This window comes from Perca fluviatilis, chromosome 17, assembly GCF_010015445.1.
Source record: "Perca fluviatilis chromosome 17, GENO_Pfluv_1.0, whole genome shotgun sequence".
Taxonomy (NCBI): Eukaryota; Metazoa; Chordata; class Actinopteri; order Perciformes; family Percidae; genus Perca; species Perca fluviatilis.
The window spans coordinates 35,178,839-35,250,927 of NC_053128.1; the positions used below are offsets into that span (position 1 = coordinate 35,178,839).

A 72,089-nucleotide genomic window follows, 5' to 3' on the forward strand; every position below is an offset into this window, starting at 1 on the left:
GCATCCCTATGTTCGAACATGGTGTTTGTTATAGACAATCCATGACTAGCACAGAAGTCTAACAACAAACAACCACTCTGGTTTAGATCAGGGAGACCGTTCCTCCCAATCACGCCTCTCCATGTGTCTCCAACATAGCCCACATGTGCGTTGAAGTCCGCCAGCAGAACAATGGAGTCCCCCACTGGCGCCCCATGCAGGACTCCACTCAAGGTCTCCAAGAAGGCCGAATACTCCGAACTCCTGTTTGGTCCATATGCACAAACAACAGTCAGAGTTTTCCCCCCCACAACCCGCAGGCATAGGGAGGCGACCCTCTCGTCCACCGGGGTAAACTCCAACGTAGCGGCGCTCAGCCGGGGGGCTTGTGAGTACCATTCACAACCAGTGGGGGGGCACCACATGACACAAGCTTTAACAATATTTTCCGTAAATTGTTATATTATTCACTTGAAATTGTTGAAAGACCATACATTACTCATTTATGAACACTAATTTCACGATAATAATAAAAATAATAATAATAAATAAATTAATCAATATTACATGACCACTATCACTCCCCCTCCCCACTGTCAGAGTTGAGTTGGTCCACAGGTAAGCGCAAATGTATCATTTGGGGGGGGGAGGATTAACAATGATTAAAAGTGACCAGTTTAACCCCCCCGAAAATGTTATCATAATGATGAATGTAAAATATGGTGTTCGGCCGATAGTCGATCCTCGGGTTGAAGAGGAACAATGTGGATTCCGTCCTGGTCGTGGAACAATGGACCAGCTCTTCACTCTCGCAAGGATCCTGGAGGGAGCCTGGGAGTATGCCCAACCGGTCTACATGTGTTTTGTGAATCTGGAAAAGGCATATGACCGGGTCCTCCGAGAGATATAGTGGGAGGTGCTGCGGGAGTATGGGGTGAGGGGGTCTCTTCTCAGGGCCATCCAATCTCTGTATGACCAAAGCGAGAGCTGTGTCTGGGTTCTCAGGAGTAAATTGGACTTGTTTCACATGAGGATTGGCCTCCGCCAGGGCTGCGCTTGGTCACCAATCCTGTTTGTAATATTTATGGACAGGATATCGAGGCGTAGGTGGGGAGGGGTTGCAGTTTGGTGGGCTGGGGATCTCATCACTGTTCTTTGAAGATAATGTGGTCCTGATGGCATAATCGGCTGGTGACCTCCAGGGACTGGCAGGATATTCCAGCAGTGTGGCTGTCTATCAGGGGCGTAGCACAAGATCCTGGGCCCTATGCATAGGCAGTCCTGATGGGCCCCCATGTTCCTCAAACCTCCAGCCCCACCAAAAAAAAAAAAGAAAATCAATTAGATCTTATCATCTTTCTCTATGAAGGATACATTTTATATTAACCTCTTATCCTAATTGTAACCTAATATAATAAAACACACTAAGATGTTAGTGTTACTTAACACCTTTCAGTCAAAATGGCTAAACACGGTTTGCTTTAATTTTGATATAAGCTCACTCCACTCCCTGGTGGGACAGGTTCTGAAACTGAGGGCCATGTGTAATGTTGACATTATATGTGTCTACCGATGAGCTACCAAGCTACCTATGACACTGATTAGCCTATTATTGCTAATTATAGACATTATAGCCTATTATTTTTAAATTAAACATGTTTCAAATTAGTCTATTATAAGGGTGTGTTGTGCGCAAACAGCATTGTTAGTGTAGTTTATTTATTTAGCCTTTACCTCAGATTACATGTATAACCAAATTATCATTTGAAAGTGTATGTTCTGCTCTTTATATGGGTTGTCTCAGTCTGTTTTTATCACTAACAGTTGCGGAGATAATTCAAGCAGTTTAGCACAATGGATTTCGTTTTCTAGTTTGTGCTCACCTTTCTATGAAAAGAAGTCAGTTACCAATTGATCCCCTCATTGTGTTTTCTCTACTTCTCCTGTCTCTCCTTCCTTTCCTGTCTTTCCTTTCTAAATCATTTGGCACATTAGCAAGGGGTGGGTGAGACCTTAGTCTTTTTTTGTATCAGTCAATAAAAAGTTATTCAGCCAATACACTAACTTTACATTTCCTCTGACATGCATTATGAAATTTAATTAGGAAGTGAAAATATCCAGGTAAAATAAAATATGTTGCAGACTTTTCAAGGGCCCTCTCTCCCCTTGGGCCCTGGTAATCAGTATTGGTTTTACCCCCAGTCCGACGCCCCTGGCTGGTATGCAATTCCACCATAGAAACTATTGCATTTAGGAGAAAATTACTTTTAAACAGCTTTCCACTGTAGTGAGCGCTATGCACCAGAGGGATATAGCACCTTCTGGTGCTTTTTCCCCTTCCCCTGTGTGCCTGTCTGTCTCTCCTCTGTCTGTGTATGTAGGTCGAGGGTGTGGCCATTCTTCACCTGTCCACTGCTCATGAAGCACAGTTGCGTGTTAGGGATAATTACCGATACTGTAGAGAATAGTCATCATTAAAGAATGATACTGCTGGGCCAAATAACATACACATAGTGAAGCATGCATCCACACACCCAAAGCATTGACACTTAAGGGTGTGGAGGCAGTCAGACTGGTTTGAACCAGCTGAGGTAGAAACACACACACACACACACACACACACAGACGCACACACACGTACACACACACACACCAAAGATGAATAATAACAATGTAGAACTACTTCACTACTGTACTTAAGTACTAAAAGGCTGTATCTGTACTCTACTGGAGCATTATTTTTTCTTCCTACTTCCACTTTTACTTGAGTACATGTTTTCGATGAGTTTAATACTTTTACTCAGATACGTTTTTTATGTGCTGCATCGTTACTCGTTACAACCAATCACCGTGAATTTGGTGCTACTCGCACATTTGACAAATCACCGCAACCTTTCCGCAAATTTGACCAATAACCGGAGTTAGATAGATAGATAGATAGATAGATAGATAGATAGATAGATTTTTATTGATCCCAAAAAGTTGCAGCAGCAAAATATCAGACACACAGCACACATACAGAATATACATTAAATAATAGGAAACAATATACATTAAATAATAATTGAATACTACACAAGCAATATTTAAAATATATACAATTTGGAAATAAAATGTACAACTGTTTCAATAGATATAGATAGGATGTAGATAAACCTATTGTGCAAGGTTGTGCAAGGTGCATTCAGTGCAGTTGTGATGTATATGAGTCTTATCTCACACTCAGTGATGAAGTGTTAAAAAGTTGAATTGCCTGGGGGGGTGGAGAGGGTGGTCGGGGTTATCCATGATAGATAACTGTTTGTTCAGTGACCTCCTCTCCACCACAGCTTCAAATGTGTCCTGTTTGCAGACAATAACGGAGCCAGCCTTCCTGATCAGTTTGTTCAGTCTGTTTGTGTCGCTGGCTCCGATGTTGCTGCCCCAGCAGATGGAGGAGGAGAACAGAGCGCTGGTAACACCAGACTGGTAGAACATCTCCACCATCCTGCTGGTAACACCAGACTGGTAGAACATCTCCACCATCCTGCTGGTAACACCAGACTGGTAGAACATCTCCAACATCCTGCTGGTAACAACAGACTGGTAGAACACCTCCACCATCCTGCTGGTAACAACAGACTGGTAGAACATCTCCACCATCCTGCTGGTAACAACAGACTGGTACAACATCTCCAACATCCTGCTGGTAACAACAGACTGGTAGAACATCTCCACCATCCTGCTGGTAACAACAGACTGGTAGAACATCTCCACCATCCTGCTGGTAACAACAGACTGGTAGAACATCTCCAACATCCTGCTGGTAACAACAGACTGGTAGAACATCTCCACCATTCTGCTGCACACGTTGAAAGATCTCAGTTTCCTCAGGAAATAGAGTCTGGGAAATAGAGCAGTGCTGTTGACTTTCCAGTTCAGCCTGTTGTTATGTTGAGACCCAGGTATCTGTACTCCTTAACCATGTCCACATCTCCACCCAGAATGCAAAGGGGCTGCGGAGCCGTTCCCTTCCTCCTGAAGTCAATCACCATCTCTCTGGTCTTATCCACGTTCAGCAGCAGGTGATTCTTACCAGACCACTCCACAAAGTCGTCCACCAGCGCTCTGTACTCTCCCTCCTGTCCATCCCATACACCCAACAACTGCAGAGTCATCAGAGAACTTCTGTAGGTGACATGACTCTGAGTTGTACTGGAAGTCTGTGGTGTTTAAGGTGAACAGAAAGGGAGACGACACAGTCCCCTGTGGAGCCCCCGTACCACTCACCACCACATCAGACAGAACACGGTCCAGATGGACAAACTGTGGTCTGTCTGTCAGGTAGTCAGTGATCCAGGAGAGTGTGGACGCAGGCCCGGATTATCCATAAGGGCACTTGGGCAAGTGCCCAGGGGCACTGACCATTCACAACCAGTAGGGGGGCACCACATGACACAAGCTTTAACAATATTTTCCGTAAATTGTTATATTATTCACTTGAAATTGTTGAAAGACCATACATTACTCGTTTATAATTTCACGATAATAATAATAATAATAATAATAATAATAATAATAATACATTATAAATAAATCAATATTACATGACCACTATCACTCCCCCTCCCCACTGTCAGAGTTGAGTTGGTCCACAGGTACGCGCAAATGTATCATTTGGAGGGGCTTAACAATGATTAAAAGTGGCCAGTTTAAAGGAACACGCCGACTTATTGGGACTTTATCTTATTCACCGTAACCCCCAGAGTTAGACTAGTCCATACATACCCTTCTCATCTCTTATTGGGACTTTATCTTATTCACTGTAACCCCCCAGAGTTAGACTAGTCCATACATACCCTTCTCATCTCTTATTGGGACTTTATCTTATTCACTGTACCCCCAGAGTTAGACTAGTCCATACATACCCTTCTCATCTCTTATTGGGACTTTATCTTATTCACTGTACCCCCAGAGTTAGACTAGTCCATACATACCCTTCTCATCTCTTATTGGGACTTTATCTTATTCCTACCCCCCCCAAATTAGACTCAGTCCATAACATTCCCTCATCTATTATTGGCTTTATCTTATTCCTGTACCCCCAGATATACACTTTATCCCTTCTCATCTCTTATTGCGACTTTATCTTATTCACGCCCCAGAGTTAGACTCAGTCTACCCCTTCTTCATCTCTTATTGGGACTTTATCTTATTCACCGTAACCCCCAGAAAGTTGTGACTTCCATACATACCCTTCTATCTCTATTTTTTTTTTGGGGTTTTTTTTTTTTATGTGTACCCAGGTTCTAGTCCATACATACCCTTCTTCTCTTATTGGGACTTTATCTTATTACTGTAACCCCCAGAGTTAGAATACGTCCATTCCTCCCATGCATGTAACTCTCCGTCGGCTCCAGCTTAGCTTAAGCATTGTCTTAGCACTGAGCCTCATATTTCACTAGCCTACTGCTCGACCGGACAGTAACTCCAACATGTTCCTATTTACATGTTGTGATTTGTAGAGTCTCAGCGTGTTCACAAAACAAAGTAACATGAGACACAGCCATCTTCTAACTGTAAATAAGCAGGGAACTATTATTCTCAGACAGGCTTGCTGCGAGCATATCACTCCGCCCAAGTACTATATTCTTCCGCCTAAGAATATAGTTCCCGGTTTGTTTACGGTTAGAAGATGGCTGTGTCTCATGTTACGTTGTTTTTTGTACACGCTGTGACTCTATAAATCACAACATGTAAATAGGAACATGTTGGAGTTATTTTGTCACTTATTGGGAGCAGTAGGCTAGTTGGAACCAGTTACCTCCAGGATCTGTGATGGGCTGATGCTGCTGGAGCCGTCAGACAGCGTTACAGCACGCACGGAGATGAGAAGGGTATGTATGGACTAGTCTAACTCTGGGGGTTACAGTGAATAAGATAAAGTCCCAATAAGATATGAGAAGGGTATGTATGGACTAGTCTAACTCTGGGGGGTACAGTGAATAAGATAAAGTCCCAATAAGAGATGAGAAGGGTATGTATGGACTAGTCTAACTCTGGGGGTTACTGTGAATAAGATAAAGTCCCAATAAGAGATGAGAAGGGTATGTATGGACTAGTCTAACTCTGGGGGTTACAGTGAATAAGATAAAGTCCCAATAAGAGATGAGAAGGGTATGTATGGACTAGTCTAACTCTGGGGGTTACGGTGAATAAGATAAAGTCCCAATAAGAGATGAGAAGGGTATGTATGGACTAGTCTAACTCTGGGGGTACAGTGAATAAGATAAAGTCCCAATAAGAGATGAGAAGGGTATGTATGGACTAGTCTAACTCTGGGGGTTACAGTGAATAAGATAAATTCCCAATAAGTCGGCGTGTTCCTTTAACCCCCCCAAAAATGTTATCATAATGATGAATGTAAAATCTTAAATGTTATAAAAAATGATAAGTGGTTGGCTTTCTTGATTCAATGTAATTGGCAAGCAGAGAAAAACATGTATCACACAAACCCACCCACCTCTGGGTGAGACTTGGTTGCGCCCAACCCTCACAGCACGGCCAGCACGCATTGACATATCCAGCACGGTGCGCTTCGTGAGTTTATTCAGCGCTGCAGAGAAGTGTAAAAGACCGGTCCACAGTCTGCGCTTCTTTTCCTAGAACTCGTATTTCTTTCAGAGGACTTTGTGCAATAAATCCATATTCTTACATCTAATATTGATAGTCTTTTTTCCATATCTTATTCATTTCAGGTCCTTTTATTGTCGTTAGCTGTGATGCTTAAGCAGTTTTAGCTTTCCCATGATGCTTTTGAAAGTTTTTGACCAGAGGAGTTGCTTTCAGGGCCCGTGAAATAAAATCGGAAAAATACAAATTTGACCTACCCACAATGCTGCAATATATAGTATTATATATATAGGATTTTGGCTTTTTGAATTGATAGACATTTTGAATTGAGAAAGTTTTAATATAGTGCTCTCATATTCCTACATGTATGTATCTGGATAAGTTAGTAAATTACATTTGAGAAATCCCCTTGATTATGTCTGATATTTTTGGCAGGGGGAAAGCAAGTGTTGGTTTCTCTTTGCATAATGAAAATGCTTTGTTTTTTGTTTTGTTTTTGTTATGGCTTGTCTGCTGGGCTGATGTACTGATGTGTATTGATTTTGACATTTTGAATTGAGACATTTGAATATAGTGCTCACTGCTCATATGCCTACATATATGTAGTTGGACAAGTTAGTAAATTACATTTGAGAAATCCCCTTGATTATGTCTGATATTTTTGCCAGGAGGATAGCACGAGTAGGGGGGGGGGGCTTTGAGGTATAGTGCCCAGGGGCACCACACTGTCTTAAAACGGCCCTGTGTGGATGCACCGACACCCATCATCTGCAGCTTCTCACCTAGTAGCATTGGCTGGATGGTGTTGAATGCACTAGAGAAATCAAAAAAATGTGATTCTCACAGTGCTGCCACCGCCATCCAGGTGCAAATGAGCTCGCTGCAGAAGATAGATGACAGCATGTTCCACTCCCAGACGAGGCTGGTAGGCAAACTGTAGAGGGTCCAGAGAAGAGATCACCTGCGGCCTCAGGTAGGCCAAGACCAGCCTCTCCAGCACCCTCATCACATGGGATGTGAGAGCCACTGGGCGGTAGTCTTTGAGGCCAGATGGAGTCGACTTCTTGGGGACCGGGACCAGGCAGGACGTCTTCCACAGCAGCGGCACCCTCTGCAGGCTCAGGCTCAGGTTGAAGACATACTGGAGAACACCAGACAGCTGACTGGTGCAGGTCTTCAGGACCCTGGGGCTGATTCCATCCGGGACTGCAGCCTTACGCTGGTGAAGCCTCTCCAGCTGTCTCCTCACCTGGCCAGGTGTGAATGAAAAGAAGGGGGGGGTGCTTGAAGTGTCAATGGGGGGAGATGAGATGTGCTGTACTTTTGGGCGGAGTGGGCAGACCACAGGGGGGTGAGGGGGGAGGTGTGGGAGCAAGAGAGGGAGGGGAGGAGGCAGAGAGGGAGTATGGGGGGTTGGTGGAGTGGTAGAAGAGGCAGGGGATGGCTGTGAGCTAAACCTGTTAAAGTAACAGTTTAGCTTTTTTGCTCTCTCCCGGCTGCCTGGTGTTGGTCTTCTTCTACCCCCACACCCAGTGATCTCTTTCATCCCTGTCCACACCTCCCTCATATTGTTCTCCTGTAGACTGGCCTCCAGCTTCCACCTGGAGGCGTTTTTACATTCCCTCAGTTTATCCCTTTAGTTTGTGCTGTACTCCCCTCAGCTCCTGTCTGTCCCATGACCTGAAAGCTTTCTTCTTCTCATTCAGAAGAACTTTCAGGTCACTGGTGATCCACGGCTGGGGAGTGGGAAGGCAGCGTACAGTCCGGGAGGGCATGGTGATGTTGTCACAGAATTTAATGTATTCTGCGATGCAGTCTTTCATGTTATTTATGTCCTCCCCATGTGGTTCACAGAGCACGTCCCAGTCTGTAGATTCAAAACAGTCCTGCAGAGCATCCTCAGCCTCCTGAGTTCAACCAATCCCAGCAGTCCAGTGTGCCAGACACAGGGGCGCAACTACCCAGTGTCAGAGGGGTATGCTGCAACAATTTTAGCACCCCCCTCCCCCCTCCAAAGAAAATAAATAAATAAATAAGCGTGCCAGACATCATCATGTATGTGCTTTAAATAATAAAGATTTATTTTTAAGTTTATCAGCCACTGTAGGCCTACAATAATTATAAATAATTATATGGTATATACCTGTATGTACATATATATACTGTATATGTACATACATATACATAAATATATATATATATATATATATATATATATATATATATATATATATATATATATATATTTATAAACATTAACGGTTGCCCTTGGCAACCAAATTGTGACAAGTGGCAACCTAATCATCACCCCTGGTTGCCCCCCGTGGCAACCACATTATTGTAGCCCATTTTTTCTTTTACTGTATTTTTATTACAATAAATAAATCATCATTGATGGCATTCGAGCATATGCTTTGCAGATGTTTAAAGGTCCCATGGCATGAAAATTTCACTTTGAGGTTTTTTAACATTAATATGAGTTCCCCAAGCCTGCCTATGGTCCCCAATTGGCTTGAAATGGTGATAGGTGTAAACTGAGCCCTGGGTATCCTGCTCTGCCTTTGAGAAAATGAAAGCTCAGATGGGCTGATCTGGAATCTTCTGCTTATGAGGTCATAAGAACCCGCCCAGAGAAGGCCCACCAATGAGAGAGAGACATCATGGCTTTCAAATGAGAAAAGTGGCAGTTGGTCAAGGCCACACCCCCACCATCCACCTTGCCCCTCCCTCTCTCCTCCTCAATAGCTACAGACACAGAAATGGCACATCCTAAAGAAAGCTCATTGTGGGACTGGCTCTAGTGGCTGTAATTCTGCACCAAGGCTGAATTTTGGGAAAGAGACTTCAGATACAATATTAGGGGACCACTAAGGTCTATATAAAAGAGACTTCAGATACAGTATTAGGGGACCACTAAGGTCTTTATAAACGACACTTCAGATACAGTATTAGGGGACCACTAAGGCCTATATAAAAGAGACTTCAGATACAGTATTAGGGGACCACTAAGGTCTTTATAAACGAGACTTCAGATACAGTATTAGGGGACCACTAAGGTCTATATAAAAGAGACTTCAGATACAGTATTAGGGGACCACTAAGGTCTATATAAAAGAGACTTCAGATACAGTATTAGAGGACCACTAAGGTCTATATAAAAGAGACTTCAGATACAGTATTAGAGGACCACTAAGGTCTATATAAAAGAGACTTCAGATTCAGTATTAGGGGACCACTAAGGTCTATATAAAAGCATCCAAAGAGCACCATGTCATCGGACCTTTAAATTAGAGTTCTGATTTGTTTACTACGTCCCCGCTGTCAGACAGAAGCTAATTGTTATATTTTCGATCTCTGTCTGCACTATTTTTACCCCAAAAAGGACACAGTGAATAGGTTGGTCAACAGAACTTCAAACCATACTGGACATTTAGTTTAGTGTGGTCTAACTAATAGAACTCCTACCTGATGTCATCACTCGTCTCATCTCTACGTGATGCCATTGCCGACCTCATGTCTGTCTCATTCCCTCCTTGTCTGTGTTCTTCTCCACTAAGACATATTGTCAAACAAACATTATGTAATAGATTTTCCATATTAGTTTTTCCATATTAATAATATGAATAAATGAATCTGTTGGTATCAAGTGGCTCCCCCTACACTTCCACCTAATGTTAGACCTACCTGTTGCCTTCCCCTTTCTTTGCTGACCTCACACCTAAATTAAATGAACTCACTGTCAAATATAGCAGCCTAAATTCAATTCTTAAATCAGCCTAGTGATGGCATCTGATAAGACAACTATTATGCAGTGGTTGTGCTGCTGTTGAAATTACATTCACATTTTGGATTTTAAAAAGTACAAATATAGATAGCACAGACCTTTAAAGAGAGAGAGGTGACCCTGTAATTACAGCTTCCATGTCACCCAACAGATGTAACTATAGGCCTAGCCTGTATGTCTGACAGCTAAAGGTAAAACAAAATGTATGCATGATTCCATGGTAAACCAGAGTTATTGCATTAGTTATGTTTTCCACTCACGATATTATGAATCCTACTATGGCCACGCCAGGACCCGCCCTTCAATAGCCCAGGTCTTGGCGTGGCCATAGTAGGGAGTGCCCCCCGCTCCCTCTTCTACAGTATGTCAACATTCTATGATGGAATCTTATGAGACAGGGCGCCTACTCTAGCCTGTTAGTCCTCTACAATGTTATGTAACATTGAGGAAATGATTAAGCATCCATCCATCCATCCATCCATCTTCGTCCGCTTAGCAGCTCCAGCAGGGGACCCCAAACTTCCCTTTCCCGAGCAACATTAACCAGCTCTGACTGGGGGATCCCGAGGCGTTCCCAGGTTGGAGATATAATCCCTCCACCTAGTCCTGGGTCTTTCCCAAGGCCTCCTCCCAGCTGGACGTGCCTGGAACACCTCCCTAGTGAGGCGCCCAGGGGGCATCCTTACCAGATGCCCGAACCACCTCAACTGGCTCCTTTCAACGCGAAGGAGCAGCGGCTCTACTCCGAGCTCCTCATGGATGACTGAGCTTCTCACCCTATCTCTAAGGGAGACGCCAGCCACCCTCCTGAGGAAACCCATTTCGGCCGCTTGTACCCTGGATCTCGTTCTTTCGGTCATGACCCAGCCTTCATGACCATAGGTGAGGGTAGGAACGAAAACTGACCGGTAGATCGAGAGCTTTGCCTTCTGGCTCAGCTCTCTTTTCGTCACAACGGTGCGATAGATGGAATGTAATACCGCACCCGCTGCGCCGATTCTCCGACCAATCTCCCGCTCCATTGTCCCCTCACTCGCAAACAAAACCCCAAGGTACTTGAACTCCTTCACTTGGGGTAAGGACTCATTCCCTAATGATTAAGCAGCTTCATATAAAAAATATTTTTATATATTTTTCCCCTTTTTTTTAACCATCGCTTTGGCACCCCCATGGTGCTGTGCCGCATATAGTGCATACACACTTTTTGCGCCACGTTTCAGACTTTGTATCAGTATGTGACTCTGAGAGCCACTGACCAAGCAGGAGTGAGCGAGAGCTGGTTTCTGACATGAAGACGAGACGTGTGTGACTTGAACATCTCACATTACCAACAAAACGTACAGCGAAAAACATTTCAGACCGTCCTGCCAACCTGTAGACATTTTAACATCAATGAACGCTGTAACGATTTTTCACAAGTCGCTGAAATCTGCTGCTAGTTCAATCCTGTCAGCTCTCTGCAGCGGGCGGGGCTGCTCAGTTCCCCCAGCAACTGACTCACACACACACACGCGGTAGATGCAGGAAAAAACGGAGATAAGACGTACACAATGATCAAAATTGAGGACAGCTACGCTCGTTATTGGTAGTGCAATGATAATAAATTATTATTTTTTGTCTTAAATCCACCAGCCATTTTCATATTATACCAACATTTGCAGCATCCTGTGCCTTTTTGGTGTTGTACGTTCCTGTCCTTGTACTGCAGCTACATCCAAAGGAATTGTGAGTGTCATTTAGGCTAAACACTTGAAATTAATATAAACAATATGATAGTCATTTTTGACTGCTGTCTTTAATAACTACATAACATACTATTTGTACTTTTACTTGAGTAGTAAATTTTAAAGGAAACTACTTGCAATACTTAAGTACAGAAAATGTTGAATGCTGAGTACTTCCACTTAAGTGTGGTGCTTAATGAGCACTTCAACTTCTACTCAAGTCATTTTTTTTCATAGAGCACTTGTACATTTACTCAAGTCTGGGTCTCTAGTACTTTATATATATCTGAGACACACACACAGACACAGACATACACAAACAGACAGACAGACAGACGAAACACAGAAAAATATTGCATTTCAAGAAACCAGATAATTCTTACATTTAAAACTAATGGTTAAAACAGAAATAATATATTAAACAATGCACAAAACACAAGAAATTAAATAAAATAATTTACCATCACTGTGACGGCCCTATCTTGCTCTCAGCGCAATTGCCTTTGTACACCAGCGCATGTTTCATTCCTATTTTGCACCCGACGCACAGCGGATTTTTCCCTCCACAGACGCCCGTCGGTAAATTAGGGAATGTATTTGCGCTCCCGGGGGCGGTTCAGCGAAAAGAGGAGGCGTGTTCCGGTGCAAACATTCCCTGGTGCTATTTTGCAGTTTCAGAAAACTCCAGAAAATTCCACCACAGACCAGGAAAACCTGGTCTAAAATCAGTAGCGCATTATTCAGATGCTATTTTAGGGACGCATGCTTGGCCATAATGTAGCGTGTGCACAACGTGCATACACTTTGCTTCTCTCATCTACACGGACCCAGCAGTTCCCATTTTTGCATGCATTTCCGGTGTTTGGATAGGTGAAGGCACTTTACTGTAGGCTACAGTCCTCAAAAAGTCCCAGCATTCTTTGTGGCTTGTTGTGTTTTACATGACATTTCCATGAATCATGGATGTGTTGATGAAAAAAATGAGGACTTAAGGAGACGTGATGTTGAACTACAGTGGGATTGGATGTGCTCCTGGTGGAGCAGGTTTTGTTTGTTTTGTTTGTTTATTTAGGATCCTCATTAGCTCCTGCATTGCAGGTGCTATTCTTCCTGAGGTCCTTACAACTCACTTGTAACTGTGACAATGCAATAATACATACACATAACATCATAAACCAATTAAAAAAAATAAAAAATAAAAATAAAAATAATAATTTTAAAACGAAAACTAAACATACACTATAATTTCTTGACAAAATACACAGACATAAGACAAGGACAGACACATAGCTCCAGCAGTGCGGTTATCGAACATTCCTTACTTTTAGTTTTTTTTTTTTATATATATATATAAACAGGTACATCCACATACTATCGCACTATAAGATGGCTTTCATCCTCTCTGGACACATCTCACAATTTCACAAACATATATATATTTTATTAAACCTCAACCAATGTTTCTTTTTCTACTCAACTTCTTTAAACAATAAATAGGTTCTAACCAAACTTTTAAATCTCCTTTTACTGCTTTCCTGTGTTATTTGTTCAGGTAACAAATTCCATTCTTGCATCACTCTATACATGACCATACGCTTAACAATATTAGTCTTTGCTTTTGGTAAAGTAAAGTTACCTCTTGTAGCATGTCTAGTCGCATAGTCATGTATATCTAAACTAAAAGGTAATTTATTATACAAAATAGATGGTTTCTTTGTAACAAGAATATTTCTAAAAAAAAACACATAATGAATAAAATAATCTATTTCTTACAAATAACCAACCTAAACATTTGTGCATTGTAACAACATTTGTCCGATATCCACACCTAAGCGCTATACGCGCGACTCTATTTTGAACCATATGCAATTTAGTTAGTTTTTCTTGAGTTGCATTAGACCATACCACAGAACAATAGTCAATATTAGACAATATTAACGCTTTAGCTACTACTTTGATTGAGCTTTGTGACAAATATGGTGCACATCTTTTAACAACAGAAACACCACTTCCCATCTTAACAACCATGTTAGTTATATGTGTAGTCCATGATAATTTACTATCTAAAATAACTCCTAAAAGTTTGGTCTCATGGACCTGTTCAACAGATACCTCATTTATACAAAACTTCAACTCAGGTTGATTATGAAGAGTATAATGTGAACCGAACATCATACTTTTTGTCTTTGAAATATTAAGAACTAGCTTATTTTTCTTTATCCATTCAACCACTGATTGCAACTCTTGTGATAGGATAGTATTTAACTCAAGAAATGTAGATGAAGACATATAAATAGTTGAATCATCTGCATACATTGATATACTGACCTTATTTAAAACAAGTGATAGATCATTTGTAAAGATAGTGTATAACAATGGCCCAAGACAACTCCCTGGGAACTCCACAGCTAACCGCTCCAACATCAGAGTAGGTACCATTAAAAAAGACGAGTTGTTGTCTATTTGTTAAATAACTCTCCATCCACAATATTGCTGACTGAGTGAAACCATAACATTCAAGTTTTTTCAATAATAAATTATGATCTAGGATATCAAATGCTGCTGTAAAATCAAGCATAATAGCACCTACTAATTTTCTCTTTTATTAATGAATAAGAGATCTCATTCTCTATTTCTGTCATATTATTTCTTAAATCATTTATTTTATATATAAAATAATTATTAAGGTGGTTTGCGATCTCCACTGGTTTTGTGAGGAAATTTCCATGATTCTCCAAAAAAGATGGAGTTTGTTTAGTACTCTTTCCCATTAAGCTATTCAACGTATTCCATAATCTTTTACTATCATTTTTTAATATCATTAATCCTAGCTTTATAATACATTTTTCTTTTTCTTTCTATTTAAATTAGTTAGAAGTTTCTTAGTTTATGGTAGATTTGCCAATCTGATTGATAACCAGATCTTTTGCTGTTAATTTTGCTAGATCGCGTTCCACCATATGTTCCTTTAACTCCTTATCTAACCATGGTGTACTGACGCTTCTGACCGTAAACTTCTTCACTGGAGCATGCTTTTCAACAATAGGCAGAAAATACCAACAAAGTTTTTCAATGCTTCCTCAGGATTTGTTTTCAGTAATACATCTGACCAACATACCTCTTTTACATCATTTCTAAATCTGTCCTGATCAAACCATTTTATATGATCTCTTTTGTATTATTTCGGTCCAGGCTTGCACTTTTGCTCTTCTAACAACAGCAACTAAATTATGATCACTACAGCCAATAGGTATAGATAATGCTTTTGAGCATAGCTCAACTGCATTAGTAAAAATATGATCAATACACGTTGAAGTAATTGTGCCATCACTCTTAGTAAATATTCTAGTTGGTTTATTAATTACTTGTGACAAGCCACATAAATCTGTAACATTTTGAAGACTTTTTTTCATTGAACAATCTAATGCATTCCAGTCTATATTCAGATCTCCCATAAAATAGATTTCATAACTGCCCTCACACCCATGTTCTAACATTTCATATATTTTCTTTAGATATTCACTATTTGCACTTGGTGGTCTATAACAACAACCAATCAACATGGGCTTCAAATGTGGCAGTTGTATTTGTAGCCATAGTGCCTCTACATCCATTGGCATTAAATCATTTCTAATTTTAATTGGTATGTGATCCTGAATAAAAAATGCAACTCCTCCACCAAATGCATTTCTATCCCTCCTTACAATACTATATCCCTGTATATTCAAAGAAGCATCATCAAATGTAGAATCCAAATGCGTTTCTGACACAGCTAAAATATGCAATTGATTAAACACTAATATTTCAGAAATTTCAGTTAATTTATATCTGATGCTACAGATATTAATATGAGCTATCTTAAAACCTTTTCTTGGCATTTTAGAGTGCTTCATCATTGTTTCAAGCAGTAATTGTTCCCGTTTATCTAATACCAACTGCATCGGAGCTCTCCCTAACCTACACTTAAACATACACATAACTATAAAACACACACAAACAAACAACCACATATACACATCCATAACTGTATCTAACACAAATAAACATACACTTGCATTGTCACCTAACACGTCCATTTCTGCGATCTAGAGTTAGCCAACCTCCACTTTTAAATTTCATATTATCCTTCACTCCATGAAAAACTCAGAATAAAATAAGTTTAATTATAAATTTTACATATTTACATTTGTATTTTTATTCAAAACAATATAGCCTACCCATCCAGTTTAACAGAAAAGGGGTTAATTTGTTATTATTTTTTTCTTTGTTATTATTTTTCTTTTTTTTTTTTTCTTTCTTTTCCCCCTTTTTTCACTTCCCCTCTTTTTTCCTTTCTTCCCTTTTTTATTTTCTGGGAGCATCCATTTAATCCTTCATTAAACTCAGTTCTTAACTTTAACTGTTTAAACTAAAAATACACATATTCAGCATCATATTGCCAATCTTGTGTGGTCTACCCCCAGAAATCAACAGCAATGCCCATTATTTCACATATAATCTCTCTTATTTTTATTTATTATTATTTATTTTTTTTATCATGAACTTCTCCAATGTGGTGCAGGGAGATGGAGTGGGGGGAGGAGGAAGGGGCACAACAGGAGCAGGCGGTGTGTTTGGAGGCCCACGCTCCATGGCTGCAGCAATCCTCTCAAGACTTGAGGAGATGTGCCCGAGAGGCTGCAGCAACATCGCCATCCGGCCAAGACGTGCATTATTACTTTGCCGCATGCTGGACAGCTCCCTCTCCAGCCCTGACGAGAACATCATTCTCCTTGGCTATGAACTGATTCTGGCGTGCGCAAGGCAAATCCGCCATCATAATAGCAATCCGCCATGGAACCAGCGCGCCTGCTCTTAAAGGGAATGTGAGCTGACGCTCTGATTGGTTATTTTCACGCCCAAACCACACCTAGCTACTTCAGACCAAACCATTTTAGATTTGCGTCTGGCGCAAGATTCATTTATCCCGACGGTATAATAGCAACAGCGCCTGAGATCCGCCCACAAAGCTACTTGCATTTCACGTTTGATACTTGCATTTCAGATTATTAAAAAAGGGCCCTGACAGGGCCGTATTACGACAATGTGGTGCCCCTGGGCACTATACCTCAAAGTGCCCCCCTCCCCCTTTTACCCGTGCTGTCCTCCTGCCAAAAATATCAGACATAATCAAGGGGATTTCTCAAACGTAATTTACTAACTTGTCCAACTACATACATGTAAGCATATGAGCAGTGAGCACTATATTCAAATGTCTCAATTCAAAATCTCGAATTCAGAAAGCACAACACTTAATTGTGCTTTGTTGGGGCTTTGTAAATTATAGAGTGTGGTCTAGACCTACTCTATCTGTAAAGTGTCTCGAGATAACTTATGTTATGATTTGATACTATAAATAAAATTGAATTGAATTGAATTGAAAAATTAATTCAAATTGTGAAAATAAAAAACGTCAGTACCTCAACCCAGCAGACAAGCCAAAATAAACTAACAAAAAACAAAGCATTTTCATTATGCAAAGAGAGATGGTCCAGACTGATCTGGCTCCACACCTGGCTGGAACCACTCTGCACTTCCCTGAACATTCCCCATGTCGACAACTTCAACTTGTTCTGGGAGATGCCCAACCTGCTGAAGCGTGATGGTCTCCACCCAAACCGACACGGAGCCAGGATGCTATCTGACAACATAACGACCACACTGAAAGGCAAGTATTGACGTTATGCTGAAAATATCACAGATTCATGTCCCCCAGGTATTGATCCTGATAGCACTATACAAGTGGATGAATCTGGAAATGTTTTCTGCAGGATAACATGTAGTACTAGTATTATTCCAGTAACGTGTAGTACTAGTACTATTCCAGTAACATGTAGTACTAGTACTATTCCAATTATAATCAACAACCAACCACACAAAGCGGTGAATAGAGGGGCAATACTTAACAACCTAATTGGAATTAAAACTACCACTGCAATGATAGAAAAGGATAGGAAAATTAGATGTGGATTACTAAATATCAGATCTCTGTCTTCTAAAGCAGTACTAGTAAATGAATTGATATCTGATAATCAAATTGATCTATTTTGTCTTAGTGAAACCTGGCTGGGCCATGAAGAATATGTTAGTTTAAATGAAGCCACTCCTCCCAGTCATATTAATACTCAAATTCCTAGAGGCTCAGGCCGAGGAGGGGGAGTTGCAGCCATATCTGATTCAAGCCTGTTAATTAACCCTAAACCCAGACTGGACTATAACTCTTTTGAAAGCCTTGTTCTTAATCTTCAACATCCAACACGGAAATCAGAACAGCCAATTATATTTGTTGTTGTCTACTGAGCTCCAGGTCCGTATTCTGAATTTTTATCTGAATTCTCTGAGTTTTTGTCATGTGTAGTCCTTAAATCAGACAAAGTACTGATTGTAGGTGATTTTAATTTCCATGTGGACGTTGACAGCAATAGCCTTACTACTGCTTTCAGCTCATTACTGGATTCAATCGGTTTCAGTCAGAGTGTGCACAAGGCGACGCACTGTTTTAACCACACCCTCGACCTTGTGCTGGCATATGGTATTGAAATTGAGGATTTAATAACATTTCCGCAGAATTTGATTTTATCAGATCATTTTTTAATTACTTTTGAATTCTTGTTTCCTGACCATACTAAACTAGATAATAGCTTCTACACTAGATGCCTATCTGACAGTGCTATGGCTAAATTTAAGGAAGATATTCCAACAGCATTACACTCTATGTCGTGCCTTAAAATAACAGAGGACCTTTATGTTAATCTCAGTTCCTCTCAAATTGATACATTTGTAGACGGTGCTACGACTTGCCTACGGACGACCTTAGACTCTGTCGCTCCTCTCAAAAAGAGGACAATAAAGCAAAGGAAAATAGCTCCTTGGTATAACTCCCAAACTCGCAAATTAAAACAAATCTCGAGAAAACTCGAAAGTAATTGGCGCTCCACCAAAGTGGAAGAATCCCGTTTGGATTGGCAAGAAAGTCTCAAAACCTATAGGAAGGCCCTAAGAAAAGCCAGATCAGACTATTACTCATCACTAATAGAAGAAAATAAGAACAACCCAAGGTTTCTTTTCAGCACTGTAGCCAGGCTGACAGATAGTCACAGCTCTAGTGAGCCATCTATTCCTCTAGCACTGAGTAGTGATGACTTCATGAGCTTCTTTAACGATAAAATTATAACAATTAGAGATAAAATTCATCACCTTTCGCCCTTATCTCCTAACAGTTCATCTTTAAATGCAGGACCGCTAGAAAGAACGACTGGTCCCGACATATACTTGGACTGCTTTTATCCTATAGACCTTCAACAATTAATGTTAAAGATATCCTCAGCTAAGCCATCTACCTGTCTCTTAGACCCCATCCCAACGAGGCTACTCAAAGAAGCGTGACCCGTGGTAAACACTTCACTACTAGATATGATCAATATGTCCTTATTAACAGGTTATGTACCACAGTCATTTAAAATTGCTGTGATAAAACCTCTTCTGAAAAAACCCACCCTAGATCCTGAGGTCTTAGCAAACTACAGACCTATATCTAACCTTCCCTTTCTATCCAAGATCCTTGAGAAGGTGGTTGCTAATCAGTTATGTGATTTTTTACATAGCAACAGTTTATTTGATGATTTTCAATCAGGATTTAGAAGGAATCATAGCACAGAGACGGCACTGGTGAAAATTACTAACGACCTTCTAACAGCTGCAGACAAAGGACTTGTCTCCATTCTTGTTTTACTAGATCTTAGTGCTGCATTTGACACTATTGACCATACCATCCTGTTACAGAGACTGGAACATTTAGTTGACATTAAAGGAATTGCACTTAGCTGGTTTAAGTCATGTTTCTCTGAGCGATCCCAATTTGTTAACATTAACGATAAACCCTCCAAGCTCGCTAAAGTTAGCCATGGCGTTCCTCAAGGCTCAGTGCTTGGACCAATTCTATTTTCCTTATATATGCTTCCTCTAGGTAATATTATAAGGGCACTCAATTAGCTATCACTGCTACGCAGACGATACCCAATTATATCTGTCAATTAAGCCAGATGAAAGTGGTCAGTTAGCAAGACTTCAAACGTGTATTGAGGATATAAAATCCTGGATGACCCACAATTTCCTGATGTTAAACTCAGACAAAACTGAAGTTATTGTGATAGGACCAACGCACCGCCGAACTTCGTTTTCGAAGGAGGTAGTTACTCTGGATGGTATTGCCCTGGCCTCCGGCACTGCTGTCAGAAATTTGGGAGTTATTTTTGATCAGGATATATCCTTCGTAACATTGCCAAAATTAGGAATATCCTGTCTCAAAACGATGCTGAAAAACTAGTCCATGCATTTGTTACTTCTAGACTTGACTACTGTAATTCCTTATGATCAGGTTGCTCAAATAAGTCCCTTAAGACTCTCCAGCTGATCCAGAATGCTGCAGCACGTGTTCTGACGAGAACTAAGAGAAGAGATCATATTTCTCCTGTATTAGCTTCTCTGCACTGGCTTCCTGTGAAATCTAGGATCGAATTTAAAATCCTCCTCCTGACTTACAAAGCTCTAAATGGTCAAGCACCATCATACCTAGAAGAGCTCTTAGTACCTTATTGTCCCACTAGAGCACTGCGCTCCCGGAATGCAGAGTTACTGGTGGTACCTAGAGTCTCTGGCAGTAGACTGGGGGCCAGGGCTTTCAGCTATCAGGCTCCGTTTTTGTGGAATAAGCTCCCGGTCTGGGTACGGGGGGCAGACACCGTCAACGCATTTAAGAGTAAACTGAAAACCCTCCTCTTTGATAAAGCTTATAGTTAGGGAGTGAGGAGTTGCAGCGTCCACCTAACCCGGTCCACCTGCTTTTCCTCGTAGTCATCAGTTTTATATACTGTATAATTAATAATATAGCAAGAGTAGAGGGAGGCAGGCCAGTACAGCCCGATCCGGTTGGGGAGAGTTCTAGCCCGACCAGGCACCTCTCTTTAACCTGCCTCTCTTAGTTATGCTGTTATAATTCTAGACTGCAGGGGAGGCTGTTTCCTTCCTATGACACACTGAGCTGCTCTCTAATCTCTACTTGCTACTTTTGTATTCATCCTGTCCCAGAATTGCTTGTTACTAATGTAGCTCTGGGGAGTTTACTCCCCGGAGTCCTTATGTTTCTTCTTCTCTGCAATTCCCGGCCGCATCCTGCTGCGTCCTTCTGCATCCGCCGCATCCACCCGTGCTCTGCAGCGCCACGTTACATCCCGCAACGCCCTGCTGTGATGTTCCTATGCACAGAGTAGTCTGGATCCAGGATTGGGGACTGCACTACTAAGAATGACACGATGTGCCCTGCTATGACATGAACTTCCACGATAACCTTCGAAGTCACTGTGACCTTTAATGTGACTATTATCGCCACTGTTCATCACACCCCCAACCGGCCCGTCAGACACCGCCTACCAAGAGTCTGGGTCTGCCGAGGTTTCTTCCTAAAAGGGAGTTTTTCCTTGCCACTGTCGCAATAGCCACTGATAATGCTTGCTCTTGAGGGAATTACTGTAATTGTTGGGGTTTTGGAAATTATAGAGTGTGGTCTTGACCTACTTTATCTGTAAAGTGTCTCGAGATAACTCTGTTATGATTTTATACTATAAATAAAATTGAATTGAATTGAATTGAAAGAGAAACCAACACTTGCTATCCCCCTGCCAAAAATATCAGACATAATCAAGGGGATTTCTCAAATGTAATTTACTAACTTATCCAGATACATACATGTAGGAATATGAGCAGTGAGCACTATATTCAAATGTCTCAATTCAAAAATGTCTTTCAATTCAAAAAGCCAAAATCAATACTATATATTGCAGCATTGTTGGTGGGTCAAATGTGTATTTTTCAGACTTTATTTCACGGGCCCTGAAAGCAACCCCTCTGATTGTTCAAAAACTTTCAAAAGCATCATGGGAAAGCTAAAACTGCTTTAGCATCACAGCTAACGACAATAAAAGGACCTAAAATGAATAAGATACGGACAAAAGACTATCAATATTAGATTGGAAGAATATAGATTTATTGCACAAAGTCCTCTGAAAGAAATACGAGTTCTAGGAAAAGAAGCGCAGACCGTGGACCGGTCTTTTACACTTCTCTGCAGCGCTGAATAAACGCACAAAGCGCCGGCAGTGCTGTGAGGTTTGGGCTCAACCAAGTCTCACCCAGAGGTGGGGGGGTGTTTGTGTGAAAAATGTTTTTCTTTGCTGGCCAATTACATTGAATCAAGAAAGCCAACCACTTATCATTTTCACAGTTCATTACAACATTCATCATTATAATAACATTTTGGGGGGTTAAACTGGCCACTTTTGATTATTGTTACCCCCCCCCCACCCCATCCCCCAAATGATACATTTGCGCGTACCTGTGGACCAACTCAACTATGCCAGATTGGGGAGGGGAGTGATAGTGGTCATGTAAAATTGATTTATTTATAATTTATTATTATTATTATTATTATTGTGAAATTAATGTTCATAAACGAGTAATGTATGGTCTTTCAACAAATTCAAGTGAATAATATAACAATTTACGGAAAATATTGTTAAAGCTTGTGTCATGTGGTGCCCCCCCACTGGTTATAAATGGTTGACGCCCCTGGGCACTGGCCCAAGTGCCCTTATGGATAATCCAGCCCTGGGCCCTGAATGTTAATGTTATGAGATGTTATAAAGTGAAAAAGGTATTAGGACATAAAAGGACATGATGTCTCTTTCTCTTACATATGATTAGATTAAAACTTTTTCCTACCCATGGTGATTTATAATGTTATAATGCTCTACTTCTTTCTTTATATGCTCACAACAAACCAAATCAAGCATGTCATGCATTTGCTTTTGTTTTTTCCTCGCTAATGTTTAGCATGAGCTGACAGAACAGACTTGTAATGTTAGTGAAACTTACTTTAACCTTTTACATCTTAGGATAACATAACCTGATAACATATTCTATTGAAGGTGTGGCCGTTCAACCTTTGCTTCACACCTCTGCAGCTTTGTTATTTACAGCAGACAGATTCAATCAGAATGCAGTTCAGACAATCAGAACAAATGGAAAAGTTTTCTGTAATCTGCACCAACCGGTCAGACCAGTTTCATACCATCTCCAGACACTAGCTTACATTGTGTACTTGTCACACAGTTCTGTGAGGTCCTTTGTTACCAGTAAAACAAGGCGTTTCCACTGTTATAAAAACAAAACTTAAATTCCAGAGAATGGTTCCTTTAAGGGATTTATTTAAAATCAAACCGGTTACTTCTGAACATCAATTAAAAAAACCTCTCCTCTCGCAGGTTACATCAGGGATTCTCTTTCTTTGTCCTCCTTTTCCTTCCTCTGCAGCTGTTTCACATCCACCTTTAACAAGCACATCATTAGATCCTGTGGCCAATCATGAGCTGGGAGGGGGGCAGGCAATCACAGTTGCTTTTCATAATCCTAATTCCAAATCCAACAAACAATTAGAAAAAAACAGCAAATACATAAACCCATGCAAATAATAACTGTTAAAGCACAATTCCGGTGCAAAATGAACCTAGGGGTTAATAACAGACGTGTACCAACTCTGTCGCTCTCTGGTATATGTTTTCATGCTAATCCAATGTGTTCTTAGACAGCACGGGGACCCAATGGTTAGCACTGTGGCCTCCCAGCAAGAAGATTCCGGGTTCAAATCCAGGTCGTTCTGGGCCTTTCTGTGTGGAGTTTGCATGTTCTCCCGTAGTTTGCGTGGGTTTCCTCCGGGTGCTCTGGTTTCCTTCCACCATGAAGACATGCATGCTGGGTAACTAGGACTACAGTTGAAAATTAGCCCACTGGCTAACACTGGTGTATTTACAGAAATGTTGATTAATGTGCAGTGTCCTAATCAAAAAATAAATCTTGAAACAAGCTAGCACAGAGCTAGTATTTGTGGCACATGGATAGTAAAAACAAAACACTATTTATACCACTAAAAAGCCTCAACCCCTACATGTTAACTGAAGCAGTGAGAACTTTTTAAGTGTACAGACTATGGGAAACTGGTGGTGTACCTGCGGACATTGTGAAGCTAAGGCCACCGATGTAAAACATAACCAATGTAAAATTTGTCTAGTGTACTTAACCTTGTGTTGACTTTGGGTCAAATTGACCCGATTTCAATTTTTGTTTTATATCATAAAATATGGGATGTAGAAGTAAGCGCTGAAAATGTGTAGAAGAAAAAATTTACAATTTAAAACGTTGGAAAAAGCAAAAACAAACAGGCTTCGTTGGAGAAAAAAAAAGTGCTTTTTTCAAGGTTGACGGGAAGACAACACAAGGGTTAATGTCCATCTTCGGTCTGTGTCGCCGTCTCCAATTTATTTTCGGGACATGGAAAAAAGTTTCAAGGACAGCCGTGTTTATTAAAGAGGAGAAATCTTCAGACTGTACCAAACAGGGCTACGCAACAGGTCCCACTCCGTGCAACACAGACACTCCTGCTCAGTGGCCATAGCTTCACAATGTCCGCAGGTACACCACCAGTTTCCCGAAGTACGAGGCTATGTTGCTGCATTGACTACCGGTAGCTCTCTCTCTCTCATAGCACTTTCACAGAGCTCCTGCAGCTCTTCTGTCTGTACAGTTATCAATGCTTCGGTTAACATGTAGGGACCCTCATTATGCTACCGTTGATGTTTGGTGATATTTTGAGCCTTTTTAGTAGTATAAATGGCAATTTGTTTTTACTTTCCATGTGCCCCGAATACTAGCATTGTAAGCTAATCAGCGGTCCACGCTAGCTTGTTTCTACAAACTCATTTTATTAGCATGAAAACATGTCCCAGAGAACGACAGAGTGGGTACACATCTGTTATTAACCCCTTGGTTCATTTTGCGCCGGAATTGTCCTTTAAAACATGCAACACATCTACTAATAAAACCAAATGAAAAATACACACTGCTAAAACTCAAACAGGGCAATTAACCAAAACATGCAACTTTGTGGACATCAAGTGACTTTGAAAAAATGTCCTTTGTCCATATTTTTGGTTTTAGGCCACTGGTTCAGTGTCTGAATTTCTGCCTATATTACTTTACTGGTCATCAGAGTCATGGGAAACCTACTCAGAATAAAAATGTATCCAATACATACACTTCCTTAAAAAAGTGAAAAAAAGTAAGTGAAGAAAGAAAGTGCGTCAACACTGGGTCTGAGGATGAAAAGACTCCAATCCAAAATGTTCCACTGTGACGCCACAGTAGAAATAGATGCAGAAAATGCCAACAAATTTAATGGTAAGTAATTAAAATGAAGTCCAAAAAAATGTTACAATAGGACATTCTGTAGTCAACGGGGCGATAGTGGAGGAAGCTTTTATTATTGTATCATTTATGTTCCCAGCCTGCAAGAAAACGTGAATTAATTTGAGCCAGATTCAGAGTGCAGCACCTACATTTTTATACTACAATTAAAGTCTAATAATAAATAATCAAAATGATACTAGTATCTTTGCAGGCCCTCTTCACACGAGGACCCTGTATACTCAGTTCCCTTTTCACACCTGTCTGATGACTTGGTACATGCCAGGTAGGAAAGGTATATGCTACCAATATCCCATTTTTACACTAATACAACTAATGAAAACACAAATATTATACAGGTATATAAATAAAAATAGTACAAATTTTGTATCGTGAAATTTTACCATGATGTGATGCTAAAACTTCCTCATCACGGTTTGCTCAGCGCCATTAAATTGTATGTACAGGACGCAGACTCTCTAATCACCTTTGACAAGTTTTGTTTTGTACACTTATAATTATTAATTATTTTATTTGCTGCTGCAACACATGAACTTTGTCTCAGGTGATCAGTAAAAATCTTCTAAAGAGAACCCCTCCCTCACTTCCCTCACTTGATGATTTGTTGTCAAACCGTTTCTGTGAAATCACGTGACATTAAAATCTTAAGAAAAAAGACTTCTCTGCAGTCTATGAAGTAACTCCGTCTCTGAGACTGTTTCTGTGAAATCATGTGACCACAGAGTGTCCGCCCCTTTCTGCAGATATATAAAGTGTTCTCTTCTCTCTCTGCCTCCCCAACATCACAGACCAACAACACAGGTAAGAACACTTTAGAACTGGAAATACTTTACAATGTTATGATCCAGAAACACATCAGATATAAATGCATGAAGAAATTGTATTTGACATAACTAATAAATGAACATACTACCTTACATTCATATAATTTATTTATTTTCTTCCAGACAGTGTCCGTAGTCTCTGCGTCACCAAGCTTCAGGAACTTCAGATCCATTTCAGTGTACCTCTTTCTGACCAGGACTTTAAAAACACAGGTATGTACCACCAACACGGTCTCACGGCAGTTTGTGAGACAAAACTTTTTTTAATTTATTAATTTGTGTACCGGACACGATTGCCGTTTTTTTTGTAAATTGGTCAGGCTTTTATGCTTTTTCTAATTTATTGATTTGTGTACCAGACACGATTATGTTGTTTTTTTAGAATGGGGAAAGGACACGTCAAACGCCGGGACACGACCCGTGGTTTCTGGGGGGCACACAACAACGGGGTGGTTGTGTTTCGGGAACAAAGAAAGAGAAAAGGAACCATCAACCGTTAACAATGGGGAAATAAAAAGCCACACGCGGGACATGATCCCCGGTCTCCTGGGTGAAAGTCCTGTGTTATTTGACCCATCCACCCCCCCGACCAAACTCCCTACGCAGATTGGCTTTTCATACTACTCCCTACCATAGTTGTGTTGTTATCACATAATATGCTTCCAATTTAAATACATTACATAAAAATTCGTGCTCACCACACAAAAAAAATTGACAATCGGGTCCCGTTCACGAATCAATAGATTAAATGACGTGACCATTTCACGAACTGCCGTTAGACTGGGTTGGTATCACAGGTTGGATGGTTCTGAATCAGTCTGTCTTCCTGTTTGTTACATCAACTGACCTTTCAAAAGGTTTTCCTAGAAAAGAAAAGAAAAAGTAGTAAAGTGTTTAAACTGTTTGATAGATGGCATTAATGTGAAATGTTTAACAGCTTTAACTGTGCTGGACCATCCAGTCAGTCCAGTGTTGTCGTGCTGTTGGTCAAGCATTTAAAAGGACTTACTTTTCTTAAGAGAAGTTTCCACACACAGACATCTGATTTTACCTCTGGTTTGTGTTTGAACTTGATAAATGATTCAATTTTACATTAAAATCATTTAAATACTTTTGAAACCTCAGAATCAGAATAACTTTATTCGCCAAATGCATCAGCAGACAAAAGGAATTTGACCTGGCAATCAGTAACACAGAAGTTTTACAAATCGTATATGCATATAGCTGCATAAAGCATGCTTAAAAAATAAATAAATAAAATAGCCCAAAGATAAAATAGTGACGGTGGGGGGAGGGGCATGGGATCAGCTCAGCTATTCAGAAGGGAAATGGCTCTTGGAAAAAAGCTATTGAGTTGGCGTGAGGTCCTAGTCCTCATCGCCCTGTACCTTCCTTTCAGTTTGGTTAACTGCCTTAGGAAAAACATTCCACTGTGAGCCCTCTTGATAATGGAGGAACTGTTCCTCCCATTTGTGATGACAGTGCCTAAAAAATTAAATGACTCCACCTCCTTCATAACAGAGCTATTGATGGTTAAGGGTTAGAGAGAGGAGGGGGCTCTGTGGAAGTCTATCACCATTTCTTTTGTTGGTTAAGCTCCATATTGTTCTTGTCACACCACACAACCAAATTAGACACTTCCTGCCTATAAGCAGACTCGTCATTGTCTTTAATAAGGCCAACCAATGTGGTATTGTCTGCAAATGTATTCAACTTGAGGGTACTGTTGTTGGAACTGCAATCATTGATGTACAGTGAGTAGAGAAACGGTGATAGCACGCACCCTTGAGGTGCTCCAATGTATGTGTACTGGCGATGATCCTGCTGTTGACTGTTGCTGAGAAATTCCATTATCCAGCGGCAGATAGAGGGTTCCACCCCCATCAATTACAGGTGATATCTCTCAAATCTGGAATAAAATACATTAAAATCATTGGCCAGTTTAGCAGATGGAGTGAATTGTTGTATTTTGCTTTTAAGAGGAGTCATTAATGCAAAATTGTTCCTCCGTCCTCACTTTGAAGGCAGCTTTTACTTTCCTTATGGCTTCATTTAGCTTTTGTCTGGCAAGCCTGTAATCATCTCCATTCCCCTCCCTCTAGGCCTGCTCTTTGGTCTTCCTAAGCAGCCTGATGGATTTTGTGAATCAGGGTTTGTTGTTATTATATTTCACCACAGTTTTGGTGGAAATACAAGAAATATATGAACACACAGTGTCTATGCATGAGTCCATGGAGTCACAAGTGGCATGCATGGAATCCCAATCAGTGGTGTTTAGACAGTCCTGTGACATCCCAATTTTCTCTGTCGTCCATCTTTTAGATGTATGCTGAACTGGTTTGGCTAGTTTTAGTTTCTGTTTGTAGGACAAACTGAATTAACCAGCGATCAGAGTTCCCGAGGGCGGCACGGGGAAGTGATTGATATGCTTCTTCGTGGACAGAATATAAATGATCTTGTATATTTCTTCCATGAGTTGGTCGGCTGATTAGTTGTTTGTATTTTGGCAGATTGTGTTTTAAATGGCAGGCATTGAAGTCGTCAACAAGAAGCACAGACTTAGGGTGCTTATTCTCAATGTTTATGACCAGCTCCATGTATTAACTTCGGGTTGAATATACACACGTGCAAATATGATAGAGGCAAACTCTCTAGGGGCATAGAAGGGCTTGCAGTCCATGGCAATAAACTCCAGCAAAGGGCAGCAGTGTTCGTGTAATACTGAAATGTTAGTGCACCAGTTTGAATTAATGTAACAACACAGCCCTCCGCCTGATGACTTCCCACTCAGTGCTTCAGTCCCACTCAGTGGCCGGCTCTGATTAGATTAAATCCTGGTAATTCCACAGCTGAATCCGGGCTGTCCGCATTCAGCCAGGTCTCGATGAAGAAAAAAGCCGCAATACTCCTGAAATTACTCTAGGTCCGTAACAGCAGATTAAGCTTGGTGATTTTGTTAGAAAGGCAAACAGACTCTGTGTCCCTACTTTCTCCACCTGTAGAGAGCCCCCGCTCTCTTCCCTCTTGCTCGGCTGAGTCTACTAACTCTTGCCGCTGACTTAATGATATCGCAGAAACCAGGAATTCCGGGATCAAGCTGGAAGGCATTGTTTCCCAAATGTTCATAAGCACATTCCGATTGTAGCTAAGCCGCATATTACAAAAAACACAAACAACAACAAAACACTCAGCACTGAAACGCCGCTGCTGCCCTACATAGTGGGAGGCTTCACTCACACACAAAAGGATGGTAAACAGCTGGTTTTAAGTGTATATTTTTTTTCTGTGAAAAAAATCACTAAAGAGATAAACTGTAGGTTATGGTTTCTCTCTCAAGAAGATATTTTTATTGTAGAGTTATGGTGTCCATTATTAACTCTGATTAAAGTGATGTCATAAAGAAGGAATGTGCCCCCTGACCCTCCCACATATCAAACTCACTGTGGTTGATCACTGACTTCTTCTTCCAGAAAACGTACAAGGTACTCCATCCTCAACTCCTGGAAAGCTGTTACCATGGCAACGTGAGTATTACTTGCTAAAACACAGTTTTAAACAGTTTGTAAACACTGCTGGATCACATTTTACTACATGAGACAATTCACTACATAAGAGAGGTTTGTCACAACTTGTGACTATGTTAACTATCATAACTATATTGCAAAAAAGAACCCGAGGCTCTGGAAGTAACAATCTCATTGATTGATTGATTGATTTGATTATCAGAGATAAAGTCTAAAGACAATGGCCCTCATTTATCAAAAGTGCGTACACCAAATTTCCAGGGTACACACAAAACCACGGTGATTTTGAGATTTATCAATATGGATGTTGGCGTACCGCACGCTCAAATCCTACGCCAGCTCAGGAGGTGGTGTACATGTACGCACGTTTTGAGTTAGTGCGGAAATGCGCTGAAAAACAACTCCTAACACCACAAAACGCACTGACAAACTAAAAGATATGATATGAACTCATGTACGCAAGTTTTGGAGTCAGTGTGGACTTGCAGTGCAGCATATAATCAGTTTAACAGGAAAAGAAGAAGTCATCAGTTGATCACTTATCAGCAATGGCAGATCTGGCTCTTTTAGAAGACCTCTATGCAGGGTTCGAAATGACTTAGGACTCTTGGAGGGTCCCCTAAAATGTAATTATAAAAAATACTGAAGACTACCTTGCTACACTATATACTGCAGGCAAAATTATATTGACATATTTTGAAGGTAGGATAATGGTCTTGGGATGTTTTTCATGGTTTGGGCTAGTCCCAGTATTGTAGTGGTGTCTGGAGAAGTGGATTGGCTATAATCTAACCGGTAACCCTCTAATTCTGGAGCAACAAAGTTACAGCACCTTATATAAATCCCTGACATGACAAAGTGGATAACAGGTCATTCTTTCCTTGAGCAAGGAAGTTAACCAAGTTACCTAAATCCACCAGGTGTACTCATTATGGCAGCACCATGCACCTTCAAAGGGTTTGATCAAATACAAATGGCATTTCTCATTCCTTATGTTAATGGAATTTGTAAAACAACTAGCCGCTGGATTGAATAATAATGATGTCTATAAAGACTGTACCTACATTAGATGGTTTACTTTGTTTTAAAGTAGTCCATCTATAACCTGAACTAAAATCTTTAGGGACACATTTAAAAAAAAAAACAGTAAGATATTCTAACATGACTGAAAGCCATTAAAATGACAATAATCCGATAGCATGGCATCTGTTAGGGAGGTACTCCTCTTCTGAAATATATGTATAAAAGAGATAGTTAGATTTCTGTGGCATGAAGTATCAATCTAACCATAAATGCACGCTACAATCTATAGCTTTTAGGGGTGTAACGATACCCTCATGTCACGATTCGATACAAATCACGATACTGAACTCACGATAAGATATTATTGCGATACTCCCAAGACATATGATAAAAGGTTAACAGAAAATGTACTGTTGATTAAAATGCTAACTTTGATATTACATTGTGGGTTTAAATTTGGACTTGGTGCTTGTAACTCAAGGACAATGGTGACACCAGAATAAAAATATTCATGATTCTGAAGCTGAAAATACTGAATTATTTTAGACGATTATGCTTAACATTCTTCAACATAAGACGTTTGGCATTATCAGGACCCACTAATATTCCCTCATTGCATTATTATACATTATAATCAACATTAAATAGTAGTTTAATGTAGTACTGACACTAAACAGTCATTTTTATTTTGCATATTTTTTTACACCCCTAACAGCTTTATTAAACCACCATAGAACAAACCCATGTTATACTGTACAAAAGATGAATAGGTACTCACTTGCAGTTTCAGTGAAAGACTTTTAAGTTCCTGAAGCACATCTCTCATGGTGGCTAGGTCTGTAACAAAGCCTGTGCTGGTCAGTCTGTTCAGCATCCCAGTGTACTTCTTGCGCTCAGCATCAGTGTACGTGCGATCTTCGGATGCTGCTCTCATCTGCTGTGCAAGAGCTGGGAAATCCTTCCAGACTGCTGTAACTGCTGGCAACCCAGCGGATGGTAAATATTTTCCCGATTTTTAGCAGGCTGATATGGACCGCAGAGGCAGCTTCAGACAAGAGCCGTGCATTCTTTGTTGATTGGTGATACATTGTGTACAACTTTGATATAAAATGTTAAAAGTGGTTACATCTTGTGACACATTTTAGGGAATCGTGAACTGCCAGCTCTAGTTTATGTGCAAGGCAATGCACACTCTTAAGTGAAGGGAAATCTTTCTTTAACCTTACAATGAGGCCACTGTCTTTTCCGGTCATCACTGCTGCTCCATCTGTGGCGATACTGATGAGATGATTCTTCAAATACTCATCATCCAGTTTTGCCATCATCAGACTGTTCTTAAGTGCTGTGACGGGGCGCATAGCTGCCGTCATGGTAGCAATACGCTACCTATTGTTATTACAAAGACTGAAGAGGTTGCCCATATGTATGTTGGACGAGTCTATATGTTCGGTTTGTATATTGTATATCATGAATCAAAATTCCCATATTAATCCCGTAGTTTTGTGCACTGGTTTTTAACATCTACTACTGCGGTGATTTTGTTATCTAGGCCTAGTTATATTTATCTATACATCGTTTGTTGTGTAAAGCCGTTCAGATTTTCACAGACATCACTTGGTAGAATAACCATTCAGCACTTAAGTCTTTGGTAATTAGTGTTTGTTTATTGAGTGTAAAAGTATACAGAGGGTCAAATGTGGGCTTACCAGCATGTGCTCTTTTGTTGTGGGGGAAGGTTTACTGCTGTCCTTTTGTTTAAATTATCTGTGACTTCCGGGGTAACAGGAAGTTGACCTGTATTTGATGTATTATATTTTATAGCCAACAAGATGTGTTGTATTATAGATTGTCTTAATTGTAATGGCAATTGTATACATTATATGCTGTATCGGTCTAGATTTTCAGCTATGTGTATTTAGGCTGTATTAAGCCTTGTTTATGTGCTCACCTGAGCCACCCCTGTGTTGTGTCTAATTGGTATGTTCCAATTTGAGGGTCCGGCGTCAGGCTATATAGAGTGGCCATGGTATTTGCTCGGGGGAACAGAGCTGAAGCGCGCACTGAGGAAGTAAGACATACGTCTGTGGTATATCCTCATTGCTGAGACTTGAATTAAGGTCCATTGTTATACAATTGTTTATCTGATTGTTATGACGTGTAAGTCAAATTTAATTTGGTTTTCTTGAAAAGTGCTTTTTAGTTACTTTCCTTAATTTTGTTAATTTTTTCTATTTTCATTTTTGCCTGTGGGCCTTAATTTTGGACAGAAATTAATAAAAGTCCATCACTCCAAACTTCACCTTTGACTACCCTGAGTGTCAATATCTGCTCACGACGACTCTCCCACATCTACCCTCAACAAGTTGCTTATATACATTTTCTGCTGTTTTTCCCTCATCAAGTTCAACAAGATCAAGGAATATGTTCTCCACATTCCCTCTACCTGTGACATCTGCTCTTACATAAATGACCAGATAACTAATGCCATATGCACTGCTTTCATCTACTGTAATACTAAGGAGAGACCTGTTGTTCTTTATTTTAGATATCACCGTTTTTTTCATCTTAACAGCCACATGTTCTATCATGTTAATACAGGCGTGATCTGACCTGTGCAATTGGCCCATTTTTGCACCATTTGTTTCCTGCAAAGAAACCAAGCAGCTCATTTTTGTAAATGCCAGCCTCTCCTTTGCCACAAAATATGCAGTTCTTAAAGCATTGGCAGTTTCTTCAAATAGAGAAGCAGTAACTGTTTCAGCCATGTTTGGAAGGACTTCTTTCTCTCTCTGTTTCTCTATACATAAAGCTTTTTGATGGGCTAAACTGTCTCTATGTTTATAGATCTTCTTGCGCATAGCCCGAATATTAGATCCTCCCACACCACCACTTATCCACTCCTCTGCCATCTGAACACCCTTCTGTGTTGTAAATAGTCGCTTTGCCTCCTTGCAGGCTGTGCATCCTAATTTGTTATCTTTCACGAATAACCAAGAATACTGATCCGACCATTGTTTAAACTGGGCTGGGCTGAGCTGGGCCGTACGTGGCTGGGTTGGGCTGTGCTTGGCTGCACTGTGCTGTGCTGAGCCGGGCTTGGCTGCACTGAGCTGGGCTGTGCTGCGCTGCACTGATCTGGACTTGGCTGTGCTTGGCTGCACTGCCTTGTGCTTGGCTGCACTGTGCTCGGCTGTGCTGTGCTGTGCTGTGCTGGGCTGGTCTGTGCTTGGCTGCACTGCGCTGTGATGCGCTGAGCTGGGCTGCACTGTGCTGGGCTTGGATGCACTGTGCTGGGATGTGCTTTGCTGCACTGCACTGTGCTGTGCTGGGCTGCACTGTGCTGTGCTGGGCTGCACTGTGCTGTGCTGGGCTGCACTGCACTGTGCTGTGCTGGGCTGCACTGTGCTGTGCTGGGCTGGGCTGCACTGTGCTGTGCTGGGCTGTGCTTGGCTGCACTGCGCTGGGCTTGGCTGGGCTGCACTGAGCTGGGCTGGGCTGGGCTGTGCTTGGCTGCGCTGAGCTCTGCTGTACTTGGCTGGGCAGGGGATTGCTTGACTGGCCTAAGCTGAGCTTGATTTGGCTGGGCTGAGCTGCTGTGAGCTGGCCTTTTTAACTGTATTCTATAGTGCAAAATATTGTTTTAATTACTATTATTATGGTGAAACATTTGGCTATATTAAATAAATTTTAATGAAGACACCTGTGGACAATTGACCAATATATCTACAATTTCACCGAAAAACAGCCATGGTATAACAAAGGCACAATTTACCCTTGAAAAAAGTCGGTGATCTTTCTTTTTCCTCTTTCTCTCTCCATGATGCAGGATTCGAAATTAAGAAAAATAATATTAGCTTCCTAGATAGCTTACCAAGCGCTCATGTACACTCGTTCATGCTCAAATTACATTCACTTTAATCAACTCACAGACTTGAATTAAGTCCCTCGCTTATCTTCATTAATCACTGACTGGACAATTAGGTTGTTATGCTAGCTTTGAATAACTAGTCTAACTGCTATATGTCTGCTGTTAGCTGGCAGATTATTTGGCTTCATACCTATGCTTCATACACATACAGCTAGCAAGAAACGTTGACAAACGAACTCTTCTAATCATTACGTCACACTGGGTATCTAAGTTAGTTAATGCAACTTTTGATATAGGAACACAAACTCCAAATATTTTACTATAATAAGCAATTATTATGGAGATATAAACATAATCAGAAGCACTTACAGGATTTTCATTAGGGGATTTCACTCTTTGTGAGGCTTCGTTTTTGCCGCGTTCAACAATAACATACGTGTCCTGCCATAGACTGTACTGTATGCGCGGGAGGACCACAACAACAATCTGTGATGCTATTAGCTGCCCTGATTGCTGCCCAATCAAGCTAGGAAATAAATAAATTATGGTTATAAATATACAACGTCACTAAAGACCTATAATTTTCACAATCATTTTTAATGTTAAAATATTTGTCGGGGACATCCCAGGACAGGCTTGGGATGGGCACAGACTGTAGGCTGAGACACTCAGGATGGGTTACTTTGTGTGTGGGAGAAGGCTGGCATGGGTGGGACTTGGGCATTTGGGAGGGCAGTGTCAGGAACTGCCACCCAGGGAGACGCAGGTCTGGCCATTGCAGACAGGCAGGCCATTGGCTACAGGGAGCATTAATGATGCCTAACAATTTTGGTGCCTTGGTTTGCTGCTGAGTAGAGGCGGATGTGTTTCTGTTTGGGGATGGGCTGACATTCGTTCCAAACAGGTGGCAATAGGAGACCGGGGTGGGGTAGGTGGCAGGGGGATTGCTGGACTAGGAGATTACAGGTGGGAAACACCTTTCAGCACTGGCCGGGACCCTTGGACTGAGACTGTAAAGGATACTGGTGGAATAGGCAAATGGACTGCAAATGGTGCTGGGCTGAACTGGCAACCTGGGACAGACTTTTGAAATGGATCTGAAGCTGCGTTAGTACAAATGATCTAATTATCAGGTTTCCATCCTACTCAGGAAAAGGATACTTCACTTCTCGGCTTGGGACTCAACGTCCTGCCATGTCTAGTGAAGTGAGGCCCTCAATTCATTTTATGACCTCAGTACAGGATATCACAGGAACTTTGCAGACAGGAGGCTGGGTCGACCACCGCCCCATGGACACTTCAAGAGCTGCAAACCATTACAAATAATTCCCTCAAGAGCAGGCACCATTGCTGCAGCCAGCCTCCAGCCGACAAGTGGCTCACTTCCCATACAGGAAAAGCCTGAGGCCGAACTCTGCAGGCAGGCAGGTCAGAAGGACAGTGGTGGTAATCAACAAGTCCATTAGAATACTAGAAGCCCAGAAAGTTATAGTGGAGAGTTCACATGCTCCAGGGGCATAAATCATCTTCAAAACAGTGCAGAATCCTCCCATGGATCCAGAACTTGCATGGAGGCCTCTGTGTTGGATGGCTAGGCAGGATGCGTTAGGCAGGGGCATTCGGGACTGACATGGGATTGCAAAGTCCTGGCTGCCTTCGAGAGAGAACTAGGAGCCAAACTCCCCCAAAACTGATGGCTGCTGGCTCTGGGACCAGGTGGTAGGCACCTTTCTATCCCTTCTATAATAAGAAGAGGGTTGCTGGTTCCCTCTTCAACTCAGCAGGGCTGACCACCCTCGAGCAAAACACAGAGGCTTCTGGTTCCCACGAAGCGACCCTGTGCTTTGGCTTACTAGCCTTCATCCCCTTCCAAAGGAGTTTTCTCACAATGGCTCCAAACCGGGAAGCAAGTGCTCCTAATTGGGACAGGAATTTTAAAGCTCTTCAGAAACATGACCGGGCCGCCGTGCATTTTAGAACTTTGCTTTGAGACAGGACACCAGTGATCTGGAGCTACAGGAAGCCGACTGAGAGCAGCCGGAGAGGCACGATCTCGCTGCCGGTGTCGGCATTCTGGGATTCGCTGGATGCCAGGGTTGCGACGACAGCGGGATGCGATGGGCTGCGGACGTTCGCGGCGGGCCGGTCTTCCTGGCCATTGCGAAGATGAAGAAAAGACTGCAGGGCTGTGCGGGCCGGGGCGTTGGAGGGATGTGTCGCGGTCAAGCTGGCTTCCGGTGCCATGCAGAGGTGCGGGGCAGGCGGCGCAACCGAGGCGGCCGCATCGGCAGGGTTCGGCGGGCGTTACGGCGCTGGTGACTGGAAGTTTAACATCAGGAAATTGTGGGTCATCCAGGATTTTATATCCTCAATACACGTTTGAATTCTTGCTAACTGAGCTTTAAGAATAGATGGCTCACTAGAGCTGTGACTCTGTCAGCCTTTAAGACTGTCTTGCCAGTCCAAACGAGATTCTTCCAGGTTTGTGGAACGCCATTTACTTTCAAGGTTTCACGAGATTTCAATTTGTGAGTTTTTGGAATTATACCAAGGTGCTAGTTTCCTTTTCTTCATCATCTTCTTTTTGAGGGGAGCAACAGAGTCTAAAGTCGTCCGTAGGCAGGCCGTAGCACTGTCTACAAATGTATCAATTTGGGAGGGACTAAAGTTAACATAAAGGTCCTCTGTTATATTAAAGCATGACATTGAATTAAAAGCTGTTGAGATATCTTCCTTAGATTTAGCTATAGCACTGTCAGATAGGCACCTAGTGTAGAAGCTTTTATCTAATTTAGTATAGTCAGGTAGTAAGAATTTGAAAGTAATTAAAAAATGGTCTGATAATACCGGATTCTGCAGAAATATTATTAAATCCTCAATTTCAATACCATATGCCAGCACAAGGTCAAGGGTGTGGTTAAAATAGTGGGTCGCCTTATGCACTCTGACTGAAAACAGTTGAATCTAGTAGTGAGTTGAAAGCAGTACTAAGGCTATCATTGTCAATATCCACATGGATATTAAAATCACCTACAATAAGTACTTTGTCTGTTTTTAGGACTAAACATGATAAAAAATCTGAGAATTCAGATAAAAATTCAGAATACGGACCTGGAGCTCGGTAAATAACAATGAATATAATTGGCTGTAATGTTTTCAATTTTGGATGTTGATTATTAAGAACAAGACTTTCAAAAGAGTTATAATTTAGTTTAGGTTTAGGATTACAGGCTTGAATCAAAGATGGCTGCAACTCCCCCTCCTCTGCCTGAGTCTCTAGGAAATTGGGTATTAATATGACTGGGAGGAGTGGCTTCATTTAGACTAACATAGTCTTCATGGCCCAGCCAGGTTTCAGTAAGACAAAATAAATCAATGTTATTATCTGATATCAAATCGTTTACCAATACTGCTTTAGAAGACAGAGATCTAATATTTAATAGTCCACATCTAATTTTCCTATTTTGTTCCATCGTTGCAGACATTTTAATTCTAATTAGGTTGTTAAGTATAGCGCATCTTTTGTTTACCTTTGATTTAACAGATCTGAGCCGGGGGACAGACACCGTGGTTATTAGACTATGAGTGGGCGACTGCTCTAACAAAAGCACAGAGGGGCGCGTAGTACTGCAACTGTGATTGCTAATATCAAACTTGGGTTGTCATGGTTTATGACCAATAATAGACTGTCAGATTTTTTGATACGAGAGCAGCTCTGTCCCAGGTGGGATGAATGCCGTCTCTCTCCTAATCAGACCAGGCTTTCCCCAGAACGCCCTCCAGTTATTCACATAGCCCACATCATTAGCTGGTCACCACCCCGACAACCAGCGGTGGAAGGATGACGTACGGCTGTACATTTCATCACTGGTCAGGTTTGGCAGGGTTCCAGAGAAAACTACGACAGTAGTCCGACATTGTCTTTGCATATGCACAAAGTGATTCAACATTAATTTTAGTGATGTCCGATTTATTTAATCGGGTATCATTACGTGCGTAAAGTGTGATCTTACTGTATTTACGGTTCTTTTTAGCCAGCAGCTTTAGATGGGATTCTATCGCCCACTCCAGCCCCGGGGACACATATGACCGCAGCCGCTTGGGCCGCTGGCTTCACATGTCGCAGTATAGAGCTCCCAATAACCACAATTGGCTTCTCAGCGGGTGTATCACTGAGTAGGGAGAAACTGTTAGAGAGACGAAGACGCTCCGGTTTAGAGCGACCGTCGTCATGTGCACTCCCTGGTCTAGATCTAACGCTACGCTTCCCTCTAACGCTACGCTTCCCTCGGACAGTCACCTACTCGCCCGGCTGCTCGGGGTCTGCTGGGGGACAGCTAGCAGAAGCTACAGTATGTTGGCCCGCACCAGCTACGGAGCGCTGGCTAGCTACGGAAGCATATGATTCTGATTCCATGGTGCGGAGCCATGCCTCAAATTCACTAAGTCTTGCCTTCAGAGCAGCGATATACTACATTTGTTATATGTAGGGTTATCACTAAAGGAGGCAGAGGAATAGCTAAACATTTGGCACACAGAGCAAGGGGGGGAAGGGGAGGCAGAGGAATTAGCCATTGCTAATGGCTAAGCTAAAGCAGCTAACAGCGTTTTAACAAATTGTGAGATCAGCGAGGCAGTCGATGTAAGAGAAGAGAACTATAAGTGCTTGAGTAGAACAAGTGTTATCCAAATGCAATCCGGGCAAATAGCCGCTAATTTAAACAATAAAGCAGAGTTGAGTACGTTTTTGCTGGAGCAGTAAACTAGCATCTGTAACACGGGAACATCGGAAGTGACACAATAAACTTAACGTAAACGTCAGCACGTCACTTGTCCTAGTCTACATGAGATATTGAGCCACCCCCTATACTTTATCCACACCCATCTACGTCACACATCACAGACCACGCCCCTTTCATAACTTGTGAACTGTTTAAGGTAGACTCTTGTAAGAGGTATCACTGAACTCAAAGAGTTCCTTTTTAATTGTTAACGGTTTGCCCCACCCCATATGCTTAAGCCACGCTAACTAATGACTAATAACTAATGACTCATTTCTCTTACACTATTGTGTGAAGTATCATTGAACTCAGCAGAGTTCTTTTATTGTATTACTTTTTACATGTTCCAGTAAAAGCCTTCACACATTCAGAGACCTAACACCAACAAATGGTCTGATTGATTTGATTATATAAACAATGTTTTTTACTGAAGTGGCAATGAGGGTGATCCTAGGATCAGATCTTTAGGGGTTTCTGGTAGCCTTTTAATGTAGTTCTCTCTTTTTTTCCTTTCTACTGTCCTATTTTTGCATTTCAACATAATTTCGGACCATCATGATAGAGGAAACACTGAATTATGTAACCAGAGAGACACCACCCATTCAGAGAAAACTTACTTCAATGCTAAGCCACAGGACCGTTACTACAAAGTTGAGGTGGTATTACAAATTTAATCAGATATGTATCTATAGAAAAGCAGACATTTCCAAAATGCAGTAGCAATAACTTTTGAAAATTAGAGATTCATGTGATTTTGACTAATTATTTTCTGAAAGTGGCTCAGAATTATTTTCTGATCTAGGAGTCTAGATTCTGGGTTTAGTTTCACAACGCTTCGATATTTCTAGAGCCGAACTTCTTAATTTACAATACAATTATTTTGTAGGGCTGCAGGGATTAAGTTTAGGGGTAATTTTTCGTATACAATATTTCGTGGTTATGATGTAGCAATGACAAACTGAACTGAACTGAATTCAGCACCTTAAGATTTTACTTCTGGTTGATTTACAATTTCTATTCAAGTAAAAACAATGAAATTGTGCTGAAAGTTTATATTTAGTTATGTTTATATTTTGTGGTCTTGTTGTTGATAAGTGAGCTTAAGGTTTTCAATTGTGTGCATAAATCCATTTTTAGTTTGAATACAATGGAGATTTGTTTTTTCTCCCAGAGATGTAGAGGCCTGATACCCAGTTCATGATACTGCCAATATATACTGTAAATATTGCAATACTTTAATCAGTGGACTGTAGACTGAATCACCATCATTACTTCCTTCAGTGATTTATCCTCCAGATTACAGAAAGAACCAGACCAGATATATTTTTACTAATATAGTTTCAGGATAAAATGTACGTTATGGTCACTTGCATTTCTACATTATTACATCATTAGAATAGAAGATACTTTATTCATCCCCATGGGGAAATTAGTGTCCAGCAACTCACACATAAACACACTTCCCCATAATAAATAAATAAATAAATACAATGCAAATGCATACACAATAGATTAAAAACAGCATAAGAGCAGCATAATTATAACTATACTGCACACAGCCCAGTTCATCTGGTCTGGTATATTTAGGGGAGGGGGGGGGGGGGTATTTAGGTGGTGTTAAAGGGGTGATAGAATGATTATATAGGGTATTTCACACTGTTCCTTATGGTCTCCTAATGGGGTGTGGCTAATGGCCCTTATGCATCCCTGTGTCTGCCTTCCTCCACAGACCCCGGCCTGCTGTGAGCTCGATTGAGCTCCACCTGCATGGCTGACAGACCACAGCACCTCATACCCGCGCAAAGTCACCGTTTGGGCTAATGGACTACTACGAAACGCCGCTGCCCTGACAGATCTCCAGGGCCTGCAACTCCCCTCTTCCTGCTAGCTAAATGGCCCGTGTGTGAGAGCGCGGTCAGTGAGCTTGTTACACCAGCAATCTCTTACCACGTTACACACATGTCACGCCACTTAGCTATTCAACATATTCATAAATATCTTATAAAGCTAACAACGGTGTCCGATTTCAAGTTAATGAATTTTTGTGAATTCCAGAGGAATTCTAAGAGGAGGCTAGCTAGCTCTCATTGATAGAGCTCCATCCAGCAGCAGGCTCTATCAATGAGACTCACGGACAAGCGGCGTTTATTTCCCCAATCGTTTGTTTAAATAACTCAACACATAATTACACACATTATAAGAGTAACTGGAACCTGTGGTAAGAGAATGCTGGGGTAACAAGCTCGCTGACTGCGCACACACTCACATACACTGGCCATTTAGCTAGAAGGAAGAGGGGAGTTTCAGGCCCAGGAGCTCTGTCAGAGCAGCGTTGTTCCGTAGTTCATTAGCCAAAAACAGTGACTTTGCGCGGGTATTATTTGTCCTGGGCTGCCAGCCGTAACGGAGCTCAATCAAGCTCACAGCAGGCCGGGGTCTGTGAAGGAAGGCAGGCCGGGCGGCAAGACAGCTACACAGGCAGCACCGGCCTCTGAAGTCCGACACACAGTTGGACAAGATTTGCAATTAGACATCAATTTTCGTAAAAAAGGGCCAAATTTGACCTCTACAAAATTGATTTCTCGCGTAAAAAAAAAGTCTCAAAAGGGAATTTAATGGTAAAATAGCATATGAACAATGTATACAATTTCTGAGATCTGCGTGACCTAGAGTCAGAAGACTACCTGATCTCAGGTCAGTTGTGTAGCCTATGCAAATGTTGGGGCGTGACAAAGAGAGAGACTAGAGCCAAATGAGGAGGAGCCCCAATAGTTGATGTCAACTATGGGGCTCGTTGAGATTCGCCTGTTTTCAGAGGCAGTTTCAAATAGTGAGATTTGCAGAGAAAACAGGTGTCAATGGGATTTAGAGGTTCTATGTATGTCCTAGTTACCCACTAAACTGTCATTATTACACTATGACAAGGTAAAATCAGTTTTGCATTTTATCACCCCTTTAAAAACAACACGTTCTCTCACTCATCTCGTAATATATGGACGCTTGGTAAGGTACCTTTTTTGTTCTTATTGACGCTAGAAGTCTCCTTTAGCACTATAAGTAAACGCTCTTGGTCGGGACTATTGCCGTCCCTTTTAACACAGTTATGTTGCACAACCTCAATGGCCTCCCCCTTTATGCAGACCGGCTGGCAGATTGGCTTTGACTTCCTAAACTCCACCACCATCTCTTTAGTCTTGTGGTGGTGTTCAGGAGGAGGCAGTTCTATTGCTCCAGTCACAGAAGTCCTCTACAAGGTCCCTGCAATCCTCTTCCCGTCCACCTCACACACGTGTCACAACAGCCGTATTATCAGAGTACTTCTGGATGTGGCAGGACTCAGAGTTTTCCATTATCCATTATTATCCAGGTGGTCAAGGAGGGGGCCACCCCTCCTATAAGCTTGTCTCTCAGTATAAGGGGCTAGATGGTGTTAAATGCACTTGAAAAATCTAAAAATATGATCCTTACATAAGAACCAGGCACATCCAGATAGGCATGGGCCTGGTGCAACATGAAGAGGACCGCATCTTTCACTCCTATATATGCCTAGTAGGCAAACTGAAGGGGGTCAAATTCCTGTGCAACCTGTGGTTTTATATGGCAGAGAAGCAGCTGCTCCAGAGTCTTCATGATGTGGGATGTTATCGCCACTGGCCTGTAGTCATTCATCTCCACCGGGCGTCCTATTTTGGGCACTGGTACGAGACAGGATGTTTTCCACAGCACCGGAACTTTCTCTGTCTGTAGACTCAAGTTGAAGAGCTTCTGGAGAGGCTCCGCTAATTGAGCTGCACAGTCCTTCAGTAATTTTGGACACAGACCGTCCGGACTCCTTATTACATATTACTAGCACTGCTTTTTTAAAGTCTCTAAAGTACAGATTCAGTTTGAGTTCATGTGTGTTTTGATAAAATCAACTCAATTTAGACTAAGTCTTTTGCTTCAGCACTGATATTATTTTGCTCATTAGTTATTAATTGTTGAGGTGGATTGTTTTGAATGATGACATAATATCTGATGTAACTGTTTAGTTTATAGATAAACAGTCATGTTTGAGCATTCACCAGGTAAAAGTTTTTTTTCCCCCAGTAGGTGGAGTGATGTTATTTAATTAAATCTTTGAGCTCTCTCATTTATAAAACTGTGCGTAGGATCCTTACTATAAGTGTACGTGCGGCCAAAAGCCCAAATTGGCGTACGGCAAAAAAAAAAAAAAGTCAGATTTGTAAAACAGTGTGTACGCACACCTGTAAGCAATGTTCCCTTTATAAATCACAGATTGACTACAAGTGTGCATACATGGATCAGCCTCTTATCCCACCCTGGACACGCCCATTTTTAACCATAGTCAATCTAAAGCACCTCGTGAATGCTGATCAGTATGTTAATGACCCTGGCAGTTGTTATGTTTCGGTGCAACGAAACATGACGACTGGCGGAGAAAAAACTAAAAAACAAAACCTCTCAGATGCTCGGGAATTGCTGCCAATTGAATTATAATTTCGGCCTGTTGTCGCACAGTGTAGGGAAACCGGATCTATAGACTACCTTTATTAATTAAATCTTCCAAAACAGCAGGCATTACGGCACTCGGGGACAGCTTCGATATATCAGACGTATATAATAAGATTTAACAGAACTACATATTATATAGTGATGTGACAACCGGCTCTTTTACGCGAGTCGGTTCATCCGGACGGTTGTTGGTTGGCGAACCGAGTCTATAGATTCGGTCAACGGTTCACGTGCGGCGGCGGCCCCGGCGACCCCCGGTCCCCGCAGTAGCCGGGTGCCCGCTTCGGTCTGCTCGTGACGCCTGCAACATTCACTTCTCTAACATTTAACTTAACATAACTAAGATAACATGTGTATTTGTATGTGATGCACTTCCCAATCAATAATGTGTGAATTTCCGAACACAATCACCTAAGATGCATCAGAAACAAGGCTTGGTTAATAAATCCAACTTGCCGAGAACCGTTAGACAAACAGTTTGCTTATATACTCGAAGGTTGTTAACGGTTACATTCGGTCTCGACTCGGTCTCGGCAGTAGCCGCTGCGGTCTACTCGTGAGAGCCTGTAACATTCACTTCTCTAACATTTTACTTTAATATCTATCAAGATAACATTACGTGTATTTGTATGTGATATAGGCCTAATACATTCCCCTTGGTAATGTAGCATATGAATTTCCATCAACACCATTCTAAAATGCACGAGATAAAGGCTTCTGCTATCGGTTGATAAGTCAAACTTGCCGAGAACCTAGACACCCGTTTGATTACATAGACTCATGCACCCTCGGTTACGGTCCTTACAGTCTCCTTGTGACAGCCTAGCCTAGCTACCACGTAGCAACATTCACTTCTCTAACATTTAACTTAACATAACTACCAAGATAACATGGCGTGTATTTGTATGTGATGTACTGTACTTCCCCATCGATAATGTGTAAATTGCCGTGAACACAATCCTCTAAGATGCACCAGAAACAAGGCTCGGTTAATAACTCAAACTTGCGAGAAACCAAAACACCGCTTGATTACATTAGAGTCGGTTGCACGGTAACATTAGAGTCTAGCGGGCCGACCGGTGTACGTTAGCCATCGGATCGGTATACGGCCCTGCCGGCACGGTTACATTAGACTCGAGCGACCGGCCGGTTGCACGGTTACATTAGACTCGAGCGGCCGGCCGGTTGCACGGTTACATTAGACTCGAGCGGCTGAACGGTTGCACGGTTACATAGCTCATTTCCTGATTGATTCTACCACCACCACTCCAGTCCAGTGGAGGCGCTAATGGGCTAGATAACACACACACACAGTAGCAGAAGAATACCAGCTACACAACGGCCAACCATTGACATATATATACATACATATATACACATATATACACATATATACACATATATACACATACACACATATATATACACACACACATATACACACACACACACATATACACACACACACATATATACACACACACACATATACACACACACAATATACACACACACACACAATATACACACATACACACACACACACACACATACACACACACACACACACATACACACACACACACAATACAACAACACACACACACATATACACACACACACACATCACACACATACACACACACACACACATATACACACACACACACACAAACACACACACACACACACACACACACACCACACACACACACACACAGTGCCTGCAAAGTATTCGCCCCTTTGAACTTTTCGACCTTTTGCCACATGTCAGGCCTCAAACATAAAGATATAAAACTGTAATTTTTTGTGAAGAATCAACAACAAGTGGGACACAATCATGAAGTGGAACGAAATTTATTGGATATTTCAAACCTTTTAAACAAATAAAAACTGAAATATTGGGCGTGCAAAATTATTCAGCCCCCTTAAGTTAATACTTTGTAGCGCCACCTTTTGGGCGATTACAGCTGTAAGCCGTTGGGGTATGTCTCTATCAGTTTTGCACATCGAGAGACTGACATTTTTGCCCATTCCTCCTTGCAAAACAGCTCGAGCTCAGTGAGGTTGGATGGAGCGTTTGTAACAGCAGTTTTCAGTTCTTTCCACAGATTCTCGATTGATTCAGGTCTGGACTTTGACTTGGCCATTGTACCCACCCTGGATATGTTTATTTGTGAACCATTCCATTGTAGATTTTGCTTTATGTTTTGGATCATTGTCTTGTTGGAAGACAAATCTCCATCCCAGTCTCGGGTTTTTTTTTGCAGACTCCATCAGGTTTTCTTCCAGAATGGTCCTGTATTTGGCTCCATCCATCTTCCCATCAATTTTAACCATCTTCCCTGTCCCTGCTGAAGAAAAGCGCAGGCCCAAACCATGATGCTGCCACCACCATGTTTGATAGTGGGGATGGTGTGTGTGTCAGGGTGATGAGCTGTGTTGCTTTTACGCCAAACATAACGTTTTGCATTGTTGCCAAAAAGTTCGATTTTGGTTTCATCTGACCACAGCACATTCTTCCACATGTTTGGTGTGTCTCCCAGGTGGCTTTTGGCAAACTTTAAACGACACTTTTTATGGATATCTTTAAGAAATGGCGCTTTCTTCTTGCCACTCTTCCATAAAGGCGAGATTTGTGCAGTATACGACTGATTGTTGTCCTATGGACAGAGTCTCCCACCTCAGCTGTTGATCTCTGCAGTTCATCCAGAGTGATCATGGGCCTCTTGGCTGCATCTCTGATCAGTCTTCTCATTGTATGAGCTGAAAGTTTAGAGGGACGGCGGGTCTTCGGATTTGTAGTGGTCTGATACTCCTTCCATTTCAATATTATCGCTTGCACAGTGCTCCTTGGGATGTTTAAAGCTTGGGAAATCTTTTTGTATCCAAATCCGGCTTTAAACTTCTCCACAACAGTATCTCGGACCTGCCTGGTGTGTTCCTTGTTCTTCATGATGCTCTCTGCGCTTTACACGGACCTCTGAGACTATCACAGAGCAGGTGCATTTATACGGAGACTTGATTACACACAGCTGGATTCTATTTATCATCATTAGTCATTTAGGTCAACATTGGATCATTCAGAGATCCTCACTGAACTTCTAGGGAGAGTTTGCTGCACTGAAAGTAAAGGGGCTGAATAATTTTGCACGCCACTTTTTCAGTTTTTATTTGTTAAAAAAGTTTGAAATGCCAATGAATTTCGTTCCAATTCATAATTGGGACCCACTTGTTGTTGATTCTTCACAAAAATTACAGTTTTATATCTTTATGTTTGAGGCCTGAAATGTGGCAAAAGGTCGAAACGTTCAGAAAGGCGAATACTTCGCAAGGCACTGTGTGTGTGTGTGTGTGTGTGTGTGTGTGTGTGTGTGTGTGTGTGTGTGTGTGTGTGTGTGTGTGTGTGTGTGTGGTTTATATATATATATATATATATATATATATATATATATATATATATATATATATATATATATATAGCCAACGGCCGAATGAAGTAAAAGAAAAAAAACAGGAGTGAGTCAGTTCATTGACGTATGGCACTCGATTCTCCCGGCTCAGTGACACGAGTCGGGTTAATTAACCGGCTCTTCGGTCAGTTCGTCAACACTAATATTATATCCAAACAAGCCTTAGTGATGAAGTTGAAGATTATATATAATATTTATTTAAATAAACACTTAGCTGTCAGCCATTTCCCTCTGGAAACAGCCGGTTTCACCCAGAGTGGCGAGGACCTGTATTTGGACCGGGATGGCACGGTTCCAGCGCGTTGCACTCTCTACTGGACCCAATTCAGTACATAGATCCAAGAGCGCAGCTATATTACTATTACAGCTATATTAGGGAATTTAAATCGGCATATGAGCCAGTCATCGTCATGGTCCCTGAAGTCTCTTTGTCTCCTGATTCTTCCATTCCAGTCCTCCTGCAGGGCCAGCAGTGCCATCATGCAGCATTACGCACAGGTATTTATATGTTTAGCCTACAACAATTTGTAATTGTTAACACCTTGCTAAAAATCACAGAAAACTAGTGGTATCCCCCACCCCGAGATATAATTTGAAATCGAAATTTAATATGCAAACACACTTTTCTTCAAGCAGGTTCTGTTAACAGTATTAAAGTTTGGACCGATAACGAGGACATAGAGCGTAACGATAGCGCGAGAGCTTAACGGCTGTATTTCCAGACTTTGACATTTGTGTTGTGCAGTTATCTAATGCTAGGGTATTTGATGCTATCCTGTATTCCATAAAGTCAGGCCGTCTAATCCTCCTGCGCTCCGTAGCGGACAATGTGACGGCAAGACAGTGCTGATTAAATATTAAGAACACATTTTTATTTAAGATTTGAGTTGGATTTAAAAAAAAGTGTTTATGGTACAATTATCACTCAGTACAAGTGCAAATAACACTGCTGGATTTCATCTTCATGATATGGTGTGAAGAAATGTGCGTGAGGCATTAATACTTAAGAGTAGCCTAAATTGTCATTCCCACTTTCCGCAGTCTAACTTCAGTTCACCACCTCACCATCTTTTTTATTTTTTTTTTAAAGTGTGTAAGCTATTTTTTTTTTTTTTTAAATTATTTTTTTTTTTTGGTTTTAATTTTATGTTTATTGCTGAGTACGCAAATTACTACTCCCGTCAAGTTTGTTTTTTATAAATCACAACCTTTGCATGGGAAGTGGCGTACGCACATTTTCACCTCCGTTTTGTGCCTACGCCACGTTTATAAATGAGACCCCAGGGGCCTCGTTTATAAAACTGTGCGTAGATTCTATTCTGAAAGATTTCGTGCGCAAAAGTCAAAACAAAAAACGCAAACAAAAACAATATTCTGATTTATAACACCTTGCGGCGCACACCGGTACGCTCTTCTCGTTATAAATACGGACGTGCGTTACCTTATGCGGTCGTGCTCGAGCCTCACACTCTTCCCAAGGTCGTCCCATATTTGTCCAAATAAGGTCCATGTTAATCAATCAATGAATATTCCAGCCTTGAAAGGAGCCCTTGATCACCAATCACGAAACGGAAAAATGGGGAAAAAAAAAAAAAACACGATTCAGTGATTGTGAGATCGATGTGCTTCTAACAGAAGTAGACCATCGAAACAAAATCCTGTGTGGAAGCCGTAACCCTTGTGTAGCGTTCATATTGTTGTTACACAGCCTTAACCCCTTGACGCCTGAATTTATTCACAATTATATAAGAACTTTATTATGCGTGTTCCTGGCTCCAAACTGATGCTAAATTAAATTGAGATTGTTAATTTGTCCATAGCATATAGAATAGATATAAATTGAGGTATGATGCAAATTAGCGACAACAGGCATTTATGGTAAAATTCTTTACAAAATGGTAAAATTAATAAAACACATTTTCAAGTAATTGACAAATAAATGAATCTTGACAACAGCAAGGAAGAAAACACTCCTACTCCGGTTTAGCAAGAACGGGATTGTTGGGTTGAGGAAAACAAAAACTGGGTTAGGTTCGGAAAACAGGCATACCATCGGAGTTCACTAAAACGCAGTCTACAAAACCTTGGGAGCATTACGCACCATCACACGTGTGGTCAAAAGTTTGCAGAAAACTGGGAACATTTTTACGCATGGAAGTTCTTTATAAATCCTGACTATTGCGAGGAGTGTTGCAACGACAAATTTCACCCTGCTTCACGCAACTTTTTCTTGCGTAACAGGTTTTATAAATGAGGCCCCTGGTCTTTACTTTTCTACAGAAACCACTACCCTTCCAAGTACGACATCACCTGCCTATTTCCGATACATAAATGTAGTTACCTTTTCAATGCACATGTGTAATTCCTGGAAACAACGCCCTCTGTGGCGTAATGCCCGTTTTTGTTTGTTGGCTGTGGTATGAAGCCACGAATGGTGGTGGTAATTAAATTGATTTAATGTATTTAATTCTATGTTCAGCCATGTTTGAACTTGTCTTTACTTCTCTACAGAAATACATCATCCAAATATGGGAACATAATTTCCACAAGTGAAGTGATCCAATCAGGATCTCCCACTCTCTACCAGCTGACACCAAAGAAAGAAGACATTCAACCTCTGAAAACGAAAGAGAACCTTGGATCTCTGACAAGAATTACTCTTGGTGAAAAAGATCCAAACAAAACAAACAAAACCATCTTACTTGTTGGCGAAACAGGAGCAGGAAAATCTACTCTGATCAACGCTCTGGTCAACTACGCCATGGGAGTGGAGTGGGAGGATGATGTCTGGTTTAAAATCATAGAAGATGTCATAGAGGAGGAGAAGAGAAGTCAATCACAAAGTCAGACATCAGATGTGATGATGTACCAGATCTTTGGTTTTGAAGATAAACCTCTGCCCTACTCTCTGACCATCATTGATACTCCTGGATACGATAGCACTGATGGAATCAAACGTGATGACGACATCAGTCAAAGATTATTTGACTTGTTCCAGTCAGAAGATGGAGTTCATGAGATTAATGCAGTGGGTCTGGTGATGACAGCGAGTGAGAATCGACTGACTGACCGACTGAGGTACATCTTTAATTCAGTGATCTCTCTGTTTGGAAAAAACATGGAGAAGAACATTGTCGCCCTCATCACACACTCCGATGGTGTGACAGCTGAAGATGTTCTGAAAGCTCTCGAGGATGCAAACGTTAAATGTGCCAAAGACAAAGATGGGGAGCCTGTTCATTTTATGTTCAACAACCACCAGAAAACAAAGAAAACAAAGAAAAATAATGTTGCTCTAAAAGCTGCATGGGATATGACAATGAACCATATGGGTCATTTTGCTGATTTCCTGACTAAACAATTCCCTCAGACCCTGATTACAACTGTGGAAGTTATGAAATCCCAAATCAAACTGACAGCCTGCATCAACAACCTGCAGGAGATAATCAAGGAGATTGATAAAAAACAGACAGAAATCCAACAGACTCAGGAAGCTCTGAAGAAACATGAAGAAGAGATGAAGAACAACAAGAACTTCACTGTAGAAGTTGATGAGCCCTACAGAGTTAAACAAAGAGTTGTTAGAGAGAGTAGGTGGTGGGCATTTAGGTTCAATAATGGAGGAGCTGTCTGCTGTACTGTCTGTGAGGTGAACTGTCACTATCCATGCATACTGGCCTTTTATCCAGAACAATGTGATGTCATAAAAAATGGCCGCTGTACTGTATGTCCCGGGAAGTGTCCTGCATCAGCTCATGTGAAGGAAGAACAATGCATTGACTGTGAGGGTAAGTGTTCAGATGAATCAAGGCATGTCAAAACCCCCTGGATCTATGTGGCCAAGACAAGGAGAGTTCAGAAGACCCTGGAAGATGTGAAGCACAAATATGAACAGAACAAAGCAGAAAGAGTGCAGAAGTTGAGCGTTTTGGAAACTCTTAAAAAGAAAATGGGAGAACATCAGCAAGAAAAAGATCGGTTGCTGGACGAGTCCTTTGAGCATGTTCTCCAACTGGAGGAAATCGCCCTGAATGTAAATTCATTGTCCACTTATGTCCACATGGACTTCCTGATTGAGAAGATGAAGGAGAAAGGAGACATGGAGAAGGAGAGGAAACTGGAAGAGATGAAAAGTCTAATGGATAAAGATGAAGACATCAAGGCAACAATGCGCTACAAGTTTGGTAAACTAAGAAGCAGTTGTATTGGTAAGAAGTAGTGATGAACAGAATCACTGAGAGCAGACAGCTGTGTAGAAAACAAGGTCTATACTGATGATCAGATGTTTCATTATAGTTCTATAAATATATTAAATGTGATGAAATTAATTAAATGTAAATGTTGTCTGGGTTGTAGGCTAGGAACCAAATTCAGAGATGCGAGGAGAGGAAGCAATAGAAGCAATAGTTTAATAGGAACACAAAGAGACTTACAAATGTAAGCAGAGCAGGTGAGCAAATCCAAAAAAGAAATCCAGGAACACGGAAAGAACAAGTACAAATCCAGGAACTCACAGGACTAGAACCACAAGGACTGACGACAAATGACAATCCACCAACAACAGACACAGAAAACACAGGGACTAAATACACAGGGTAATGAGTAAACGAGGGACAGCTGACACAAGGAGAGGGAAACAGGTGAAACACAATAGAGCAATCACAAGGGCGGGAAAACACAGGAAGAAAGCCAGACAAGACTACGGAGAAAAGACAGACTTCAAAATAAAACGAAATGGGAAAACCAACAGAAACATGAAACCAACTAAAACAAAGACACTTGACACAAGGACTGGTGAACAGGTGAAAGACATCAGACAATAACAAAGGCGGGAAAACCAAAAGACAAGAAGTAACAAAACAAGAAACACTAAGGGGAACAGAATAACTCTTAAATAAAACAGGTCCAAACACACAAAAAACACCATAAGAGCGGGGCAGGCGTGACAAATGTGTAATTCCTGGAAATGACTGTTCTTGTAGTTTCATGTTTAATCATCATAAATTACTACAGATTTGACAACAGTTTGGGACAACAGCTCTGGTTTTAAATGCAGTGAGCCCCCCCCTGCTGTTTAATGTTGAGAACAGCAGCTCCCTCCCTCTATATCACAAACTGAAGTCAAATCACAAATACATTTATCATTCTTAAGTTTTCATTGTATAACTTTAATGTTTTAATGCTTTTCTAACGTGCTGTTCAGTCGATAAAGGCTGTGATTTATTCTGATGTTAGTGTGATGTTGACAGAAGTAAACTGGTGGTGGGACCGTAACACATCACTGACATTAATAAATATCCCTATAAAGCTGATAAACATGATGTTTCCACATCTTGTTAATCAGTTTGTTCAGAGGATGTTACAGAACTCATATAGAAATATTCTGCTGTGTTGGAGCTGAATCCAACTTCACACTTCAGTCATGAAATCTAATGGACTTTTATTTGATGTATATTATAATCAATATATGTGGTTATATATTATATACCCTTGTGTCGTCATGCTTAATGACTAGTTATAATATTTCAGTAGATTTTGGGCATGTGGAAATTTGTTGATCATTTCATTTTGTACTTTTATTTTTTAATTTTGAGTGATTCAATGTATTTACAATATATATTGAGACCGGAGGGTAGTCTGAGTGTGGACTGGTAGCTGGAAAGGTAGCAGTTATCCTCCTGGAAACTACCTAAGAGCTTGGTGTGCTGTACTGTTAATCCATATCAACGCATGTCTATATGTTTCTCTTTGTGTGGGAATGAAGCAAAATAACAATGTAAAAAAAAAAACTCATTATATTCTGTTGTTTCTCCTGAAATAACATCCTGATTGATGCAGTTTTCTGTGAATCATTAATAAAATGTCTGCTTGATGAAACCAGTTTGTTCAGAGTGTCTTCACTGGATAATTCTTTTTTTTACGTTTACGTTTATTGCACACATCATCAATATATCATTTAACACAATCTCATAAAGTACAATGATCATATATAAGCCCCGTGAAATGGGGAACCCCAAATAAGCTACTAAAAGCTTTTCGGAGGGGGCCCAATAATAATAAACAACAACAGATAATATACAATCCAAAATCTCAATTTACCAAAAACACAAAATAAATAATAAAAAATACAATAAAATACAGACATACTTAAACTGACATAGACAAATACTACAAACAATCAACGAAACGATCCCAGCACAAACTATAACATTTAAAGAATAATTAGCAGTCAGATGTTATGAGCAATTTTTCCTTTAGGCTTTTCTTGAATCATCAGCAGCTTTTTGAGTCTGTTGAACTTTCTGCTAAACCCTCTTCAATAAATGACAATTAGTCTTTGTTATACCATTTTATTTTATAGACTTAGTCCTTACCTCACTAGAAACGCTCATATATATTCACATACATACATAAACAATACAGTATACACTTGAAATTAAAGTTCTGAATATATTGATGTGTTGAAACATGTTGAATAAAGTTCAGATCAAACCCAATAAAACTTGTGATGTTTAGTATTTGATATCAAACATTGTTGATATAAAATAATTGGAGGACGTAGAGACAGAAACTCACCACCTTTTGGTAATATTTCCTTTCATGTTTCAGTTGTTCCTCAAGACATGATCAGCCAATCAGAAAACACTCATATTATTATTATAACTACAGAAGATAAGTAGTTTGGGAGTCCGATGACTGACGATGTGGCGCAGGTCACAGCTTATGGGGTTGGTTCAGCCAGGTCCTGGGGGGCTGTACTGAGGGGCGCTTTTACACTCCAGTAGGTGGGACATTGTCTGTTCTGCTCCACAGCTGCATGTGTTTTCTTTCTGGTGGGTCCATGCTTTCATAAGTCTTTGCACCTCCCCTGTTCCACTCGTAGTCTGTTGAGGGTCTTCCAGGTTAGCCAGTGAGACATTCAGTCTCTCCATCCAGTCATGGGCTCTTGTTCCATTCATCTTTCCAGATGAAATAAGTGCGCATGCGCGAAAGCTGCATGCTGCCTGTTACCTGCTCCAGCTTTTGAGTTCGCTTTTTTACTTTTTTAACTTTCATTCTATTTTTGTTTCGTCCTTGTTTTATCACTTTAACTCTGTGAAGTCCTGCCCTCTCTAACGAGGTTGCTTTGCTGAGTTTTGGTGCTCTTTTAGTGTTGTTTTTATCAATGCCGCTTTCACCGGGACATGCTGCCTTCGTTTACTCCGGAGTACAGCTGATCGCTCTAATGCCGGCCGGCATTGTAGCCAGACCAGCGAATATACCACCCGAACTCTGGAGAAAAACACATCGGGGACGCAGAGGAGGGAAGCAACTTCGGGGGAATAGAGGAGGGTCGAGACTGGATGGGCGTATGGAGAGGAGAAGATTTAAGCCCTGTCTCCCCTCTGTTGTTATGGGAAATGTACGGTCCCTTAGCAACAAAATAGACGAGCTAACGGCGCTAACGCGGAGCCACCTGGAGTACCGTGAGTGCAGCCTGATGTGTTTCACGGAGACTTGGCGGCACAGGGACATTACGGACCAGAACGTCTCCGTGGAAGGCTTCCACACTGTCCGGGCGGACCGGGATTGCACCGAGAGCGGTAAGCGGAAAGGCGGGGGGCTTGCTGTTCTAGTAAACTGCAGATGGTGTTATCCCGGTCATATCACGATTAAAGAACAGCTCTGTAGCCCCGATGTTGAAATACTGGCCGTTGGACTCCGTCCATACCATCTGCCTAGAGAGATCCCGCATGTCATCATCGTTGTTGTGTACATCCCTCCCTCTGCAAACCCAACATCTGCCTGCAGCATCATTCACACCACCATCTCCAAACTACAGACTCAACACCCCAGTGCCCTCATCATCATGTCGGAAGATTTTAACCACGTCACCATGGATAGAGTTCTGCCGACATTCAAACAATATGTGAGCTGTCCTACCAGAGAAGAGAGGACCCTGGACCTGATGTATGCTAACGTTAAGGAGGCATACACCTCCTCTTCTCTCCCCCCTCTTGGCAGGTCAGATCACAACATGGTTCACCTCAAACCCTGCTATGTGCCTCTGGTGAAGAGGAAGCCTACAACCACAAGAACAGTGAGGAAGTGGTCGGAGGAGGCTTATGAGGCACTGCAGGGCTGCTTTGAAGTGGCGGACTGGCCTGCACTCTGTGAGCCCCACGGGGAGGACATTGATGGGCTCACAGAGTGCATCACTGACTACATAAATTTCTGTGTGGACTGCAATGTCCCTGCTCGGACTGTAACCTGCTACGCCAATAATAAACCCTGGATCACCAAGGACATGAAGGCCATTCTGAATGAAAAGAAGAGGGCGTTCAGAGATGGCAACCGTGATGAAGTGAGGAGAGTGCAGGGGTTACTCAAACTCAAAATCAGGGAGGCTAAAGACAGGTATAGGAGAAAGCTGGAGAGTAAACTCCAGCATAACAACATGAGGGATGTGTGGAGCGGCATGAGAACCATCACTGGGTTCCAGAAGACTGGTGGCTTGGGGTTGGAGGGCCGTGTTGACCGGGCCAATGATCTGAACCTATTTTTCAATAGGTTTGATACTGCGGCCCATCCCCCACAAGTCTCTGCTGCTGGCTGCCCAACAAAAACTGCCACTTTACCTACTCCTCCTCCTTACAGGCCCTTTGTCTGCACCTCTCCACCTCAACTCACACCCTCCTACTCCACCCCTCCCCCCTGCTCTACACCATGTCCTCTACAACCTGAGGACCTCATCCCTCCCCCCACAGTCACCTCTACAGTGTCCTTCACGCCTGACATGGTTAGAAGACAGCTGACTAGACTCCACTCCGGAAAAGCTGGTGGCCCTGACGGTGTATTTCCCAGGGTGCTTAAAGCCTGTGCCCTCCAGCTGTGTGGAGTACTAAGTCTAGTCTTCAGCCTTAGCCTGCACCTACAGAGGGTCCCCGTGCTGTGGAAGACATCCTGCCTCGTTCCTGTGCCAAAGACGCCGCGTCCCTGCCACCTTCAGAAGTTTTCTGATGACTCAGCAATAGTTGGCTGCATAGAAAAGGGTGATGAGAATGAATACAGGACTGTTGTGGGCAACTTTGTCACTTGGAGTGAGCTTAACCATCTGCAGCTCAATGTGACAAAAACAAAGGAGCTTGTAGTGGATCTGAGGAGGGCAAAATCATCTGGGACCCCTATTTCCATACAGGGGGTCCCTGTGGAATCTGTTGAGGAGTACAAGTACCTGGGGGTGTACTTAAACAATAAACTGGACTGGACTAGACACGCCGAGGCTGTCTACAAAAAGGGCCAAAGTCGACTCTTTTTCCTGAGGAGGCTGAGGTCCTTTAACATCTTCCGGACGATGCTGAGGATGTTCTACCAGTCTGTTGTGGCCAGTGCTATTTTCTTCGCTGTCACGTGCTGGGGCAGTGGGATGAAGGTCGCAGACACCAACAGACTGAACAAACTGATCAGGAGGGCTGGTGATGTCGTGGGGGAGGAGCTGGACACACTGATGACCGTGGCTGAGAGAAGGATGCTGTCCAGGCTTCAGTCCATCTTGGATAATGTCTCCCCCCCTCTCTACGACACACTGGCCCAGCAGAGGAGCACCTTCAGCAGAAGACTCCTCTCACCCAGATGTACCACAGAGCGCCAAAGGAAATCTTTCCTGCCTGTGGTCTTTAAACTTTATAACACCTCCCTCAGAGAGTCACACACCCCCTCTCTGTAAGCATCTCATCTCAAACATAGACAATAGACAATCACTTCTGTTTTATCGCACTATAATCATCTCAACAGACAATTCATATTCTCATTTTATTTGCACTATTTGCACATTATCGCTGTACACTTCATATTTTATATATTATTACTGTATATTTGTTTTTATTTATATGTTTAATTATTGATAATATATGTTGTTTTTATTTGTTGTTTGTATACCTGGAGTGGTAACGAAAATAATTTCCCCCTGGGATTATTAAAGTATTTCTGATTCTGATTCTGATGATGGTCCTTGCTGTTTCTTTGGTTGTCTGGAAAGGTGGGACTGTCTGCAGAAAGACTTAGCTTCTCTGAATGGTATTGCCCTGGCCTCCAGCACTACTGTCAGAAATCTAGGAGTTATTTTTGATCAGGATATATCCTTTAACGCCCATCTAAAACAAACCTCAAGAACAGCCTTTTTTCATCTTCGTAACATTGCCAAAATTAGGAATATCCTGTCTCAAAACGATGCTGAAAAACTAGTCCATGCATTCGTTACTTCTAGGCTGGACTATAGTAATTCACTACTGTCAGGTTGCTCAAATAAGTCCCTTAAGACTCTCCAGCTGATCCAGAATGCTGCAGCACCTGTTCTCACAAAAACTAAGAAAAGAGATCATATCTCTCCTGTATTAGCCTCTCAGCATTGGCTTCCATTTAAAATCCTTCTCCTGACCTACAAAGCTCTAAATGGTCTAGCACCAGCATATCTAGAAGAGCCCCTAATACTTTATTGTCCCACTAGAGCAGTGGTTCCCAACCTGGGGTCCACTTAGGGGGGCGCCAAAGATCACAGGGGGGGGGCGCCAGTCTTTATCTGGTTTGAGGTTAAGGTAAAAAAAAATATTTGCACATGTTAAAATATTACAATAATACACTAGAATCAGATAATGTGTTCAAAAGTCTGTATAAAAATTATATTTTTAGTTCTTGCTTAAAATTGTAGGCAGGCTACTTAATAGGCCAGACCTCCGGGACCTCTTAACCTGGGACCCTTGCTGTCATCAGGTCAGCTGCTAGCTGCTATCATCCTCGTCTTTCCAGCCACCACGGCATCACTATTTTATTAACGAAAAATGTCGGAGAAACGTAAAAGTGATGATGACTCCTCTGTATCAAAAAAGAAAGTAAGGCTCTATTTCGAGAGTTACCTCAACTTCGGTTTTATTGAAGGACAGGACAAGTTTTGGCCAGAATGTGTCATTTGTGGTGAGAAGCTAGCTAATGACAGCATGAAGCCAAGCAAAATGAAACGACACCAAGAAACAAAACACCAGGAGACTGTTGGCGAAGGCCAGGACTTTTTTGAGTCAAAAAGATGCACTGACATCAGAAAATCATTTGAAAGAGCTGGCAGTGATTTACACAGAGCCACGGAGGCGTCATTTGAGTGTTCGCTATTAATTGCCAAGGCTAAAAAGCCACACACTATTGGAGAACAGCTAATCAAACCCGCCTGCCGGAAAATTGTAGAGAGACTGTGTGGCCCACAGGTGGTGGATAAAGTGAAAACCGTCCCACTGTCTGATAACACTGTCAAAGACAGAATTGATAAAATGGCTGGAGATTGTCAAAACCAACTGCACAAGACACTTAGAAATGTTCCCTTTGTCATTCAGTTGGATGAAACGACAACAGTGTCAGACGAGTCCGTGCTCATCGTTTATGTGCAATATATTCACGGTGAGGACTTGAAACAAGACATTCTTATGTCTACTAATCTAACCACAACAACAACAGGACAAGATATTTTTATGGCTGTGGACTCTTACCTCTCATCCAACAACCTGCCCTACGAGAATCTTGTTGCATGCTGCACTGATGGCGCTGCAGCGATGATGGGCAAAAACAAGGGATTTAACAGCCGATTGAAGGAAAAAGCCCCCGGATGCGCAATTGTCCACTGTATGTTACATCGCCAAGCCTTAACCAGTAAAAAACTTTCAGAAGACCTCAGTGACACCCTAGCAACTGTTGTTAAAGTTGTAAACTTCATTAAAGCTCGCCCTACGAACAAGAAACTGTTTGCCCAGCTGTGTGAGGATGAAGCGCATCAAACACTGCTGTTACACACAGAGGTACGTTGGTTGTCGCGTGGACAAGTGCTTGTGCGTTTTATGGAACTGCAGGAAAAAATAAAGGAATTCTTGCAAGATCTCAATCGACAGCTGTGAGAACAGCTGACTGACGCATTCTGGATCAAAACGGCATACCTAGCAGACATATTTGCTCTCTATAATGAGACAAACAAGCGGATGCAAGGCCCCGAATCAAACGTCATGCAGTGCAAAGACGCTCTCAGCGCTTTTGTGCGCAAATTGGAATACAGAGTTGGGAAAATGTCAAAAGGAGAGCTGCAACAATTTCCATTGCTGATGAAACAGTCTTGTGGCACTGTGCGTGCGTCTTTGCGCACTGAGTTTACCCGACACATGAACTTGCTCCAGGAGGAAATTAACTCCCGTTTTGCCGATGTTGACGAGTACTTATCAAAAGAGTCGTGGGTGATGGACCCCTACATTGCCAGCATGGAGGAAGTGGAATACATCGGCTGTGAAGATGAGCTTGCTGAACTTCAAGCTGATTCTGCGTCAAAGAAATATTTCCAGGAGAACGGATACAAAAAGTTTTGGATCGTCAAAGGACACGCTGTTGCACCAAGACTGGCCAAACACGCAATTACAAGGATTATTCTCCCATTCAGCACCACGTATCTGTCTGAGACGGCCTTCAGCGCCCTTGTAACAATAAAAACAAAGGCCCGTAACAGGCTCGATGTACACCAGGACTTTAGGCTGGCTGTCACTAACCTCACACCGGACATTCCATCCCTAGTCAGAGGTATGCAAGCCCAAGGTGGCCATTAGTACATGAATGAACAGGATGACACAGAGTAAAACATGTTCATAAGAGTTTAATAAGTTATTGATTATCAGTGTTACATTAGAGCCAAATTAACACATAATGTGCTGTAGCTGTGTTAAAACAGGTTTATCATGATGTACATTTGCATAAAAACCTAAGGAAGACTCTGATTGTTATTGTTACTGAGCCAAATTTATTCTTAATAGCTTTGTCAAAACCACATGAAGTGCATGTGCATTTTGAAACTGCCCCTGTTTCAGTTATATGTTCTGAGGGAGCTCTTGGACAGATGTGCTGATTAACCACTATTCTGATAATGACTTATTATTTTGGTAAGGATGTGTGTGAAAAGGCATCCTGTGTTGAGTTGTTAAAAGAGACATTTACCAAAGGTTAAGGGCCTGAGAATGGAAACAATCATAATTGTTTTTTTGATTATTAAAAAAAGACTTGGAAGTAATTTGTGTGTGTGTGTGTGTGTGTGTGTGGGGGGGGGGCTCAGCTTTTCTTAGACATAAGTAGGGGGGGCGCCAAGGAAAAAAGGTTGGGAACCACTGCACTAGAGCACTGCGCTCCCAGAATGCAGAGTTACTGGTGGTACCTAGAGTCTCTAAAAGTAGAATGGGAGCCAGAGCCTTCAGCTACCAGGCTCCTCTCTTATGGAACCAGCTCCCGATCTGGGTTCGGGGGGCAGAAACTGTCACCTCATTCAAGAATGAACTTAAAACTCTCCTATTTGATAAAGCTTATAGTTAGGGAGTGAGGAGTTGCAGTGTCCACCTAACTGGCCCACCTGCTTCTAATCTTCATAATTGTTAGATTAATAATATATAACAAAAGTAGAGGGAGGCAGGCCAGCACAACCCGATCCGGCAGGGGAGAGTTCCAAGCCTGAACAGTCCTCCTCTCCTTATGACCTGTCTCTCTTAGTTACCTGTTATAGTTTTAGACTGCCGGGGGACTTCCTTCCTTCCTTTGACACACTGAGCTGCTCTCTCCTCTCCCTTTCTATTACTATTTGTGTGCAGCCCGTCCCAGAAATGCTTGTTACTAATCCAGTTTACTCCCCGGAGTCCTTATGTTTTTCCCCCAGCGTATTTCCTTGGAGAACGTTGGCACCAAGATCTTGGTTGCAGCTGTCGCCGTGGTCCTACTGCACTCCCTGCTGAGCTCAGCGGTGCCCTGCAATGTCATGCTGCTTCCTGCTGAACCCTGCTGCTTCCTGCTGAACCCTGCTGCTTCCTGCTGAACCCTGCAGCTTCCTGCTGAACCCTGCTGCTTCCTGCTGAACCCTGCTGCTTCCTACTGAACCCTGCTGCTTCCTGCTGAACCCTGCTGCTTCCTGCTGAACCGTGCTGCTTCCTCCTGAATCCTGCTGCTTCCTGCTGAACCCTGCTGCTTCAAACTCTACGCTCCTGCTGAACCCCCCCCTGCAGTTCATGCTCGTCCATCCATGCTCTGCTGGGCCACGCTACATCCTGTAACGCCCTGCAGCGCCCTGATATGACATGAACTACTACGACTACCATTTGAAGTCACTGTTCCATTATTAATGTGACTATTATCGCCACTTTTCATCATATCCCCAACCGGCCCATCAGACACCTCCTACCAAGAGCCTGGGTCTGTCCCAGGTTTCTTCCCAAGAGGGAGCTTTTCCTTGCCACTGTCACACTGCTTGCTCTTGAGGGAATTACTGTAATTGTTGGGGCTTTGTAAATTATAGAGTGTGGTCTCGACCTACTCTATCTGTAAAGTGTCTCGAGATAACCTGTGTTATGATTTGATACTATAAATAAAATTGAATTGAATTGAATCTGGCTCTGGATTTCACTGGGTTGTTATTAAAAAGTGTCCTAAAGTCAATAAAGTTTTCTTCATTTGAAGGAGAAGATAAAGCAGCAGTGATGTTTCCTTTTGACCAGCAGGTGGTGAAAGAAACTAACTGAAGCTGAAACACCCACTGGAGCTGGAAATTATACATCCTTTATAGTTTACATAGTTTAATAACATGGAAATATCATCACTGTCAAAGATAAATCTAAGCACACTGTCAATAAACTGTCATATCATCTACCTCATCAGAGGTGGGTAGTAACGAGTTACATTTACTCGAGTAAGTTTTTGAAAACATTATACTTCTAGTAGTAGTTTTAAATCACTATACTTTTTACTTTTACTTGAGTAGATTTGTGAAGAAGAAACTGTACTCTTCCTCCGCTACATTGGGCTACAATGAGCTCGTTACTTTTCTTTTTACCTCTTTGGTATTCTACGCGTCATTGTTTCTATTCCCCCGCGTGCACCTCATTTTAATGTTTTATATTTAAAAGAGAAAAAGAGAGAGAGAGAGAGAGAGAAAAAAAAAAAAAAAAAAAAAAAAAGAGAGAGAGAGACTTCCGCCGAAGGCTCTACCACGTACGTGACTGTTCACCAATCAAACGTAGTTGTGCAGTCTCGTCAGCTGGCAACAAAAAATTGGCGACGCTGATGCGTAAATCAACGTTTATCAATATCACTTCCCCATCAGTTAGGACCAAGATCTGACCATAATTACACTTGTGCTTTCCATAAACTGCCGTAATTTATGGCGTTATATATGTGTCACATTCCTGAGCGAGTAATTGTATGTTTTGAGCGCAGAGAACTATATTTTGCAAGCACATTACATTACATTTTGAACAGAAATTAACACTCGCAAAAAATAATTTAGTTTGAGTAAACAAAAACCTATTTCGGGCACAATAAATGTATTTGCATGTCTTTCTCTGCTCGCACGGTAAAAGCTGCTGCGCTCGTTCCTGTCTCCCTCGCTCAACCTCTTCTCTCTGCTGACACGCTCAACAGATCTGCTGTCGTTTTAACAGTTTCAGTGTGCCGCCAAAACCAACCAATCGCAGAATCAAAAGGTCAATTCTGATTGGCTGTTCACCCTCAATTAGATTGCAAGTAGCAGGAAAGACATATCTACAGGGAAACAGTTTTTGACACAACACCTGCAGTGATTCCCCAGCAAGGGTATCTCTGCTGTAGCTAAGTGGGTACTTGGAAAGATTGTGCAGCAGCTTAACTAATCAAAATAATTTAATTATTGTTATTATATTGTTTAAACATATAGCGAAGTAATCAATGGTAGAAATAAAAACTAAAAGTGGCCTACTGACTTAGCTAACAGTTTAAATGATTAGTTAAAAAGTAATGTATGACTTTTAAAAACATTAACCACACTTCAAGTAAAAGGCCAAGCTAGTAGAATTTCTGACCAAACCAACCTAATTGTTTATAGTTCAATTGCATGAAAATGTAAGAATATTCACTTTAATAGGATAGTGTGAACACATTGGGAATTGACTGGGTGGGTATGTGAGTTAATATGACAGGGATGTGGGGAACCTCAGACCAGAAGGGTTGGAAAGCACTGATCCACAGTATTTTATATTATTGTACCGACCCGGTATATTACAGACATGCCTTAATAGTTGTGTTAATCACAACACCGTTTTTGAATTACATATCTCCGTGTGTGACTAACATCATCCTTCACAAGAAATCTAACATTAGCTAGCCCAGCATGGATACAGTCTATGCATCCAACATATTCATCTGAACAAACCTAAAATGTCACAATACAGCCACCTAAAAGAAGTTTGTAATACTGGTTACATCAATGTGGTGTTTTATTAACCTTAATTCTTTAAGGTTGGTTCAATTGACTTGCAAAGTAGCTATCCGTTGCTAACGTTAGCTAGCTGCGCTTATTTATGTCAAAAGCAGTAGCTAACGACGTTACTGCCAAGATATGATTTCATTTTTAAACAGATGACAACACTTGACGAGTCTTATAACACCTCTCTGGTCTCTCGTGAAATCATACCTTGGCAGTAGTTACTGCTAACGTTCTGCTTTTGAGATAAATTAGCATTAGCAACGGATAGCTCATTCGCAAGCTAATATAGCAACATAATTCAGGTTAATAAAATACGGTAATGTAACCAAAGTATTAAAACTACTTACATGGCTATAGTGTACGACAGGCCTACTGTTGCAGACCTAACTTAGCTAGTTACAGTGCTGCGAGGCCTGTTCAGATGACATGTCGGCTGCTGTGTGTGAGCTAGCTGGGTTAGATTGCTTGTGAAGGATGAGTCAAACATAAGGAGATATGAGTCAAACAAAACAACGGCATTATAGTACACACAAATATTAAGACTTTTCTGTGATATAGCTATGTCAATAATACAAAATACTGACCGAAATGTGTTTTAATCCAGTAACATTAGTCGAACAGCTCCACTGTAGACGGTATTTCCTGTACCAACAAGTGTTGACTGAAAAAGACGGTTCCTCCTAGATTTTTGTTTCCTGATATTGCGATCTAATTGGAGACGAACAGCCAATCAGAATTGACCTTTTGATTCTGCGATTGGTTGGTTTTGTGGCACACTTGTAACGCTGTGAAAATCTGAGCGAGCGTGTCTAGAGTTGAGCGCGCAGAGAGAAGAGGTTGAGAGCGAGGGAGACAGGACCAGAGCGCAGCAGCTTTTACCTGCGAGCAGAGATGATTATTAGTTATTATTATTATTATTTTTGTCCGTCTGATTGAATGCTTATGTTAAAAAATAAATCAGACGTTACTCAACAGTTACTCAGTACTTGAGTAGTTTTTTCACCGAGTACTTTTTTACTCTTACTCAAGTAATTATTTGGATGACTACTTTTTACTTTTACTTGAGTCATATTATTCTGAAGTAACAGTACTTTTACTTGAGTACAATTTTTGGCTACTCTACCCACCTCTGTACCTCATAAAGAAACCGCTTACATTAATCATCCCATATTTATTCCAGCACCCTTTACACTCGGCCCTATTGTCTTACTCTTAACAAAGTCCATTGTTGTTGTTGTTGTTTAATATATATAGTATTGTCTAACTCTTGACCCTTGTGTTGTCTTCAGATCAAATTTCACCCATTTTCAAAATATCTATAGCAGAAATATTGTTGTGGATCGCTATCTGTCTCCCTGTCTCTGCTTGTGTTTTCTGTTCCCCTTTCCCTTGTGTGTGTTGTCTGTGTTGGTCTCCACTGGCTGTGGCATGTCACTCAAGAGGATCTAGGTCAAGGGGCGTGGCCACTCTCACCTGCTCTGCTCCAGCCAGCTGCAGATCATTCCAGCAGATATCAACCCGGGCTGTTCACCTCTTCAGCGCCAGTTCGTTTCAACCATTCTCGTGGTAACGTGGCTCCACTCTGTGCTCGAGAGAATTAATTCCTGTTTTCTCTGTTCCTAGCGTAGTTGTTGCCTCGTTTGTGCTTTGGCTCACGCATTCCTTCTCCGCTCAGATTTCGCCTCTGGACCTGCTGCTCATCAGCTCTCATCTGCCTCCTCGCTGCCTACTCACCTCGCCGCTCCGCTCTCAAACCAGCCATTCCACCCAGCCCACATCTTTGCTGCCTGCCACACAACCGCCTTCAGATCTCCGGCTTTGACCCCACCTGGAGCTGCTCTCCTGGCTAATTCCCTCCTCCACATTCTACATTGTTTCTAATAAACACTCTAAACCGCTCATCTGTGTTGGTGTGCCTGTTTCCCAGTTCTGGGTGTACCTGGAGCCCAACAAATATGGGTTTCTCTTTAACTACCAAGTTTTAATTACCCCAAAATAACATGGATGATTCTTTGCAAGTACAACAAAAGATCAGATCTCTACTTTCACTGAGTTTGGGGTGTTTTATTCAATATTTGGAAACAGTCTCCTCACTGAATGTTGACATATACTGTACAAGTCTGTGATTATCTTTCCTTTCTATATTATAAGTCTAAATAATTCAAAATTTCTGTTTTTCCTATGAATGAGGTTTATTGACCATGAATTCCAAAAATAAGTGTAAAACTTGGTAATACGTTTGTTAGTGGTGTTTACACATGGTAGAGATAAGGGGCCTGTTTCACAAAACCAAGATAAGGGATTAAGCCGGGATTTCCCAGTTATCCTGGATGAATTAAGCCTTGATTCAGTTTCACGAAAGCGGAGGCACATAAATCACCACGGAGATTTATTCTGTACAGCTAGCCTGCTCCTGACCAGGCTAACAGTCAGGATTTATTTAATCCTGGAGCCTTTTCTGATCACCCAGCAGTGGTTTTACCCTATTGTTATTATCAGCCTGGATTAAAATACAACAGGTGCATATTGCTGTTTATTTAAGTACTGTTATTGTGACCATTATTTTTTTATTTATAATTATTCCTGTGACAGTCATTGTTACTGTTATATTGCTGTATGAAGACTGCTGTTCATATTGTTGTTAGAAGTTTGATGAATATATTATGGCAGTTGTTGAGATAATTAAAAAAGGCTGATAACATTTCAAATGTGTTTTAAATGAAGTCTGTTACTAAGGGCAATACATACAATGCTGTACATTTCTATAGTTGACCAGTGCACCTTGAATTATTTTAGTTGATACATTTTTTTTAAATTCTTTAACAATAAGGATCATGTTTGTTCCACTTCCATGTGCATTGTATTTGGCATTCTTAGAACACAATTTATGTTGTCCAGTAAACTGGGAATATAATTTGGGAGGATTGTACAATTTAATAACATATCCTAATTGTACAATCCTCCCAAATTATAGTTTTAGTTCACTGGACCAATAACTATCTAGTGATGTAGGCTACTGTACATTCATCTAACAACAGGGAGAGGACACCTCAATGGTTTTTGACCTTATATATTGCTGGGGGAAAATAACTGATGAATATCACTCTGTTCCATTCATGTTTACAGTGTGCATGGAATTTATCACTTAATTATCTTCATAGCTTCTAGATTTTAGAGTCCAATTTCTTCAGTGTCTTTATTTTCTATGTCCATATATACGAGGGAGCAAGGCATATAATATGTAGAGAAGGAAACTCGGCCTCTATAAAAATAAAAAAATGAAACGCGAGAAAAAGCATGGCAGATAATAGCGGACCGACTGAATGATAGTCTAAAAATATACATTTATGAAATACTGCTCTTAACTGAAACCATTCAATGAGTTCTACACTTTGCATTAAAAGCGAGTAGTGGAAGTTAATATGACTTAGGAAATTTATATTTTAGCCCATGAGAGAGAGGGAGGAACAGATTGAAAGAGATATTTACGCATCATATTCTGGCGTTGTAGAAAATTGATCATTGTAAATTTCCTGAGTAACATTATCTTCTGCTTACATTTAAGGCAAAGAGTACAACTGTTAATTTGTGAAAATGATTAGTAGCCTAATCCTTGAATGGAATGATTATGATGGTTTCAGTTCAGAGCAGTGGTCAGTTAATGTATATGTTTAGGCTCCGTGATCGGTCCGTGATCGTCTGCCTCGCTTTCTCTCGCTGTTTCATTACAGCGGCTGTGTTTCTTTTCTTTTTATACAAATAATGTATTTCACGTCATCATACTTCCACAAGAAGCTGCTGCTCACTCTGTATAAAGTATGTACAATGTGTATTCTCCATTTTGGCATCAGTAAATCTGTGATCGACCTTTGCGGTCTTTTGAGGAAAGCCGTGGACGCGCATCTATCTGAATTAGTTCAGCCTGGCTCAACCTAGTCGCTCCTCCTCAGCCTGGCTTGGCCTTCGTGAAACGCACCAAGCCAGGATGCACAGATTAGACTAGGTCAAGCCTCGCTTTATCTGTTATCCTGGATTTATATATTCTGCTTTTGTGAAACAGGCCCAAGAAGCGTTAAACATCAAAAAGAGTGCCAAAACATTGAAAAAAGCGACAAAAACATCAGAAAAAGTGTTGATTTTCAGTTTTGACCGGGATGACCCGTGTGCATGGTGGAATGGAAGACAACACAAGGGTTAACAAGGTCCATTGTTATTGTTGTTGTTTACTATATATAGTTATATTTATATCTTTATGTCAGGGACAAAGAAATGAGGAGAACAGGAGTTTTCTTTGAAAGAGGTTTTTTATTAACCTTAAAAAATGCTAAACAATATAAACCAAGAACTTAATATCTGGGCCTTTTAAAAGATGTCAACAATATATAACTATACTCAAAATATCAACAACAAAACAGGATGTGAACTAAACAAACTGACCAGAGGCCTGTACTACGAAGCAGGATTTTGCGTTAACGAGCTAACTTAAGGCTCAACCCAGGATTTTCTGTACTACGGAGGTGGATTAGTTGTCCTCTTTTATGTGAACGCGCACGCCGCTGAATTGGGAAACCCTGATTGGTTGACTGAACTAGTTGATAACCAGCGTCGTAGTACAGGTTATGCGGGACCGTGGTTGTTAGGTTAGGTGAAGCCGGATTACTGAAAGAGATCCAGGACAAGTTGATCTGGCTTCGTAGTCCAGGCCTCTGACTGAATCAGACACAAGGGGACATATATATACTGGTTTGGACAAACCAAAGGACACAGAGGGGGAAACCAAGACCCCCCCCCCCAACACAGCAGCACATGGTATGGCTGGATTGGCAGGCCACAGGATTTAACAGTCCTTCACCTTTGGCCTCGCCCTTTCTCCACCAGGAAGGGCCGGTGTTATGGTTTAACTGGTTTTTGAGTTAACTGGTAATATGTGTTGCAGGCGGGGCTGCCCCGCTGCAGTAAACAATTCTGATCAATTCGCCTCTTTTTCACATTCATTTGTCGGGGTCTTGTGAAACATTACGGTAGGAACAGGTTGCTGGGACAGTAGTTTTGTACCCGACAGATATACATGAACAAATGAGCCATTTTTGTTATGAAAATATCACTCGTTGTCTGGCGAGTGTAACGTTGTGTGTCTCTACCACGATCTCTGACTGTAGCTAAACCACAGACACACCGATTCTTTAGATTATCTAGTGACATTCGGGCTTTAGTTAGTTATAAAACTGTGTCCAACCTATAGGTACACTGTTAAAAAATATCCGTAAATTTAGGGGTCCCTTTACCGTGGATTTGCTACGGATTCGCTCCGTTTTGCGAAATACGGAACGTTTTCTGTTGCGCAAGGCAGTATGGGTAGAATTTTCTCCCCCAGCCAGAATTTTCCGACGCCATTACACTCAGTGCGGTCAGTGCCAGCCTGAAGTTCTGTGAGTCACATGGAAAGTTGGAAACAGGTTGGTTGTGTGTAATGAAAATAGGAATGGAGTACCACCTCTCAAACAAAATATATTAAGTTAAACATGTTAAACACATGATAAGCACGTTTTCTGTTCATTTACGTCTGCATGGCGGGCGTTCTGTTCTGGCACCCCTCGTTAGACAGTCGCCTTTCCCCCATGAAATGTAGGACAAATTATTAGTTGGTTAATTTTGTCTCGAAGGTTTCTAGGTTTTTAGCAGCAGTAGTGTGGCTCGCAGCTCAGCACGGGACCTTTGCTGCTAGCTGCGTTAGCATTGCCATGTCGGCTGCGCTTCCTAAGTACCAGGTACGTCAAAAGCCCATTTTTTGTTCCCCCTCGTACATTAAATTGGTCTCGATAGGCAGTTGGTAGTCGTGTGTGTTTCATGTCGACATCTGAATGTGTGCGTTTCGCGTAATTTTGAAGCGTGAGTGGACGTTTGCTGCTAGCTGCGCTAGCATTAGCCCGCCGCCTGCGCTTCATAAGTACGTCAAAAGCCATTTTTTTGTTCCTCCTCATACATTAAATTTGGTCTCGATAGTCAGTTGGTAGCCGTGTGTGTTTCATGGTAACATTTGAATGTGTGCATTTTGCGTTATTTTGAAGCGTGGGTGGACAACGGCCCGTTTGCCCAGCTAAAGTTAGCCCATAAGTTTATTTGTTTTTTGTTTTTTTTAGTTAGTCATTAGTTGGGAGTGCGCGCGCGTGTGTGTGTAAATTAGCCACGTGTGTGTGTATTGTTATAGCTCGCTGTGTTACGTTACCATACAACTGAAAATGGCAATAATTAAAAGGGGTGATGATTAAGTAGAATCAGATTTCCCGTGTGCATTATAAGACTTTCCATTCCCTAAAGTGAAAAAAGCAGTGAGGAAAACATTGCAGCCCAAAGAGAGTGGCCCATGCAGCCCAAAGCAGATTGCTTATTTGAAGGTATCTCAAAAGTGAATGTGCTTCACTGTGCTGATCTGAATTTAGAAGTTCAGATGCAAAAGCCTAGTGCCATCTGAAATTTTCTTCTAGAATGATAGTTTTTATCAAGCTTGTATATTTAAGTTCAGTAATTTCACTTAAATGACAATTAATAGGTAATTTTCAGCGCCATTTAAGTGAAATTACTGAGCTTTAATATAGCGCTTCATAAAAATATCATTCTAGAAGAAAATTCCAGATGGCACTTAGAGGCTTTTGCATCTGAACTCTTCATTTATTGTTTTCATATTGATTCTGTTCTGATTCTGTCTATCCTTCACTTGGCAAATTCAATCTCTTAAACATGTTGACTTGTAACATTTGTGGCTTTAACGCCCGGTCTTCGACTGATTACTTGAAACACTGCCGAACACACAGAAATAATAATAATGTATTTTTTTTATGTGGCCATAGGGATTGCAGAAGGAAGCTTAACACATACAGTAGCCTTGCTGTGCATATGTCACGAGCACATGTAGACAGTAGGAGCACACAAACATGGAACCACAATGTGTCTGTACAGTTAGTTTAATTTTTGCAGCAGTGAGTATGCTGATCTTAAAAAGTTAAAGTGTCATTTGAGTGGTCACATAGATGAGGGTTTGACTGTAACATGTCCCTTTGATGGATGTTCTAAGACATTCAATGTAAAGTCATCCTTTTTAACGCATATTTCCAGATACCATAAAGCGTGGGATGTTACCAAGATAGCCCCAGTTCATATATATGAACTAACAGAACGGTCTTTCCAAGGTGAAGGATCACATGTAGAACCTGTAGAACTTGAAGAACCTGAAAGTTTCAACATTGATGCAGAACAAAGTGATAATTTCTGCAGTGATCAAGTGAAAGACAACTTCACAGAGTCTTGCTCAGTTTTACTTGGGTTTACAGGCAAAATATTTGGTCCCAGCCTCCACAATAACAGATATAGCAAATGAAATGAGAACTATAAGTGATATTCAACAGGAATATACTGTGGATGCACTAGCCCGTGAACTGGGGCAGTATGGTGTTCCAAAGGAGACTGTAACATCTCTTGGGAATAGTGTATACGAGCAGAGCCCTATGCACAAGGCATTACATGAAAAGGGTCATTTAACTACGCAACACAAGAGGCTGAAATATTACAAGTCACACTATGACTATGTTGAACCTGTTGAAGTCTTTCTTGGATGCAATCGCAGTGGCCAGAAGAGGCACTATCATTACATCGCAATACTGGAAACCCTCAAAGTAATTCTGAAACAGCAAGGTTTAGATCAGCTGTTGTGGGGAGCAGGGAGGAGTAGGGAATGGCGGACCCAAAATGCAGAGAGAGCAGGCAGGCAGGCAGGAGGACGTTTGCAGTGGTGGATTTAATATAAACAAAAGGCGGCAGTACAAGGACTGGAAAACTCACAAAAGGAACTGACGGGAAAAACATGGGCAGGAGTACGCGGCCTGAGCGCAGGCACAGGGAGGAAACAAAAGGACATGTCTACAAAAGCACGGATACAAACACAACAGGCACGGGACAAAACGATCTGACAAAGGACAAGGGGAACACAGAGGCTAAATACATGAGGTGATGGGTAGATCAGAAACAGGTGAGACAACAGGTGAAGCACATCAGGGCGGGGCAGGACAATCAACAAGGCGGAAAACAGAAAGCAAAGCTAGACATGACAAGACAGAAGACCAGACTATCAAAATAAAACAGGAAGCAGGTAAAATAGACAAAACATGACATAACCTACATACAGACACTTGACACAACACTAGGGATAACAGAAGACAGGAAAAACCGAAACACGCAATACACAGACCAAAATACATCAACCAAAACAGGGAACAGAAATAAACAAAAGGCAAAGCAAAACATGAAACCATAACATCAGCACAGTCCTAGTTCAAATTCTGAAGATGATGTACTCTGTGAT

General features: G+C 41.5%; 1 protein-coding gene across 1 annotated transcript; it reads left to right on the forward strand.

Moving 5' to 3' along the window:
• Nucleotides 1–26,242: 26,242 nt before the first annotated feature.
• LOC120545272 lies at nucleotides 26,243–53,310 on the forward strand. The gene is made up of 4 exons (XM_039779469.1): nucleotides 26,243–26,253; nucleotides 26,400–26,489; nucleotides 29,747–29,800; nucleotides 49,972–53,310. Exons 3-4 carry the CDS (start codon nucleotides 29,793–29,795, stop codon nucleotides 51,677–51,679), a joined length of 1,716 nt encoding a protein of 571 aa, XP_039635403.1. The 5' UTR covers nucleotides 26,243–26,253; nucleotides 26,400–26,489; nucleotides 29,747–29,792; the 3' UTR covers nucleotides 51,680–53,310.
• Nucleotides 53,311–72,089: the final 18,779 nt, after the last annotated feature.